Genomic DNA, 69,514 nt, shown 5'->3' with positions numbered 1-69,514 from the left:
GCGAGGAGTGCATTGCTGAGCCGGGTACTGATTACGGAGCGTTTCGTGACATTATTATCTCCACTGTGAAGTTTGTTTGACATCTTCCAAAATAAAATTATTTTTAGAATGAGGCACCTTCCCTAAAACTAATTAGGATACCTTTCTCCCAGCTTATAAATAAGCTCTTTTTGCTTTGGGTAGCAATTTTTCTGTCAAGTACAGCCACATGAGAACATATTTGCATATGGCTCAAATAGATAACGAACTTAAACTGAGTAAGAGTAATAAGCAAATTGAATGACAGAGTCAGAATCAACAAATCATGTGGTTGGCTACTGCTTGAGCTGGATCTGACGAGAAATATTTTACAAGATTCATGTAAAGCCCGCACGTGTATTCAAACAGTGCCCACATTGTCAGTGGAGAGAGATACAGTTCACCAGGCCTTGTACACAACAGTGCCAATGCAGAGTGAATCAGTGCCAGGAACAGACTGCCAAAATCACCGGTAAGACAGGAAGATGCACAGAAAAAAGTCCTGTGTCCCCCCTTTTCTGGGCTAGTCAGTCTTGCAAAGAGAGTTGGGATGGGGTCTAAAGACCCAGAGGAGATCTTTGGGAAAGGATCTAGGACAGCAGGGGAGATGTCAAAGAGTGGAGAAATGGAAATGCTCTGCCTGGAGAGAAATCAGATCAAAAGAACACTGTCCACAAATATTTGGAGATTCTCATGCACAAAGGGGCTTTGGCCTGCTTCCAAAAGCCTTAGAGGGAACTTTTGGACGAATGAGTGGAATTTCTAAAGTAAAACTCAACTGGATGTGAGGCAACATTTCCTCAAAGGAGGACCCCTCCAAAGAAGAAATGATCTTCTGTGAGACAGAGAAGTTACCCCCCACAGATGGGACCACCACTTGTGGACAGTATTTTAGAGAAGACGCAGGGGTCTAAATGGGGTTTCCTTTTCAGTAGTCACTTATAGCCTTGACAATCCGATGCCACAGAAGTCAGAGGCAACCGTAGAAATAGTGGTGGTAATATCTCCCGTTTGTTGAGGACCGATCGTGTTCGAGGAAATGTGCCACTCTCCAGCATGCGTCCATTCTATCATTTCATCTATCCATCAGTCAACAGTGCTCACTGAGTGTACATTTTCAGTCCAGATTACGCAACACACAAACTGTGTATGGCATGGTTTCTCTCCTTAAAGAGCTTTTAATCTAGTGGCTGATCAAAGTTTGCATACATACAGCACACTATCTATATGAACATCTTTCATTTTGTATTTTTTACATTTATTATTTCACATATTCCTTGAAGCATAGCTGAAAGCCAGGTTGTTTGTTTTTTACCATATTAATGAATAATAATGACTAATACTTTACGTCACCCTTTGTGTTAGGCTGGATGATTAGAAAAACAAACCCAGTGACACTCATCTGTGTAAGAAAGAGCTTTATAGCAAGAAGTCATTATAGATACTGTATATACTCAAGTATAAGTTGACCGGAATATCAGCAAAGGCACCTATTTTGCCACAAAAACATCATTTAAAATGTGCTGAAAAACGCGGCTTACATACTAGTAGATAAGGTATATCAATAAAACATCCCAGCTCAGTCCAACTTAAGTCCATAAGTCCAATACTAGTCCATAAGTCCCTCTTCAGACTCACCCAGTCACATGCTGTGATGCAGAATGCAGGAAGATCACACATCAATGGGTGCAAAGTCTTGCGGATCCAGTGGTGGTGGCAGCATCACAGGGCTCCGTCAGGTCCCAGAGTGGCTCGCCAGCAGGAAGGTGAAAGCAGAAGGAGAAGGGAAAGCTCCCAGGGCCTTCCTTATGAGGAGCCCATGCCCACATGGAGTCACCATCAATCTGTGACAGGGTTGATGGTGATTGACAGGATATCTTCAAGTGGACATGAAATTATGTAACTACCACACCTTCTATCTCTGGGACTGCCCAATTTCTAGTGTGGCTCAGTATAAATTTAGCTTCAATTAAGAAAAGGCAGTTTGAAACTACCAGTCATTCCTTAGGAGAAAGACGGGCTTTCTACTCCCTTAGAGAGTTACAGTCTCAAAAACTCACAGGAGCAGCTCTACTCTGCCTTACAGGGTCACTACACGATAGAATTGACTCGATGGCAGTGAATTTGAGCTTTTTAACTTATGTATCTCCAGTTAAAAATTGTCATTGTCAATGATTTCATCTTGCTTGGATCCATAATCAATGCTCATGGAAGCTGTAATCAAGAGATGAAACTACATGTTGCGTTAGGCAAATCTGCTACATGAGACCACTTTCTCTCTAAAAACTCATTGTCATTGAGTCAATACAGACTCACAGTGATCGCCTGTGGGTTTCCAAGACTGCAACTGTTTACGGGAGCAGAAAGTCCAGTCTTCTCCCAAGGTGCTGATGGTGGTTTTGAATTGCTGATCAAGTAGATCACAACCCAACGCATAACCACTTCCCCCACCAGAACGTTTTAGAATGTTGAAAAGCTGGGAGGTTACTTTGAGGACCAAGGTGCACCTGACCCAAGTCATGGTATTTTCAATAGCCTCATCTGCATGTGAAAGTTGGACATTGAATAAGGAAGACTGAAGAAGCATAGATGCATTTGAACTGCAGAGCCGGAGAAGAGTATTGAAAGACCCTGGAACTGCTAAAAGGACAAGCAAATCTGAAACATATGATCGGAGTGCTACTTAAAGTCAAGGATGAACAGGCTTCATGTTGTCAGGAGGGACTAGTCCCTGGAGAAGGACATCATGCTTGGTACATTAGAGGGACAGCAGAAAAGAAGAAGGCCGTCAAGACGGACTGACACAGTGGCTTCCACGATGGGCTCAGGCATAGGAACCACTGTGAGGATGACATAGGACCATCATTCACTTGGGCAAAGGGTCACTAAGGGTTGGGACTGACTCAATAACCAACCAAATAACAACACCATCTCATCCAAATAATAAAAGTTGCATTACAAATAATACTTCATACTTAAAAGGAAGCAACTATTTTACTCACCCAGTGACACATATTCCCCAGAAACCGAGGCAAAAGGACAACACGCTAGTATAAAGACCTTTCAAGAGAAACAAATCATTTCTTGATCTTAAGTATACAGGGAGCACAACAGAAAGGACAAATCTGAGCTTGTTTTAAAGTTGCCCTTTGGAGAAAATATTTACCTTACCTTAGTCCAAAAGCCTGTCAGTCCAAATGCAAACAGTGTGAGCAAAAGCAGGAAGTTGGAGGAGTTTGGAGGAAGCATTACTAAGAGACTAGCTCCTGAAAGAGACGTTTCCCCAGTCACCTGGACCCAATTCAGAACCAGAGTTGGAGCAGGCCTACTGATATGAAGTATAAAGTCTCAAACCAAACCCCTGCCCTCCCAGAAAGAAAAAAGAAAAAACACTATCAAGTCAGTTCTGACTCACAGACTCCATTGGATAAACGAAAACTGCCCCATAGAGCTACCAAATCTTTACAGAAGTCAAATGTCATATCTTTCTCCCATGGAGAAGCTGGCCTTTCAGTTAGCAACCAACCTCTGCTCTACCAGGGCTCCTCTGATTAACATCAATTTCTGCTATCAAAGATCAGAGATGTCCTTTCACCCCAACTCTATTCTGAAGAAACAAACCTCACATGCTGTGGTAGTTACATAGTCTGTTATCAATTTGAGACTTAAGAGTGGAGGGGTGGAGTCTCACCTGTCAATCAGGGATGACCTCGTTTGGAGCCACTAAGGAGATAAAGAGCTTGATGGAGGCAGGACACATGCTCACTCCCTGCGAGACATTTCCGCTGACAAGACACATGAAGCTACACTAGAGTTCTAGAACTGAAGAAGACAGTGGAGACCCCTGCCAACTCTGAGATGCTCACACCGCCACTGGATCCATAAGACTTTCCACCCACTGACCTGCATTTAGTGTCATTGCATGTGTTTCATGAGCTAAAGAGGACTTTATCGATGGGTATCAGACATATGGGCTAATATCGGATTTAGGGACTGAACTGGGATGTTTTCTCGATATTCAACTGCTCTTGTATATAGAGCTCTTTCTTATACACATGAGTGTCTATGAATTTGCTTCTCTAGTCCACCTGGACTAAACACATGCTTTATAAACTCACTGGTCACTTCAGCCGTCAAGTCCATTCTGATTCATGATGACCCTATAGGACAGGGTAGAACTGCCCCTGTGGGTTTTTGAGACTCTAACTCTTTCCCAGGAGTGCCTGGTTTTGAATTGGGGCCCTTGTAGATTGCAGCCCAATGCATAACCACTACACCAGGGCTCCAGGACACATGGTTTAGTATAGCAAATAACCTCAAGCCACAAGACTGGACTTATGGCCCCAACTGCTAGTGTCCACTAAATCAGTCTTTGCTTCACTTATTGGTTTCCTAGAACCCTGAGAACAAATGTGGAGTGCTTCAGACCAAGTCTTGTTTGGAAGAGAGAGGTGGTTGTCCTTGAGCCATAAGGAGTGCGGGTACAGGGGAAATGATTGATTGATTCTCCCACCAGCCTGGCCTGCAGTCCCCAAGGGGAGATGTGAGGAAGGACAACTCCCCTGACGTGACCAAGGCTGGGCACTGAAGCTGTGAGTTGGCTGTCAATGCATGAAGCTTTTGGCAAGCACCGCCAACACCATATGAGATGTGCACCAATCCTAAGGTGTGTGGCCTGCCCTGGGATGGATCCAGAAAGAAGGGACCAGACTGGGGCAGTGGGGCTGATTGTATATCTTGACCCAGTGTGCTTAACCCTAAAGGTTCACTCAGCTTCCCCATTCGCTCTTCATTTCTCACCCACTCCACACACAGCAGCGTCCATAACTTTCAAAAGGTCACGTCTCAGTGTGCCACCCTCAGATTCAGAAGACACTGAGTGTGTTCTTATTGTTCTACAAAACCCATCAACCCAAAATGCAGTGCAGCGTATTGTCACTTGATGAGGCAAAGAAAGTGTGAGTCGAAAAGACGCTAAGCAGGGTTTTTACACAAGAAAGTGCAAAGGCAATAGGGGATGGGTGATGGAGTCGAGGACAAACTCCAAGCGTGACAGTGTCTATCTGAGTCCCTTCCTGGCTGTGGAGATGACAAAGGGATGATATCATTCATGCTCCCACCAACCACAGGGCAAGAGAAGCAACTACAGAAAGATGGGGCTAAGTAAGGGCTCCGGGCTTAGTACTTGATACAGCAAGTAATGCCGGCTGTTATTGCTGCCGGTGGGTACAACCCTGGCCAAGGGGGAGGGCAAAGAACCACTGACTCTGAGACTGGCCCATGGAGATGCTTGTGCTTTCCGACTGGATATCCTTCCCAACAGCCAAGGCACTGCGGCCCTTTCTGGTACCTTGCCACCTCAGTTGTCCCTCCCACCACCACCTCTGCTGCTGCTGTTGGCGCCACCAACACTGATGTTCTTGCTGCTAGAAGGGCGGTCGACCACAGCTGCAGTGAGAGCAAGCTGCTCAGTCACATTCTGTTGAAATGCCCTTTGCCTGCCAAGCCCTATCTGAGTGATGAGAGCAATGGATATCCAAAGTGAGATGTAGAGATGTTTCTCCCCTGGGCGTTTCCCCATCTGATGAAGGGCCCAGGATCCAACTGGACAGAACATCCAGATAAGTCCTAGCCAAAGAAGACTTGTGCTCCCTGCTTTGTGTCACTGTGGATCCAGGGCGACTAAAAACATAATGTATGGACAGACAAGCTAATACAGAGTCGTGAGAAGCCATCTAAACGAACCAAAGATGAGTATACACGGTACTCACAGATTCACACTGGGTCAATCCTGTTTAGGGAAGCAAAATAAAGGTTAGGGAAACCCCGTGCAAACTCATGCGGCTGGGACAACCTCTTAGCAGAATCAGCCCCCAGGGCACCAGGCTATAGGGAGAGGGGCCACAGCATCCAAGACTGGGCTACATGAGAAGGATCTTATTGGAGGGGCTAGGTGAAAGGTGTAGAGAACAGAAACACAGTAATACCCCCGGTGTCGAACTCAACTCTTTCCAAATTCCTGTTCGCACACCAAAAAGTTTGAGTACTGAACATATGTTCCCATAAGAAATCATGGAAAACCAAATAATTGATTCTGAGATCCCAAATTGACATTTATAAATTCATTTTTCCAGGACTTTATATCACTGTGGAGGATTATATTTAATATTGTCAATATATATTGTCAAATCGCTCCCCAATGAGATGGTTACAGGTGTATATTTTTACACACCATGTATGAAATCTTTCCCGTGGCCTCACAGTCTCAGGAATACTGCGCGGGATTCCTGTGAGTTTTTGACAATTTTATAGGGTTTATTTTTCGTTTCTTTTATTACAAATGAGGCTGAACATTATAAATGCTATTATTTAAATTTCATTTTCTGCAAAGTGTCGTTTCATTTCTTTCTGTTTGGATGACTGAGATTAAACATTCGTGACCTCCTCCCTGGGGAATGGACAACAGAAAAGTGGGTGAAGGGGGTCAGGGCAAGATATGACAAAATAATAATTTATAAATTATCAAGGGTTCATGAGGGAGGGGGGAGCAGGGAGGGAGGGGGAAAATGAGCTGATGCCAGGGGCTTAAGTGGAGAGCAAATGTTTGAGAATGATGTTAGAAGGGAGACCAGTTTGCTCGGTACAGTTGGCACACCTCACAACAACGTGTCTGCTCGTTTTTGTTTAATGTACTGCATCCACAGGATGAAATATTTTGCAGTCATTCCGCGTGATGATCTTGGCCCCTCGAGGTCAGTACACCATCCACTCCCAGAGAACTGGCTGCGTGCGGAGACCAAGACCAGCACCCCCTCCCACCCCACAGGGCACTGAGCAGGCGGCAGCCCGGGCACAGACTCGCCCCAAGGCCCATCCAGGTGGACACTGGAGCCGTAGCGCACAGCGAGCGTGCGCAGGCTGGAAGCTGCCCCAGGGGAGGAACGGACAGACACCGCGGAGGAAGAGAGCTTTGCGCTGCCCATCTCTTCCACCTCCGATGCACAATTTGATCCTGAGGTTGGGGAACATAGAGGACATGATCTTGGACGAGAGTCCCAAGTGTTGCAGAGAAGCTTCATGGACAAATGCTACCGGACGTTTGACGACGCGGAAGAGGATCAACTCGCCTACACGTCTACTCTCAATGAATGCCTTTCCTTGGTAGCAAGTCCGCTGAAGAGCAGCTGCTGGAGCGGATTCCTGCATTCCACATGGCACCATTCCACATGCTGCCCACGTGTCTGGATTTTTTTTTTCCTCTGGCGTTTAAGGAAATGTTCCTGGACAACAAGGAGGAAAAAGAAGGCTGGGGATTGGGCGTGAGCAGTGGTTTAGTGGTGACATCTCTGCACAAATCATCAACCAGGCTCATTTCCCAGCACTGGCTCCCACCCCGCGGGGCAACAGGAGCTTTCTGGACGTTGTCTCCATTCAGCTGGAAGAGGCTTTGGCCAGTGATGAGAGGAGATTACAGCTTAGAAAGACTCCTAACCCCCCTGGGACCCCAGCTTCTCCTGAATCACCTCGTGCTTGGTAACCCAAGTACTTCCTCCTGCCAGAAGCACTTCTCCCAGGGCTTTCAGAGTGACTACTCTGTGCCAAGACAATGACAAAAATAGACCTCCTGGTCTGATAACATGTTAGATGTGTTCATGTAAGTTTGCTTAAAATCGTTCTGTCTGAAGAAGCTCATTGGGCCGGGGGCTAGGAAGAAAGCAAAGTTAGCCCCTACTGTGATGATTTGACCTCTGCCCTTCCAGCAATATCCTTCGACCTGTCAAAATCCATCCCATCAAGATGCGTCCCACCAGTTGAGCTCAACGTAAGAGGAGGAAGCTTTAATGTTCATCTATCTGGGTGTGCGTTAGTAAAACGCTTTGTAGACCGTTACTGACCCAAAACCATGTCGTTTTTTAAAAGAGAGAGAGAAAAGCAGCCATTTCATTCCCAATGTGCATCTCTGATTTTTGTTTTTTAAGTAAGAATAAGAATTTTTAACTGAAAAACCCAATGAACTCCAACTGTATTTACGGTTATGAACTGGTGGTATTTGGTAAACTTCTTTCTAATTAGATTGTGAGCTATTGGAGGGCAGAGACCATGCCAGTTGTGTTCTCTGCTCTATCCCTGGTGCCCAGCCCAATGCCATGAAAATGGTGACCATTCAACATATTGATTAAATGGCTCCATGGGTCAATTCCACAATAAATTAAGAGAAAAACAGGTTATAAGGCAGCGTGTATTGTAAACATATGTAAAATATTATATATTTGTATCTATTCTTTGTGTGTGTGTGTGTGTGTGTGTGCATAGGAAAATGTCACAAGGTGGTAAAATTTCAAGTGATCTTTAATTTCTTTTTTAACTTGGCTAAAAGATATGCATTTTTACTATCCATATGTCTTCTTTTATAATACAGGCCAAAAAAATTAGATGAGAAGAACAGAGGCGAGAGAATAAGGATAAAGGAGAATGAATAAGGAGTTGTCACCACGGGAGATTGCTTAAAAATGGTAGGCTGTCAAGCATCAATTTGGGAGAGTCGTGTCACTCCCCTGACCATTCTGAGCACACAAATGCCTACTCTGCACTCTGGTGCTGTCACAGTGACCCTTTGGGGGCCTGCGATCCACATAGTCAGTCGTTCGAAACCATCAGCAGCTCCTCAGGAGAAAGACTGGGCTTTCTACTCCCACAAACAGTTACAGTCTCAGAACCCCACAGAGGGTTGCTATGCATGCGCACTGACTCGATGGCAGTGAGTTTGGGGTTTTCTATGCACCCTGACTGCTGTCTCCCCTCCCCAGTTGTATCTCCAGATGGGACATGACTGTTATGAAAGACTCACACTCAGGAATACGTGATTCCCTCCAACTCAGAAATAGCCTCTTCTTCCCATTCCCTATTCCAGCATCAGACACAATACCCTCACCCTGCTGGCCTGCTCAGGCTAGAGGTCTGAGCCCTACATCTTATCAGACCCTTGCTCTTCCTACATGTTTCCCTTTCCTTCCAGCCTGCTCCAGGCTTCCTCTCCAATATGCCTTTCATGAGAGACCCATTCCTCAAATGCAAGTTTCCTTTAAACTGTGCCCACCACTCTCTCCACCATCTCTCTTCACAGCAGGATCCTGGACTCTCGCTGTCAGCTTAAGCTCAGTCCTTCCTTGGCATATAGGACCTGGTCCATCCTCCTTTCCAAATAGGTCTGTCCATCTTTACTCATCTCTATTAGTTCTTTTAGATGACCACCAAACGTTCATGGATTGCCCCATACCCTGTATAGGACAGCTCCCCACACACATCGCCCAGATGGATAAAGAGATTGAAGGAGTCATTGCCAAACTCTGCCTTTTAAATCTAATGAGACTGGACTGAGCCAAGACGGCTTCACCTCTTCCCAATAAGTTAGGCAACACATGCAGCTGGGACAGTTTTCCTGGAGGTGGGAGAAGGGGTTGTTTTTGCAATGTCTCTAAAAGGCAAGTAAGATTACCAATACAGAACTGCCTACACTGGGCTCCAAAGTACTAAGGACAGACAGGAAAGGGGGTTGCCTCCTGTCCTAGGCCTAGAAAAAGATGGCAAGAATGTGTTAAACTCTCAACTATACCATCTCTTTGCAACCTTGCAAGACAGGGTAGCACTGCCTCTGTGGGTTTCTGAGACAGTAAATCTTCACGAGAATAGAAAGCCTCATATTTCTCCCAAGGAGCAGTTGATAGTTTTGAGCTGCTGACCTTGTGGTTAGCAGGCCAACTCATCACCCACTATACCACCAGGGGTCCTGTAGGATCATAGGATTCAGAATCAACTCAATGGCAGTGAGTGAGTGAGTATACCAAATTTTCTACATGTCTCCCAAGTCATGAGATGAAAGCTGCTAGGCGTTGGAGAGCAGATAGAGTGAACTAGAAGGGGATGCACCCACCTTGGACTCAAGAACATGAAGGCCAGGCCCTCCTTGGACCATCAGACAAATCAAGATGCCCTCTCATCAGACCAGTCCTGACCCAGCTTCTAGGAGGTAATATATGCTCCACCATGACTTACAAGTCAGAATCTCACCAAGCTCAGGTTGTGCAGCTGGGCTTGGTTGGAGAGATGGGGAAGGAAGCAGAGACCCTCAGTGCCATGTCCACCCAATCCCTGTCTGCCTAGCTGAACTTCAGTTACCTTTGCCTTTCCTGTATTAGACCTCAGCTTTTCAGAACACCTGGGAGATGCCGGTTTAAGGGCAGGAATCCATTAACTCCATCCCTAAGTGACACTCTTCTGGAGTGAGCTTTATTGATGGAGAACGGTCCCGGCCCCATTCATACTTGATTGGTGAGTCTGGTGGGAGGAACTAGGCCGCGTGGTGCTGCCCCTCCCTGACTTAGCGTCTGATGGCCCTGGCAAGCTAGTCTTCTGCTCCCCTATCCACCGTGAGGGGCCTTCCTCCACAGGAAGGCTGTGGTGACTCCATCCTCCCTGTGTCCCGCCGGGAAGCCCATTTCACCTGAGACATAAGCCACATTCTCTAGTATCGGCTTTACCCCTAATAGAGGAAATATTTAGCCTCTCCGTTTGCTTTGTTCTTACGTCTCTTCATTGGTGTAGGATCCTGGCATGGAGGAAAGGGATGTTTCTATTGACCCCCCTCAAATGCCCGGAGCTACGTTTGCAGAAAGAGAATGTGCTCTGTGACTGGTGGGGCCAGAGGGGAAGTAAAGGGGCCGTGGTGGCGGTGGCATCAGCTCCCTTGATGACCGCCTACAGAACCCTCTTCTTCCAAGACTAGAAGGAGAGGCCTACTGCTCGCCATCAGAAGGATGGGTCCGATGACCTATTTAGAAGTGCAGAAGGTCCCCCACTTACACTGCCAAAAATGCTCTTGAACAAAACCTATCACAGGAACCCAGTAAAATGGATCCAATGGAAGCCAGGACCATGCAGCTTCCGTTACACCCAGGAGCGGACTTGTGAGAGATCCCCAGCCCCCTCCTGAGAACCCTCCCACTCTCTGGCCCGGCCACGCCCACGTGCATCCTGCTGACCCCTTGAATGAAAGCCGGACACCAAGACGTGAATGAGATACAATGCAATTTATTGAGAGAAGACGGTGGGATGTGCTCACTACCAAGGAGGGGCCCCAGGTCACAGAGTGAAAGGACAGCAGCCTGTCGGGCTACAACGCCCAGAGGAGCAGAAGGCACCCTGGAAGCCCAGAGTCTAGACAGAGTCACCAGCCCACCCGCCAGCGCTGGACCTCTACACCGCCCTCCTCAGGCAGTGTTGCAAATTGCCAGCTGCAGCCGGAGCTGCAGGCGAGAAAGGGAGACAGACAGCCCGCCCAGAGTGGGCGCAACCTTGTTAGGAAGGCTCAGACTTCGGCAGATCAATGGCCCAGACCTGGGGGGAGGGGGTAGAGGGGGACCTGGTATTGCTAGGCACGTTCAGAAGCCATCACAGGGGCTCGTTCAGGGACGTGGGCATCCCCCAACCGGAAGTAGGACCTCCTTGGCCAAGGAGAGGTTTGGGAAGTGCAGGAGCCAAGTCAGCTTTCTGCAGGGAAGTTGAGGCACAGAGAGGTTGAACGGTGAGCATTTGCAGGGAGCAGGCTGAGAGTGGGGTGTTCTGGTGCAGGCTAAGAGAGAAGCCAGTGGGACGGGAGCCTGGAACCCAAGATCACTTGGAGGCGTGCTGGCTGGAGCTGGTGGCCTGGGAGAAGCGGACGCCGCCGCTGCTTCCACTGCCGGACTTGTAGCCGCTGCTGCTTCCGGAGGTCTGGAAGCTGCTTGAGCCGCTTTGGCTCACTGAGCTGCTGCCTCCGCCACCCAGCCGGCTCCCGCTGCTGCCGCTCTGGTAGCTTCCACTGCTGCCCCGGCCCCCACTGCTGCTGCCCGTGGCCCCGCCGTGGCCACTGCCGCCGCTCGCTGCCCCGTAGCCACCGCTGCGGCCTCTGCTGCTGCCGCCACTGAGGCCCCCGTAGCCGCCGCTGCCGCTGCCACCGAGCCCTCCGTAACCGCCGCGGCTGCCGCCCACGCTGCTGCTTGTGCTGCTGACGTTGCTGACCACGGCTGCAGAGAACACGCAGTGCGCTTAGGGCAGCCCCTCGCTCGCTGCCGCCCAGTCGATGGCGACCTGACAGAGCACCAGAAATGCCCCCAGGGATTTCCCGGAGGACCACTCTCCATGGGAGTCGGAAGCCTCCTCTTGGTCCCTAGGAAAGCTGGAAGCCCGGATTGCCCTCCCAACTCTGTCCTCGGGGCTGTGTGACTTAAAGAAAGATGCTCCCTTTCTCGGTGGCCTGGCCTCTTTTGCAGTTTGTAAACCACAAGAGTGAGCTTGGCCTTCAAGCGTCCTTGCCCCAGAACAGAGGCCAAGGGTGTCCACAGGAACTTCCCTTTCTCCAAGCTGGTGAACTCCACCAGACAGGATAGTTGGCAAGTGGGGAGGGGCAGGGGGCGGGTGTTATATTTGGGCTGAAACATTGCCAGATAAGCGAGGCACACCTGCCTGAACCTCGGCCAGTGAGGCTATTTCTAAGGGCCCTTTCTACAACCCTGGGAGAACACAGTTGAATAGATGACTTACAAATGCTCACAGCACTCTGACATTCTCCGGACATCCTGCAAAGGAAGACAAGAGAGGTGAGTGATGCAACCGTGACCCAGCCAGCTGAGAGGAGACAACCTTGGCAGCCACGTCTCGCCATCTGCCCTGCTAGAGGAAAGAGGGTAGACCACGCCCATCTCCAGGACCAGGCTCTCCAGGAAAGGGGCTGCTCCCCGGGGTGGGACTTCCAGTCCCTCCACCAACTACCCTCCATCAGCGTTCCTTCAGCCCGAAGGCCTTCAACTCCAGACAAATGACTTCACCTCTCAATTCTACTTGAAGGGCCCAGCCCCACCTCCCACCCCTGTGCACAAAGACCATCGTCTCTCCTTCGCATATCTTCTTTCACCTTCTCCATTAGGTTCTGCTTTTTTTTAAAAATTTCCAACTCGTCTCCCCCAGGAAACCTTCCCAGAGAGCCCTCCCAGAGTGGGTGGTGGGGATGGGGTGGGGGGTGGGGGGTTTGAAGGTGGGTAGAATCTGAGGAGACCTGGCACCACATAATGAACTGGATAGAAACTTGAGCACATCATGCCCACATCACCCACCCACCTGCACCCTGTTTTCATTCACGGAGAAGGCAGCTTTCCATCGATGGAACGGCCTGGTTACCTTGTCTGTGCAGGCCCCATTGGTGCCGCCCTCCCTCTGCTTCCCTCCACTCTTAACGCGCTTACCACTGACTTCACTCGCCCCCCGTAGCAACTCATAAAATGTTACATAACTCTTCTTATACTTGGATTCTGCTTCCTCCATTCTGTTGGAAGCTGCCTGAAAACAAAGGCTCTTGGCGAAGAATTCATGGGAAGGGGGTCCGGAGAGAGATCTCTCAATTCTTGGCATTCACTTGGCATTTGGTAGTCACCCGTGACATGCGTGGCATTGTGTCATTTCTTTCCAGAGTGGATGTGTGTCTCCTACATCCCCGTATGGACTCAGTCACAGGGGCGGGGCGGTTACAGGCTCATCTACAAGATAGTCGCCACTAACTACGTGAGGCTACTTCAGTGAGTTTAAATGAAATTAAAAGCTCACGAGCCACATTGCAAGTGTTGGAATGTCTATTGGCTACTGTGTTAGACAACACGGATAGAGTACGTTGTATCATTTTTGCCATAGCGAGGATCAGCAGGGCCTTGCGATACACTACTGACCTTCACAACGAAGATAAAAATGGAATGATCTTGATTAGCCACAACCACAACAAATGTGGGACGTGAATCTTTAACTGTCTTCTGGGAAACTCCTTGCCCTTGGTCTGAGTTGTCCTCTCCTTAAAATCACCTTGGCTCCTCTCTTTTCTTTCTTATCAAAAAAACATCACTATAAAATTCTTTCTGGAAAACGCCGGCCCCACAGCTTCTCACCTGCACTCCTCGCCCTCCAGCAGCTTCCTGTAGGTGGCGATCTCCACGTCCAGGGCCAGCTTGACGTTCATCAGCTCCTGATAGTCGCGCAGCAGCCGGGCCAGGTCATCCTTGGCCTTCTGCAGGGCGTCCTGCAGGTCCTGGAGCTTGGCATTGGCGTCCTTAAGGGCCAGCTCCCCACGCTGCTCCGCTTCTGCAATGGCTGCCTGGAGTTTAGCATTCTGGGAAGAAAGTGATAGAGAACCAAGGACTATAGCAACTAAGGAGCACACCGTGGTCTTTCGTGGGAGGGGAGTTCTCCCCCATCTAGCATCCATCCCGCCATTTTCTTAGAAATCCCCACAGGACCTCCTCCAAAAACAGGAGTTGGTTTCTCAACTAGTCCATTCATTCACCTCCCTCCAGCCCCTGGAGATCAATCCCTGTCTCGTTAACGAAAAGACACTGGTAAGGTAAACGGTAAGCCTCCGGTCTTTCTTTCTTAGGGATTTCACCCTGAGGATGCCAGTCAGCGTGGAGACGATGTGAACAGAGTACTAAACAGCCCAGCTCAGGACAGATCCTGCTGAGAGCTGAGGAGTCAAGGCTCGCTCCCACAGGGGCAGCACAAAGCACTAGGCAAACGAGGAAGAGCAAGCATCTCTCCTTGGGGACCGGTTGGCACTAGGGGAGTAAGATAGGGATAGTACAAATGGGAGGGCAGAGGTTTCCAGAGACGACACTACTTTATGGGGACACTGCAAAAGGCCCAAGAACGTGTATGGCGGAGCGCACAGCCATTGCTGCTTCTCCCGGGGCCCAGATGACCTCCAAGGACTCTCTGTAAGCCTGAACCCACCTGCTTCTTGACGCTCTCGATCTCAGCCCGCAGCCTCTGGATCATCCTGTTGAGCTCCATGATCTCGCTCTTGGTGCTCTTGAGGTCATCGCCGTGCCTGCCGGCCGTGGTCTGCAGTTCCCCAAGCTAACAACGGAGAAGTCTGTCAGCAGCGTGCCACCAAGTGTTGGGACATTCTCTAGGAAGGTCATTGGGTTTGAAAACCATCTCCCCTCGAGTGTGGAGACAGGAAGTGGGCCCCCTACCTTGGTCTGGTACAGGGCCTCAGCCTCGGCCTTGCTCCTTTGAGCGATGTCCTCGTACTGGGCCTTGACCTCGGCGATGATGCTGTTCAGGTCCAGGCAGCGGTTGTTGTCCATGGACAGGACCACGGACGTGTCGCTGATGTGGCTCTGCATCTGGGACAGCTCCTGCAAGGAATGTGGATGGTCACCCTCTCACACTGCTGGCCCCAAGGGATGCTGGAGATGAAGAAGTTCAAGAATCATCTACCAGCAGAGATACCCCGAGAATGGGGCCAGAACAGGAAGCTTCCATCGTGGGCCTGGCTCTCACCCCAAGGAATCTGGACAAAGACAACTACAATCAGGTGGTGAAGCTACTGCCTGGGTTTCCATGGGGCTGCAGAAAGGGGGAGCATTCGGAAGGCGCACGTTATGAGGCTGAAACAGAAGCCATCGCGAAGGTGAAGCACAAAGAGGACTGACCTCAGAGGGGGCGTAGCGTGAGCAGAGAGAGGTATGGACCGGGGTCTGTGCAGGCTGGGAGCTAAGTCAGCGTTTCCTGGGTTGCGGAGAGCACAGCTGAATTCTGAGTTCTGGTGCTCCCTATGTGCATGCTCTGCTGCCGGACCACCCTCTCGAGCAGCTCTAGCGTTTCGTTGGCAGACAGGAGGCGATTCAGTGGGCGACGCGAGGACTCACCATCTCATAGAGCGTCTTCAAGAAGTTAAGTTCATCTGTGAGACTGTCCACTTGGGCCTGCAGATTCACCTTGGTCATGTAAGCTGCGTCCACATCCTGGGGGAAGGTCAGAAGCCCCAGAGCAATGACCCTCGGTCCCTGCCCACCCCCACGCCCTTGGCTCTTCCTAAGCCTTCACGGGTCCTCTTGGCCCTTCCCCTGCTGTGACTGCATCTGCCTCCTCCAAGTGTGACTTCTTACTTTCCTTTCCCTCTTAAAAGAAAGAAAAGCACAGTGGTCCTCTTCCTCAGCCCAGCCCACCCCTCGGCTTTCACGGAATACACACCGTCTTAGCCGGCACAGCTAGCCCACGGCCTTTTAGAGTGGAGCACTCACACTTTCTCAATCTGCAGCGCTGTCTATGGTACAGAAACCCAAGCTCCGGGATGCAGAAGAGAGACTCCCCTCTCTCTGCTTTCAATGGGGCATTTAAACGAGCTACAGTGCTCTCAGTCGCTGATTGTTGTTATTCATAGGAAGACTTTACACTTTTGAGAATATTGAGCGTCTGTTAGGGTGATGGGAAAATTCAGGAACGGTGTTGGCTGAACACGGTGAGCATACTAAATGTCATTGGACTGGACAGGTGAAAATTGTCCAGATGACAAATGTTTTGTTACCTGTAGGTTTATACAATGAGAAAGAAATTGTAATACCCAGGGTATTATTGTAGGCTGAAAACTTTCACTAAAATGTTCCTTATTTGTCCGCGTTGCTAATCATCGCATTAGTCACGTGAACACTTAAGACGTCTCCCACCCAGCAATATATTCAGAGCAATATATTCCTCAAACACCTCATTCCCCAAAACGTAAAGAAACTCCACTCTCCCCGGGTGGGCCAGGTCCCCCAAAGGTAAATCCTGGATCTGCCCTTGGCAGCTCACCCACCTTCTTGAGTCCCACAAACTCGTTTTCTGCTGCAGTGCGTTTGTTGATCTCATCTTCATACCTAGAGCAGAAAGAGACCACCTTTGGACAGAGGCCTTTCACGAGTGAATGAAAGAGATGAGGATCCCAGGCACACATATGGAATCTCCTTACTCAGGGACCGAACCAGCGTCTCGGGCATGTGGCCTGTACAGTTTCCTGGGGCCTTGTGTTCATAAGGCCTTGGCTTTTTTATTTAAGGCCCAGTTATCACGCTCTTAAAATTCTTAATACATTCATTTATAGCATTTTGCCCCAAGTCCTACAAATTATGCAACCAGTCCTGCCCAAGATCTTTCAAAAGTACAAGGTCCTTGCTTCTCTCTCCTCCAAGTCTTGGTGACAGAGGTGTGGGCCGGTGGACAGAGATGGAGGAAGACGTCAAGGAGCCTGGCTACTTAGCTAGGCTCTTTGATCAACCTCACAAAGCCATGTGTGGGACCCAGAGGGATAGTGACTCAGACCAGGCATTTCTGGCTCGGTTCCCTCTGCTTCTCTTTTCCTTGATTACAGCAATTTGCTTCTGTGAGGAATTTTGGGGGGTGGGGTGGGTAAGCTCATGTCTTCTGAACGCATTGAGACTGCAAGGTCTCTGTTGACGACTCAAATCTCCCACCAAAAATTTTGATTTGTTTGAAGCCAGAAGATTTGGGATGATTCTAAAAGAGAGATTTCTGACGTGTGGATCTGAGTTGCCACTGAATCCCCAGTGCTCAACCTCAGAGCCTACCACAGAATGGTTGCCCGCCCCGGCTGCTGCGACTGAATTCAAAGGAGGCCCTTGGGGAAGGTGGCTGAGAAGAGCTCCCTGGAGCAGTCGTACCCATCCTTGTGGGTTCTGGCCCTTGGGGATGTCTGGAAGCTCCTCCCTTGAGATACGTGGTGTGCCCCTGACACAGGAACTGTGAACCCCAGCCCCGCACACATAGGAATGGACTGCCTGACACTGCAGAAATACGGGCTTTCCCTGGACACAATGAAAGAGCACTTGACCATGGGCAGCTCTGGACCATCTTCCCAGAATCCCTAGCAACTATTGGATACTGAGACTGGTTCCGAATATCTAAATGTCATGTAGATCATGTAAATGTGGGCTTTTTTTTTAACAAACATTCAAGGCGTTTCCCGGGTACAGTAAAGTGGGGAGGGCTTCCCACCCTGAAGAGCTTTAAGCCCTAAGAACATTCTGTCCTCAAACAGGGCTGCTGGAGGAGGGGGCCTGCCTGGAGTCGGGGGCTGGAGGCTACAGGCAGACACCCAGACATCTTGGTCCTAATCTCTCCCTTCCTTTCTGCTCCGTCATGCTTCCTTCAAACCCATCCAAGAGTATTGAGGAAAGGTGCAGCCTGAAACTGTTGACATTCCAAATTGGGGCCACACCTCCCTGCTAATCCCCCAGAAGGGGAAACTCCCCAGCTGGGGGCCTCACTTCTTTTTGAAGTCTTCCACCAGGTCCTGCACATTCCTCAGCTCTCCGTCCAGGTTCCCTCTTTCCCCCAGAAGCAAATCCACCTGGCGCCGCAGGTGGCTGATGTAGGATTCAAAGAAGGGCTCTAGGTTGTTGGGGCCTGAGCCGGATCCTGTGCTCTGCTCCTGCAGCAGGGTCCACTTGGTCTCCAGGACCTTGTTCTGCTGCTCCAGGAACCGCACCTGCATCGGGAGAGGCAAGAAAAGGAGTCAACCCCTTGATTCGGGGCCCACCCACTTCCCAAAGAGCACAGCGGCCTGGCTCTTTGGTCTGCAACGGCCTTTGTCTTATGAAGTTTGAGAAGGATGAGAATTTTGAAAGGAAATCACTAGTATCTATTGAGGCCTAAATCTATAAGCTATTTCCTATTTCACTTGGTCCTCACAACCATCTGCAAGTAAGGTGCCATTAATCCCCATTTTGTTGGTTAGGAGACTGAGGCTCCAAGGGTGTTAAGTGAGTAAAATCCCCCATAGTCACGTGGCTGTTGAATGACAAAACCAAGAGTCAAACCCAGGTATGCTCTAATTCCATTGGGACCCTCGGACTACTACGAAAAAAGATCACGGTGAATAAAATGATTTGTGTCTTAAGCTTTTTATCCTCATGAGAGAAACCCAACGGGCTAACTTTTCCTTCATTGTTTCTCGTATGAAGAGCCTGCTACCTTGTAGAGGACCCAGGTAGAACTTCCTGTCTGAGGCTCATTCTCCTAGCAAACCTGCACCCCATCTCCACTTCAACATGGGCAGCTCAGTGTCAGAGCAGCGAGAAGCACTGTGTCATTCAGAAGACAAGTCAGTTGCCAGTATGTATCAAGTAGAAAGATTGCCAGTATGTATCAAGTAGAAGGATTGCCAGTATGTATCAAGTAGAAAGAAGCACTCCCCAAACTTGTGCCTATGTAAATTCGATTAGAGCTGATTTGAATAGCCAAACAACTGCTTTCAGGAGGAATTATTACTTCGCTGTAATCATTCCATGGCTCAGGCCCCATTCTTCAAAAGATCTAAGAGCACATTGAGACACTCACCTTGTTCGGCCTGGTGAGAGCTAATTCTAGAAGATAATCAGGAGCAGTGAGCACCCTCCATTTCCCAGACGTGACTACGAGGCCCGAAGAGGGCGAGAGGGGTACTCACTGTCCCACGGGGGTCAAGGAAGAACCAGGCCAAGATCCAGTCACCCCTACCTCCAGTGAGGCCCAGCTCTTTCTACCCCAGCTCCTTGTACAGCCCAAACTCTCTCTAGCACCTCTGGGCTTTAGTCTCACCTTATCAATGAAGGAGGCAAACTTGTTGTTGAGGGTCTTGATCTGCTCCCGCTCCTGGGCCTTGACTTGCCCAATCTGGGGGTCAATCTCCACATTGAGGGGCTGCAGGAGGCTCTGGTTGACAGTCACTTCTTGGATTCCTCCAGGAAAGCCACCAGGGCCAAACCCACCAGGACCACCAAACCCACCAGGACCACCAAACCCACCAGCTCCTCCAAACCCACCAGCTCCTCCAAACCCACCAGCTCCTCCAAACCCGCCAGCTCCTCCAAACCCACCAGCTCCTCCAAAGCCACCTCCTACTCCTCTGCCACCACCAAAACCACCTCCATAGCCACCACCATAGCCACCACCATAGCCACCACCATAGCCACCTCCACAGATGCTACGTCCTCCACCAAAGCCACCAGCCCGGGAGCCACCAGCTGCGACACTCATGCAGATGCTCTTGTTGCCACCCAGGTTGTAGAGGCTGTGGCTTCCAAAGCCACCGCCTCCACTCCGGGACCCACAGGCCCCTCCGCTGGCTCCCCCAGAGCGGGCCACGCAGCTCATCCTGCTGCTGCCGGAGACCACGGCGGAGCGACCAGAGAAGCCCTGGCTGCCGCTGCTGAAAGACTTCTTGCAGGCTTGTCTGTTCATGGTGCGAGTGTGGAGACCAGCTGGAGCTCACTTAGCAAGAGCAGAAAGAGATGGAGGCAGAGGATGGAGACGACAGAGGAGCCTGGCTTTTATATGCCAAGAAGTTTGACTCGGCGAAAGGAGAGGCAGGCAATTAGCTGAGAGTCATCTTGGGTTTGGTTTGCCTCCCAGGCAATGTTACTTCTGGTTCCCAACACACCTCAAAGATAATCTTCTGGACCAGAGTGGCTTTGCTTTCTTTGCTTAATCACCCAAACTTGCCTCCGTTGACAAAAGACCAGAGCTCACCTCCCTCCCTGCATGTAATTTCCTCAAGGGTCCTGGGGGAAGCCAAGCAGCACCTGGTAGAGCAGGGTGGAGTTTGGACACCTTGGATTAGGAGGTGCCGGCCGCCATGCCACAAGGAATGAGGACCAGGCAACCTCTTCCAGAGCCTTTTCCAGCAGTGCCAGTGTGTCCACAGGCTCGGGCAGTGACCCAACCTGTTTCTTCCACCATGGACATTGTCTTCCGGCGGCACATCGCCTACGTGCAGAGCTTCAATGAAATATCCAGAGAAGGATCCGGAGTGCAGAGGAAGGGGCCTGCACTGAGAGAACAGGATCCATTGGCCCACCTCTGCAGCCCTCCCCAAAGTGCTGGAGTTTGAGCTGGGAAAGTCTACGCATGGACAAGAGACTGAAGGGGGGACATGATGTCTGACTAGGAGAAAAGAGTAGCATTAAGACGCGGAGCCAACACGTTGGAGGCTTGGGCAGGGGGAGGGCATGTGTGCAGGCAAGAGGGCTCAGACCTGTCTCCCCTCCCCGTCCAACATCCCAGACCAACCTCAGGTGATCATCGCACCCACAAACAAGAAGGGAAAGAAAGTGGGGATCCGCCAGCTGGCTCATCGGTCTAGGTTAGGTCTAACCCTGGAAGGAAATGAAGAACACTGCCCCCAGATCAAAGCTGGGGAGACAGAGCCTAAGACCCCACTCATCTGAAGATGGGAGGATGGGTGATCTTCCCCCATCCGTCATCACCTGTTGAGTTTTCCTACAACAAGCTACAATTGTCCCGTCATGCTACTGCACGAAATACACAAAGCTGTCTATCTGTCAGTACCCCTCTCGGGCTGAGTCTTCAGCATCTAGCACATGCAAAGCACACCATGAGTGTGTGCTAACTGACGGAGGACCGGTGTCTAAGAGTACGAATATCTGCATGGAGGTCTGAGTCTGATCCTGGCGCTCCAGAATGGAATCTCCAGGAGAGAAGACTGAGCACCCAGAGTTTTCATAAGTCTTCCAGGTCGTCTTTGTGCTTCTGAAAGTTGAAGAATTCTGGATGCAGATGATGGGTGTTCCACCTGGGCCCAGGTATGGGAGGTGAGAGGGTAGCAGAGGATCCTTGATAGTAGAATGAGTAAAGGGAAAAGTGACTGCTTGAACTGACAAAAGTTCAACCATCCTCCACCCCCAGGCCAAACCCACCTCCATCCCCGATCACAGCACACAAGGCAAGAGTGAATTCCCAGATCATTTCCCACGTGTGGACTTTCACAGACTAGGATGGGAGCCGATGGGATTGGTCCTTAACTCCTTGTGAAATGGGTATTGGGCATAGCTCCAGAAGTCCAGTCAAAGAGATAGCAAGCACTTTGTCTCTCTGCGATGGCCTTGGACAAGCCAGTCAGGGGGCTGAGGGTTGGTTTGAATGACCTTGAAGAATCTCAAATCACCTAGGATTTCACAGCTAATTCTCAATGCTTCAGACGTCCAGTTGTCTAGAACCAATCTACCTGATTAAATTCACTGCCATCGAGTCAATGCTGACTCACAGCGACCCTCCTGGTGGGTTTCCAAGACTGTAACTCTTTTTTTATAATCATTTTATTGGGGGCTTCTACAAATTCTTATCACAATCCATACATCCATCCATTGGGTCAGGCACATTTGTACATTTGTTGCCATCATCATTCTCAAAACCTGTTCTTTCTACTTGAACCCTTGGTATCAGCTCCTCATTTTTCTCCCAAGGAGCAGCTTGCTGTTTCAGACAGATGACCTTGCAGTTAACAGCCCAGCACATGATACACTATGCCACCAGAGATCCTGGTTAGAATCCCAATTCACTAAGTATTGGACCTTGAATAAGTGACTTATAGTTTCCTCAACTGTAAAGCGGGGTAATGGTAGCAGGTGTCTTGCGGGGCTTGTTGCAACATTAATAAAGTTAAATAAGGGTAAAATGCTTGCAGCAGGGTTTAATGCCTAGTAAGCACTGCATGTTTGGCTTCAGTTCATACTCCGTTGGAGGATTTGGGGCAAGGGAAAGGCTAAGTCTGGCCCTGGCTATTCTCAGGATAATTTCATGCACCAAAGGATGCTGGGGAAAGGAAGCCAACGATGAGTGGAGACTGCAGAAAGCTGCTGTGGGTTAGAGGACGGTCTCTGTAGGGATGGCGTCAGGTTGGGTGACCGTCGGCCAGGACTGGCGAAGTCTGAGTTCTTTTCTAGCAATCCCTTCCTACCTCTGTCTGGTGGTACACCTCACAAGAGAGCCAGACACACTGCAAATGAACGTCCTTTGAAAATGATGAAGCCTACATAGCAGTCAGGGTGCTGTGGTCTCACAGAAAGCCTGCAATCATACAAGTTCAGAAGCCCTGGGTCCTAGTCCCACCTCCCCCTCTCACCTTGTGATGGCCTTGGGCAACGCACCCTCCCTCCCCCCCCCCCCCGGCTCTGTGAAAATCAGCGTTCTACCTGACTTGCGGGGTGATTTTGAGGTCTAAATACAGAGGGTCCACTCACCTATGTTTGGATTTCTTTTTTCATGAGCATGACCCACGTGTCATGCATGCACAAAGGTGAGCCTGGGTTTGGGTTATTCCCTAAGACATCGATTCAGCCCTTCAGCTCGTTGATTGAATGCCAGTCCTTCCTGGTAAGGTCTTTACTCATGTTCTCTGCAATTCCTCTCAAGGCAGAAGATCAAACGTGAAGAAAGCCAAGCTAGCTCACCTGAAGCCCCAGGTGAGCGCACAGAGCAAACAAGGACAGGCATCAGTGTCTCCCTCCCCCCCACACCCCCACACCTTCCCCTCCCTTGGCTCCAGTGCTAAGGCCGCTCCTCCCTGGCATGTGCTCAAGCAGAGGGATGGAGGGATGGCAGGGACAGATCACAGAAGCATGGTCTGGGGCTGCGTTTCCCTAATCCACGGCTCCTGAAACTGCCAGAGCAGCGGTTTATTTAGCAGGTCAGGGTTGTTTTCTCAGCAGTTGACTGGAGATCCTGGAACGATCCAGATCTGCCATCCTCGGCAATATTTCTTTTCTCTGCGACAGAAACCTTCAAAGCAGCGGCGTCCAAATGAGCCGCCTGCTGCCACCCATTTGGGCTCTAATCCTTCCCCAGACTTTTCGTGTCTAAGTCGACAGGTGACTGAGCACCCTGGATCCTCATCCTATAAAGTAGGGGACATTGTCAACAAGCAGAGCAATTTCCTCAAACCAAATTGCTCCCTGGTATTTAAAGTGCGGCGAGAATACAGGTGAGTTGCCTATAATCCGAGGGGAGGAATGAATCACTAGATAGCAATCACCTCTGGGCCAAAGACACCCCTCTCTCCTCAGGAGCTGCTGAAGAGGAGGGGGTGACCATGACTGGGGCTGCTCCTGGATACCTGTGTAATCCCAGGTCCAAAGTCAGGATCGGCTTTCATTCTCAAAGCAAGCCAAATGAATAGTCACTTGGGGTATGCTGTCCCGGACTAAGAATTAAGCACTCTTTTCTCCGTTTTGGCCATGTGAAAGCAAAAACCCACCACTGTTGAAATAAGTGGTCAGCAGTTCTAAACCACCAATCGTTCCATGAGAGGAAGACAGGACTTGCTACTCCCATGAGGAATTGCTATCTCAGAAACCCGCAGGGGCAGTTCTTTGTACCTGTGCCACAGGGTCATTAGGAGTCAGAATGGACTCAATGCTGGGTTTTGGGGGTTTTGAGGTTGAAATAAACTTCAACTGTGAATGATAAAACTCTGCTATTACATAGGGTGAGCTTTCTTTACAGGTAAAGCTTGATAAAGACGTAAACAACTAAGTACGGTTGATTAAGTCCCTTTGTTACAGAGTCTTGGCTGCTAGCAAGCACAATTTATTCTGATTCTGGTCATGTCTCTAGATTTGAAGAGTTATTAAAATACTCGTCAAATCCCCAAAATAATCGTAGTTATTCATTAACTGCTATACCATTAATTCTGACTCCTGGCAACCCACGTATTACAGAGTAGAACCACTCCCCAGTTTTCTTGCCCCTAATCTTTACCAAAGCAGATGAGCAGCCTTCAGCCAATCAAATCACACCATCCCAGAAGGGGATGGGGGAGGAGTCCATCTGGACATCTACAGAAACCACCTGTGAAATGTGATGGATAAGCCTGCCTTGAAACAGCAAATTTTGTTACGGAAAACAGTTTAAACTCAGAGGAATTCCTCTTTGCCATCAGAGAGAAGCCCCATCATTATTAAGCTGTCACCGTGGGCCACCTCTCTGGCTTCTTGCTCCCACTGGAGATTAGAATTCTCCAGGGCTGATGGTGGGTCTGCCGATGCTCAGTGGGGCCTCAGTCACAGAACCGTCCCCTGTGACTGCATGAGTTTCAGCCTCCTTAAGCCTGCAGAGGATTGCTGGCACCATGTTCCAGGACGGGTCCGAGAGAGAGCCCAGACAACTGAGAATTGCTCAGAAGGCCCCCATCTGGCAGCAGAGTACCATGCTTGCCTCTGGATCTGAAGCCCGGATCTGCCACTTTCCATCTCGATGGGAGGGGGAAATGACTCTATCTAGCTAAGCCCCAGCTTCCTCATCAGGAAAATGAGGATAATTGCTACCTGTCTCATATGGTAGAGGTGAGGATTAAATGAGATGACATGTGCAAGATGCCCGGCACATGACGGATGCCAGTAAGCACCTAACAACAGCTAGCTGTCCGTCACGATGTTTTGAGCAAGGTCAGGACAGTCTTGACGCATAAGCGTCTACCCTTTTCCAACACTGCATCAACTCCTGAAGTTCACAGTGTCTACCATGGGTCAGGCACTGTGTGGGCATAGGGGGGAGCACAGAGATGGATGCCAGGAGGCTTCGAAGAGTTCATGGCCTGTTTGAACGAAAAGGTAAGAAAAGTTTCCCATGAATGCTTTGAATCCCCCTCACACACGGTACATCCATCCCTCTGCACCCCTTTCATTCTAGTGGGGCAAGCAAGGGAAGATGCTGAGACTGGACAGTTTAGTATTGCCTGAAAAAGCTACCAAGACAAACCAAAGAACCCCGGTAACTTACTGGGCTCTGCACTTGACTGCTAACCACAAGATCAGCAGTTCAAGACCCCCAGCCTGCTCCGTGTGAGAAAAATGAGGTTTTCTATTATTCCTGCAAGGAGTTCCCATCTCAGATGCCCGCAGGGGCAGATCTACTCTGTCCTGTAGAGTGGCTGTGAGTCGGAATGAACTTAATGGCAGGGGGGTTGTTTTGCCAGTGTCACCATCTGGATGGAAGCCCAGAGCCACGGAGCTGCCCGGGAAAGCTCTCGGGGGAAGTGGTGCCCAAAGCGGTGGTTGAAGGTGGATGGGCAGCACTGGCAAAGAGAACAGATCACCCAAGGTGCAGAGGCATAAGGCAGCCCAAGACTGACTGCACACACCACGTGGGTCCCGAGCACAGCCTGAGAAGGACCCAATAAGGCCACCCTCCTCACCTGGCTTGTTGCCTATGACTGGGGTCAACAGCCAAAGGCATTTCCATGGTGTGCCAAGCAAATAGCTGCACGCTCAGCAGGGTCCACCCTCAGCTCGGCTGTAAAGATGATCACTGCAGGGGCGGGTTCATTCCTCGCGAGAGGGGTGGATAAGGTGGCAGCTTTCATTGATGGAGCAATGTGGGGATGGAGCAATTGATGGAGCAATGTGTGTGGGGGCGGGGTGGCCTGTGCGTTATGGGGTGTTTAGTACCATCCTTAGCCTCTGCCTACTAGGTGCCATTCACTCCAAAACCCAACTCACTGCCACTGAGTCGATGCTGACTCATAAGGACCTTCTAGGACAGAGTAGAAGCGCCCCTGTGAGTTTCTGACACTGTAACTGTTAACGGGAGTAGAGTCCCTGCTTTCTCCTGTGCAGTGGCCGGTGGTTTTCAACAGTTAACTTTATGGTTAGTAGCCTGATGCATACCACTACATCACCAGGCCATTTGTGACCATCAAAAATGTGCCCATATGATTGTCCCCAAAGAGAGCCACTGTCTTTATGCCATCCTCTAATGCCCCATCTTCACCAAGGGCTGGTGGAGCGGTCCCCTTTCCGTCACGTCGTCATGGATGCCACAAGTCCCGCCATGTTCTCACCACCTCTTACACCGATGGTTCCCTAGGAGAACGGAGCCCGAGCTGCAGGGGGTGGTGGCATGAGCTTGACTGCAAGCGGAGCGGAGCTGTGCGCTGTGCCGTCTTGGTGGGGAACACCGAAGAAAGAGGTGAACAGAGCCGCGTTGTTGGAACGTGAGTGAGTTTCTGTGGGTGATCTCCTCCGCACTTCAAGGAGCCCACGTTTCTGGTCTTGGTCAGCAGAGAGAGAATGGACTCCGGCCAAGCTGCTGAGAGGGCAGACAGAAGAGGCGGCCCAAACCCCAAAGGTGAGATATCAGGGGATTGGCTAACAAAACCTCACCCAAAACGAGGCAGCACAGGAAACGGTCATATCGAGATTTACCTACATGTTAGAAACAAAACTTTATATGCAAACACGGGGCATCCGCAGTCAGGTCTGGATGAGCGACAGGCAGATGCTGACTTGCTTTGCGATGCTTGTGGAAAACAATCTTGTTAGTAGATGTGGTGTCATCACGGTGGTTGGCGTGTGCTCTGGGCGATGAATGTGTCCTGGAGCCCCTGGATAGTGCAAACGACTGTGGGGCGGGTCTGTTCACTGAAAGCTTTGAATCCACCCCTCACCCCCACCCCCACCCCCGAGGCATAGTCTAAGAAGGGACGGTCACTCTCCTTCCGAGACACCAGCCACTGAAAACTCAACAGAGTCCAGCTCTACTCTGACACACCTGGAGTCACCATGCGTTGAATTGGCTGGGTTTTTAATGACTATTATATTCTAGGTGGTTTATGTGTGTTATAGTCTTGGCTACTACCTCAGGTGAGGCCATAGAATCCCATTTGACCAACGAAAGAAAGGAGGTGCAAAGAGATTGGATTGGAAAAGAAAAAAATCTATAGCCAACCAATCCGAAATGAGGTGCAAACACTTTTAGGGGTACATGAAGCCTGTCCACGGGGTCGGCAGACATGAATAAGTTTAAGGAGTGCAATTTCAAGAGCCTCATCCTTCACATGGACTCTTTCCCACAGTTGAGTCTCTGAAGAAGCTGCCCGCCATCACCTTCCTCTCCCATATTTGTCCTGCTGTCGCTTTGCAAGGGACAGTAGTTGCATGGGTAGTGATAGAGGTCCTCAAAGCCCCTGAGATACCATCTAAGGTGCAACTATTGGTCTCCCTCCATCCAGGGGAAAGAAGAGTGATGGAAATGGAAATACATGCAGAAACCATTAGTCAAGTGGACAAATGGACCATGAAATGGACATCCGTTTCCACAACCCTACGGCTGAAGAACAAGATGGTACCCGGCTACCATCACCAACAACTCTGAAAGGGGTCACATTAGAAGTTCCTGGATTGAGTGGGAGAAAAATGTGGAACGAAACTCAAGCTCACCAAAAAAAAGACCAGGTGGACTGGTTGGAAAGAGACTGGCAGGACCCTCAAGACTATGGCCCTTTGTCTGGAAGTAAACCCACCCTGTGGTTGAGCAATGAACCATTTAAGACCCAAAGGGCAGCATTTACCCAACGACCAAGTTCTGATGGTAGGAAAGGAGGACCAGACAGGAAGCAGGGAGGGATGGGAGTAAGCAGGGAGGGATGGGGTCGCAATGGATGAGTAGAAACAAAGTGTTTCAGCTGATGGGCTACTCATGAATCCCCCTGTGGGCAAACAACCTGTCTTAGAGAATAGGAAACAGGTGGACACCAACACCAATCTGCTCCCTACTCAACAAAGCAAAGCAAAAATTCTAGTCAAGAAATTGAACACAAGCTAGCAGAGTAAGCAGAGATGGAGAAAGATAGATCAAAGACGGGGGTGGAGCACACTAAGGAACCAGGAAGCAGAAGGTAAAGAGATTAGGGCTGTCTCCCCCCACCCACCCAACCTCGCCCCCACCCTAGCCAACAGAGGCAGAAAACCTGCTGAGAGCCGATGCTCTCAATCTGGACATGAAAAACCAAGGTCACTTCCATCAAGTCAGTGCTGGCTCATCACAACCCACGGTGGGTTTCCAAGGCTGTAACTGTTTACAGGAGTGGAAAGCCCAGTCATCCTCCCACGGAGTTGCTGGTGTTTTGAACTGCTGACCACGTCGATGGCAGCCCAACGCTTAACCACTACCCTACCACGGCTCCTTCAATAGGGCTTTCTAAACTGCGAGAAAATAACTCGCTGTGCTTGCTAAAGCCAACCACTGTGGCATTTCTGTTCTAGCAGCACTGGATCACTACAGCAGAATTCGGCCGCAGCAGAAGGGCGTGCTGTTCGAAGCGAAAATGTGAAAGCACTTTCAGAACTGAGTAGTGGGTAGGAGCGTTTTAAGGTGCCATGAGGAGCCTGGTGGCATGGAGCTTGTGCAGAGGGCTGCAATCGGAAAGGCCGCATGTTGGCACCACCAGCCCCTCCTCGGGAGAAAGACGGGGCTTTCTTCTCCCAGTTACAGTTTCAGTCTCGGAAATTCACTGGGGCAGTTCTGCTCTGTCCTACAGGACCCCTCGGAGCTGGCCTCGCCTCAATGGCAGTGAGTTGGATTTTCTCTTTTTCGGTACCTTGAACAATGTGTTGGTAGAATTATGCTCTGAATTTAGAGGTCTGGCGTTCCAAATAAATGAGTTTGTGAAAGAAAAAGGAAACAATGACCAGTTAAACGCAAGAAAGTGAACCCAGTGCGGCAACTTCAGAGCACTTGGGAAAACAACGCAGCCTGTCACCGACAACTGCTTCGAGGTGACAGGAAAATGAGGAGCACGGGGAACCCCCAGCCCAGGGATCATGCCCGAGAGGTGCTCTGTTGTGTCTAAGACGTTGTCATAGCTTTGCCCGCAGCTCCACCACGTTCATGAATCAATGTGCAGCAAAGAACAGCTACTAAGATCCTCTGTCAAACCTACAGACCAAGGGGGAGCCGGTGACAGGGTCTACATATAGCCTCCTCCCTGGGGGACGGACAGCAGAAACGTGGGTGAGGGGAGTGGGTAAGATATGACAAAATAATACTAATTTATCAATTATCAAAGGTTCATGAGGGAGAGGGGTAGCGGGGAGGGAGGGGGGAAATAAGGAGCTGATACCAAGGGCTCAAGCAGAAAGCAAATGTTTTGAGAATGATGATGGCAACAGATGTGCAATGTGCTTGACACGATGGATGGATGTATGGATTGTGATAAGAGTTGTACAAGCCCCCAATAAAATGATTTTTTTAATCTACATACACGGGAGTAACTCCCCCCCCCCATTTTTTCTTTCAAAGCTATATGTGTAATTTTATTACAAAACAACCCTGTCACCTTTAAAGTACTCTCCATGACACTTAGTGCACTTTCCACATCTGAAATTCCACTCCTGGAAACGTTTTTCAAGCTCATCTGTGTGGATGGCTGGCCCACCTCCCTGGTTGATTTTCTTCACCTCGCCCGCGGTGTCAAGTCGCTGCCTTTCATGTTCCTCTTCATTCGAGGAAACAAGAAGAACTCCGTCAGGTGGAGGGAGGTCAGGTGAGTCAGGTGCGTGGAGCAAAAAGTGAGGCACACTGTTTGATGCCCAACACTGGCTCACTGAGGTGGCTGCATGAGCAGGTAAAGTGTCGTGGTGGCAAAACCAGTCCACCGTCTGCCACAGACCAGGCCTTGTTTGTCACATACACTGTTACGCAATCTTTTCAGAACCTCGAAATTAGAAAGCTTGATTCACAGTCTGACCTGGTGGCACGAACTCCAAATGCGTTTTAAGTGGACATTTTTGTCCGTTTGGGAAGTTGCTGGGTGTCCAGGATGAGGTTTGTCATCAATCAGCATTTCACCTATTTTGAAACAAGGACACCACGTGGACACTTGAGCGTTTCCTGTAGCGCTGTCCTTGTAAGCTGTGTTCACCATCACAGTGGTTTCCACGGCTCTTCCCTCCAACAGGAAACAAAATTTCACAGCCACACACTGTTTTCTTAAATCACCCGTCACAAAAAAACAAGGTTTGAGTAAAACTGCTTTTACGAAAGAATTCACTGTGAGCAGAGAGAAACTTCCTAGGCGACCCCACTGGGTGCACTGACTCAGAGCATGTTGCTCAATGCTCACCTAGTGGGAAAAACGCATACTCTGAAAGCTCTGCTCTACCCAGCACAATTCCGGTTTTAGGCGGGTACCTCCTCATATATTCCCAATCTCCCGCCCACACCTATTCACCCTGCATGTCTCCAAGATAATGTCCTTGCAGGATTGTGTCGGTTGCAGCATCTGCGTCGGTTGCCTGTAGCTCATACATTTCTCTTTCTGTCTTCCCCTGCCTCCATCCTGTTTTGCAGATGCTCTTATTATATACTGCCTTCCCCTTCACCCAAGTGAGCAAATGTCTCCCTTTTAGCCAGTAATTTACCTGCCCTTCCCCTCTCATCATGTTGCTATTATTGTTAGGGGCCGTAGAATTGGTTCCGACTTATAGCGACCCCTTATATTCAACAGAACGAAACACTGCCCGGGGCCTGCGCCATGCCCACAATGGTTACTGTGTGTGAGTCCATCCCTGCAGCCACTGTGTCCATCCATCTCATCTCCGGCTATCCACTTTTTCACCCACCCTGCATCTTTCGGAGCATGGTTGCCATCTCCAAGGACTGATCTCTCTTGATAACTGAACTCTCCTGGACCATCAAAGAATGTTCTTTTAGTGCCAGAACCTTTTCTTGATGTTCATAGTGGTAATCTCATATGATTTTTATGCTGTCATGACTGACTTAGTCCCCTCTGCATGATGTCCTCTAAGTTTCACCCATGTTATAGGGCATTTTCTAGATGCGCCATTCTTCTGTAATAGGGCATGCCATACCTGTGTGTGTGTGTGTGTGTGTGTGCACGCGCGCACGCACGCATCATGCATTGCTTATCCATCGGTGGGCACTTAGGTTGTTTCCTCTTCGTGCTGCTGTGGACGGGGCCATGATGAGCCAGGGTAAGCACACACCGAGTCATGCCACAGCTCTCATTTCTCTAGGGCACCCAGGAGTGGGGTTGCTGGGCAATATGGTCTTTCAACCTCTAATCTTTTAAGAGTGCACCCTGCTATTTTCCACCGTGGCTGCCTCATTGGACAGCTCCATCAGCAACGTCTCCGGGGCCCAGGCTCTTCACACCCTCCCTGCCACATGTTGTCTCTGACCTTCGTTATGAACACTGGGGTGAAAAGGGGATCGCATCGTTGTTTTGGGTTTTGTCTCTAGCTGTGGCTGTCTGGAGGGTCGATCCGAGACAGAAAGGCACTCGATGGCAGCTGGTGCTTGGCCATTAGGGGCTAATAATCTCGAACGTTTCTACGTAAGCTTGTTGGCAGGAAGGAACTCGTTTCTTGGTGTTTACATCCTGAGTGAAGCAGCGGCCCGATGGTGGACAGGCTCATTCCCGCAGGACTAACTTCTGATCTAGGTCAGGAGTGGAGGCCCCTACTCTTTCTTCATAGAGGCAGGCCAACTGGTTAAGATGCCTTCCTGCCCCTGAATGGGGCAACAGGCACCGAGTCCCTGCGCCACCAGAGACTCGTCGTACATGATCACAGGGAGACTGGCAGCTTTCTTTCGCTGCCAAATATGGACCTAGATCTTCCCCTACTGCATCTCTTTGACCTTCAGGTGCTGCCTGGGTTTGTCTATTTCACTCTGGTTCCCATCCTTGGAAATAGTTGGCTTTGGTCTAGGATGAGATTCCTGCTTCCCTGACCTGATTTAACCTGGTCTGCCCCAGTTTCCTAGTTGAAAGCCTGGGTGTCTTGGAGGTGCCCAAGGGGGGACATGCGCAGGAGGGTAGCAACTGCAGTCTCCGATGTGTGGGGAAAGGAAGAAGTGCTAAAGCATTCCCGCGTAGGCCTTTACACACCATCTAACCGTAGCACATCACAGCCCCTCTCTGGACTCGCCCTGGACTCCTTGAGCCTCAGTCTCATCCAGCCAAGACCTCTCGGCAGCCTTCCTGGGGCCGCCACAGAAGGTGCTTCCATGGTTCCTGCCCTGAGCTCCCCCTGATAACACTGGAGTCCAGGCTGCCTTCTGAGGGTCATTCGCTGCTCACCAGGAAGGGATGTCTGAGAGAAGGAGGTGTGGAGTGAGAGCTAACAGGAAGCTTTGTTATGGGACGCTTGGGGGGGGGGGAGGTTAGTGTGTCAGGGCCAAACCTGGAAATGGCTTTCAGGAATCCCTGCGTGTCTCTGGGTTCTAGCAGCTCACAACTTTGCAGGTGCTGCTGGTTGGTAGGGGTGGGTGGGGTGCCCCATGATGTCCAAGAGAAGGATCCGACCTCTAAGCTATTCCCGAAAGGGAAAGTGGGGAGGAGATGGATGCCTGAGTGCTCCAGTCATGCCCCCTGAGCACTGCGAAGCCACCCACCTCCTGCAGCGCCTCTGAGACCCCCAAGTCTCAGATGATGTGCGGATCTTGCCAGACAACAAGAGAGGGCCAAGGGCCGTTAGGGTGAGGGGGGAGGGAGACGAGGCAAGGAAACACACAGGCCTGCGGAGAAACAATGCGTTTTATTGGCAACAGAAGAGATGGGCAGAGAGGGCTGTATGTTATATACATCAGAACACTGGTGACCACTGGGGGTGGGGGGCAGACCCCAAGGGCAGCAGAAGTCAGCTGAGGGGTCCTGGACCACCCCAGACAAGGGCAAGAGCCAGGGAGACGAGAATGGGAAACTCCCTTGAACGGCCAAGGCCAGGGTCTGGATGGAGGAGTCAGAAGCCCCGACTGACCCCAAAGAGCCCTCCTCTGAGGGAGAAGCTGAGCAGGGAGGGAGGGGCGGGGAGAGCCTGCAGGGGACGCAGAGGGTGATGGAGACCCCACTAGGGGTGCTCTTTATCTGAACCGGCACTGGGAGGAGGAGGAGGAGGAAGAGAATTTAATGCTCTTGCCCCGGTTGCTGCCGGAGCTGAAGCCTCCGCCGCTGACTCCACAGAGACCCCCGGAGCCAGAGCCAAAACCGCTGCCGCCCCCGAATCCGCTGCCTCCTCCGAATCCGCTGCCGCCCCCGAATCCGCTGCCGCCTCCGAATCCGCTGCCACCCCCGAATCCGCTGCCTCCGTAGCCGCCGCCGTAGCCGCCGCCGAAGCCGCCGGCGGACGCTGAGGTCGTACTGCCGCTGCTGACCACGGCTGCAGAGCAGGGGACACGCCGCGGTCAGCTTTCTCAGCCCGGGAAACCAACCCACGGGGCTCTTCGACCCTGTCCCACCAGCGCTATGAGTCAGCATCGTGTTTGTCGTGTGTGTGTGTGTGTGTGTGTGTGTGTGTGTGTGTGTGTGTAGGATAATTGGGAGAGGAGCCAGGGCGCCCCGGACTGACCACTGCGAACTGTCCTGAGGTCATAAACTGCCCCCTCCTAGCTATCTAAATCATGAAGAGTGCTTCCACGTGGGGTCAGCTCTTGTCCATTGAATGGTAGAGTGCTCAGCCTGGGCTGGTTCCCCCACCCCCACCCCCACCCCCACTGGTGACAGGCTCCCCAAGCACTGTCTAGAGCTCTTAAGAAGGTCCCCAGCGCAGAACAATGGCCATCAGCTCTCTCCCTGACCAGGAGACCCTTTCTACTGTCCTTAGAAAACATGGTTCTCTCAGTCGCTACCGCCCTGTCACTGCACACCCCTCTGAGGCTGGCCTCCCGGGGTCCAGAGAGCCTTGGCTACTTACACATGCTCACAGCACTCTGGCACTCTCCAGATATCCTGGGGGAGAAAGCAAGAAAAAATCGGAGCTCCATCACCAAACCCAGGAGCGAATGAACCAGCCGCCCGCGCTGAATTCGGAAGCCTGGCAAGACAGTGCCCTTTGTGCCCGGCCCACCCCTTGTGTGGGCAATAACACAGAGCCACTGAGCAAACACTGGTGGCAGATACCCTTTAGCTCTCTGCGAAGGAAGTCAGTTGGTAAAGGCCAGCGCTTTCCTGCAAGGCCCATGGCAAGGGGGGACCTCTCTTTAGACAGCAGTCTCCATTGACTTGGCCTCTCAGAATCAAGCCCTTGGCATTTGACCTTGGGCCTGTGGAGACCCACTGGTCTGTGGAGAGATTGGTTGACCCACCTGCACTCCTCGCCCTCCAGCAGCGCCCTGTAGGTGGCGATCTCCACGTCCAGGGCCAGCTTGACGTTCATCAGCTCCTGGTAGTCGCGCAGCAGCCGGGCCAGGTCATCCTTGGCCTTCTGCAGGGCGTCCTGCAGGTCCTGGAGCTTGGCATTGGCGTCCTTAAGGGCCAGCTCCCCACGCTGCTCGGCTTCCGCAATGGCTGCCTGGAGGTTAGCGTTCTGGGGAGGATAGGGAAAGAAGAGTCAGGGAGGACTGGGGTCTCTGAGTTTTAGATTGGATTGCCCCTTAGCAAGCATCTTAAAGTCAGGCAATACCTCCCCTTCCCTGGCTCCCCCATCCATGGAGCCATTTTCCCATGGACTCGCCAGTCATCTGGACTGTCTTGGTCCTGGAATAGGCAGGCGCTCCCGAGGAGGATCTCTTGGGGCTCCATACCAAGCTAGGATTCTGAGTACCCTGGCCCAGGCCCTCACTAGTCTTCCAGGCACCTGTGCCCAGCACCTTCCCACCTGCTTCTTGACGTTCTCGATCTCGGCCCGCAGCCTCTGGATCATCCTGTTGAGCTCCATGATCTCGCTCTTGGTGCTCTTGAGGTCGTCGCCGTGCCTGCCGGCCGTGGTCTGCAGCTCGCCCAGCTGGGGAACAGAGGGTATGGTGCTGAAGCAACCTCTCTGATTTTGCTTCTATATTCCCCACATCATACACACCCTGACCCTTCATGGGTATAGATAGCAACCACGTGGTCAGCTGACCCTGGATTGAGTTTCAGCATGGACACTTCTAAGGCAGCAGGGGAGGGCTCGCCCGCGTGTGTGGCTGTGGGAAGACTCTCTCCTTGGATAGCCCCTGAGAAGAACCTGGTGCCATGATTTAGCCTGATTAGAAGCAACACCAGGTGGCCTGGCATGGGACCGGGAAGTCACCTCTCCACAGGGGCTCAGACTTTCTGTAACTCAACATCTATGAGAAGGGGGTGTCCACAGTGTGGCACCAAGAAGTGTATACTCACTGGCCACTGACGCCTTCCCACTCAGCAGCCCCCCAGGGCGCAGCCTCCCTGAAATCTTCCACGAATCCTCTGAGATGCCTAGGACTCACCTTGGTCTGGTACAGGGCTTCAGCCTCAGCCTTGCTCCTTTGAGCGATGTCTTCATACTGGGCCTTGACCTCGGCGATGATGCTGTCCAGGTCCAGGCAGCGGTTGTTGTCCATGGACAGCACCACGGACGTGTCGCTGATGTGGCTCTGCATCTGAGACAGCTCCTGCCAAGACAAGGAGGTGGGGAGGGGAGGCGTTGCTTACTCTCAAAGTCTCTTACAAGTACTCCAAGGTCCCATTCACTGGTTCTTAGCTCTCAATGTGCATCTGGCCCACCACTAGCTCCCAACCACTCAGGAAACTCCCCGTCCTCAGCCCATCCTGTGGGACCTGTGTCTGAGTCTAAGTTGGAAGACTATTCAAGTTATTCTAGTCCAAGGTCTAAGGTACCAAAGTACCTCTGTCTAAAGTTTGCAAACATCTTGCCCTCCGCCTCTCCCCCTGCTGTCTACAGAAGCAGGAAACATCCTCACCGCATCATACAGGGTCTTCAAGAAGTTGATCTCATCCAACAGGCCATCCACCTTGGCCTGAAGGTCCACTTTGGTCATGTAAGCAGCATCCACATCCTGAGAGAAAGACAGGCACATAAAAGCCTGACTCCGTCAAGGACTGGACAGCAAACTGCTAACTGCAGCACAAGAAAACTCAGGGAGGACCACCCAAAGCTGGTCTGCACCAGGCGACGGCACGCTCATCGCCTGGGGCTGGCTTGCGGTCAATGTGGCTCAAACACTAACAGCAAGTGAACTGATTCCTTCGGGGACACTTCCAGACTCAGATGTCCTCGGCTTGTGTTTCTTCCTCCAACTGCCTGAAGTGGACAGTGCCCTGGCGCCAAGTAAGAGCAGATTCCCCAGCTCAGCTGAAAACCTATGACCACAAGCCTCGGGGATCTCACACACCACCCTTACCTTCTTCAGGGTTACAAATTCATTCTCGGCTGTGGTCCGTTTGTTGATTTCATCCTCATATCTGTCAGAGTAAACAAGAAATCGCCCAGTCAGGGCTTTAAAGGGGGTCCTAAATACCACTGTCCTTTGAACCCCTGACATGCATCTCTTCTAGCCTTCTGCAGAGGAACACCTTCTCTTTTCTATCTCCCTGTTGGTTGGGACCAGCCCCCCGTTTCTCCAGCAGAGCCATGGTTGGAGCACTGAAGGTGCTGTGTCAGGAGAGATACCTTGGTACCAGGTGGGTCAGGACAGCTGGTCACCAGATCATAACTTGCCCCAGAAGCACTCAAATCCTACAAGCAGGATTTCCCACCCCCTCTCCCCACCCCTGACTTGGCTCATAACTTGAAACCCATCCCTTTGATGACAATCTTATTTGAAAAGGACTGTACTTGAAGAAGGGAGGTGAGGACAGACTTCATGACCCAAAACATCCCCCCATGAAGACAAGGAGGGAAACAATTGCCTAAATAACACCACTGCCCCGCCGTCAGCTGAGAGACACTGAGAGCCGAGCCGCTGAGACAGAGTGGCTGGCCCAGGCCATCTTCCCACTACTACCCATCGCTCACTTCTTCCTGAAGTCCTCTACCAGGTCCTGCATGTTCCTCAGCTCCGAGTCTAAGCGACCTCTCTCCCCAACGATGCCATCGTGGTGGGCCCGGAGGGAGCTGATGTAACTTTCAAAAAAGGGATCGAGATTGTTGGTGCCTGTGACGGAATTTGTGCCTTGCTGCTGGAGGAGGGTCCATTTGGTCTCCAAGACCTTGTTCTGTTGCTCCAAGAACCGCACCTGCAACATCAGGCAATGCTTGTGACCGGAGCAGGGGAAGGGTCTTCGCTCAGGTGGAACTGGGTGTCTCCGTATCTCCTGCAGACCCCACCCCCACACCGACACAAAGGTACGTTCTCGAAAAGACGTAGAAATGAGCTCCTGCTGTAACCAGAGTGATTATGGTCGGACCGTTGTATTAGCCAGGGCACTAAGGAGGCAGCGTGGTGTGGAACGTGGCCGGAGGAGGCCAGGTGGGTGAGAGAACTGCATGGAGGTCCTGCCTGGAAGCAGGGGGCTTCTTTAAAATGGCCACCTCCAAGTGCCTGCAGATTTTGTGACTGAAGCTCAACTCCCAGCTCAGAGCACTCTGCAAAAAGCATCATGGCCATCTAAGCCGGACTGAAACTCCAGCCCGTCAGAGGGTGTGACTCACGGGGAGCTGATACTGGTCACAGTGGAACAGTCAGCACAACGACATGCGCTCGAGCCTCCTGACACCTCCCCTGGCCAAAGGACGGCCACCAAACTCCTCTTTTCCCAAGAAGGTTCACAAAAGGTACAAAGCGAGCTGCCAACTTCTCCCCCCCACCACCCCACCCCACCCTTGGGACGAAAGTTCCTCTTAAACCTCTTGAATCCCTTCTGCCAGGCACCAGCCTCCTTTGGCTGGCACAGCTCCAGGTAGGAGAGAAGGCTGCCTGGGAAACCACAGAGGGAAGCTCGTGGTTGACAAGTTCATGGCTACCCAGTTCTCACTCAGACCCTTCCCTGCCAGTGGCTGTGGTCCTGGGGCCCTGACTTCATCTCAGCTGAGAGAGGCGCGCTTGGCCAGCACAGACCTGGATAAAGTGACAGGTGACCTGAGAAGACACTCAGACACCCGGGGACTGGTGGGTGCTCAGTTCCAAAGACTTGATCACTGTCTTTTTCCACCCTGCCTCCTCCACTCACTCATACGTGTGAACAAATCCAGAAGCCCTGACTACCTTCCCAGGCCTCAGAGTTCTACTGACGTTTTTGCTCCTGTCCCCCCAGGACTGATCCTAAACATTGTGTCTAAATAGCAAATGCACAGCCTAAAACAGGAGCCTAGGAGAGCCCTCATTACCTTGTCGATGAAGGAGGCAAACTTGTTGTTGAGGGTCTTGATCTGCTCCCGCTCCTGGGTCTTGACTTGCCCGATCTGGGGGTCAATTTCCACATTGAGGGGCTGCAGGAGGCTCTGGTTGACAGTCACTTCTTGGATTCCTCCAGGAAAGCCACCAGGGCCAAACCCACCAGGACCACCAAACCCACCAGGACCACCAAACCCACCAGCTCCTCCAAACCCACCAGCTCCTCCAAACCCGCCAGCTCCTCCAAACCCACCAGCTCCTCCAAAGCCACCTCCTACTCCTCTGCCACCACCAAAACCACCTCCATAGCCACCTCCATAGCCACCACCATAGCCACCACCATAGCCACCTCCACAGATGCTACGTCCTCCACCAAAGCCACCAGCCCGGGAGCCACCAGCTGCGACACTCATGCAGATGCTCTTGTTGCCACCCAGGTTGTAGAGGCTGTGGCTTCCAAAGCCACCGCCTCCACTCCGGGACCCACAGGCCCCTCCGCTGGCTCCCCCAGAGCGGGCCACGCAGCTCATCCTGCTGCTGCCAGAGACCACGGCGGAGCGGCCAGAAAAGCCCTGGCTACGGCCCCCCGATGTCTTGCAGACTTGTCTGTTCATGGTGAGAGAGCTTGGTGAAGAGAGACGTGCAAGAGCAAAGTGGGACAAGGAGAGGAGAGTGAAGGGAACTAGCAACTCCTGCAGCACAACTCCTTTATATACACCTGAGGAGGTTGTTGGGCTCAAAGGGAAGCGAGATAATTAATCCCGCATATTCATGGGTTGGGTTTGCCTCCAAGGCAATAGTTTATTCCAGGCTACCAAACACACCTTGAAAATAATCTGAAACGGTAAAAGTGCTAAGGTGGCAGGCTTACCTGTCGGGGGGCGGTGCCTGGCTGTGCGCCATGCTTGGGCATGGCTACCTCCTGGCTTTGTCTGACGGGACCAGAAGGCTAGCTCACCCACGTCATGTGCCCTGGCACCTGCCAGACAGAGCTGGAAGGTAGGATGTCTGAGCTCTGGTTCTCTTGTTGGTAGGGACAGTGAACCCCCACCCCCTCAAAAGAATCGAGGACAGTGTCTCAATGAATGCCATGGGTAACAAGAAGAAGGGCTGGTACAATTGACTCCACAGGAGGCTCTGGAGTCCCCACTACATGCCCAGCTCTGTGCTAGGCTTAGGGACAAAGTAATGATGTCCCCTTCTCCAGAGCTATCACAAATCTGCCTCCAGGTTTCTCCCTCAGCCCCAAGGAAGGTTGGCGTCAATCCACCTAGACGAGACGGTGGTACAATAGAGCTTCCCAAGTCTGTGCTTGTTTCGGGGGCCAGGGGGGAAAGGCAGACATGATATACCGACATATCTGAAGACTTCTCTGAGACTTCTTTTCTTTTTAGTCCCCACATCTTGGCATTTCTGTGATTTTTGCCAAGTCCCAGGGCACAAGAAACTCAACCATCCATTCAACGCAGAAGGCAACAAATATTTCCCAATGTCCTAATTGGTCCCAGAGACACAAAGAGAACATGCAGGGACTTTGGGGGTGGGGAAGCCATCCCCGATGGTGCGGGTGTGCTCCAGGGTGCCCTGTGGTCTCGGATCTCCAGAACTCTTACCCCAGGAGACCAGAGGTGGCAGAACCAGCAGACTGCTAAATACAGCTGTCTCTGCACCTGCAAGACTTCCCCTGCCTTGCAGTTTACAGAGGCCTGGGGACTGGGCTCGCATTGTGTGAGAGGAACTTTCTTGTACAGCTCTGGAGCCTCCCTAGCCAGTTTCTTTTCTTTTCTTTCTTTTTAAAAAAATTATAATAGTTTTATTGACATATCTTACACAATCCAATATATCCATTCACATACAATTTTGATGTTCAATCCCATTGAGTGGAGTTATACAATCATCAATGCTATCAGCTCCCTGTTCTCCCTCCCCTCTTTCCCCAACCCCTCTCTTCCCACACCCTCAGGGAACCATTACTCTTGTTACTGTTTCTGCAGGGTTATAGCTCTCGACTTCCATGTACCAAACAATCTTAACCATACAGTGAACATACGCAAATATAACATCATTAATGAGGTTAAACAAATAACAGCCTTAAGAGTAAGGAAGGAAATATTTTAAAATTAGAGGATAATTATGTGGCTTATCAATGGCACACCACACCCTGGATTTATCATCTTTCCCATGTAGCCCTTCTGAGAGGGACTGTCTATTACCTTGCAGGTGAGTTTGGGGTCTCTATTGCAACCGTGCCCCTTCTCATTGAGTTGGTTGTATAGTTTTGAACTTCTGATACCTCTTCCTGTCAATGCCTCAAGGTCACACAGGCTGGTGTGCTTCTTCCATGTGAGCTTTGTTGCTTCCCAGTTAGATGGCCACTTGTTTAATTGCAAGCCTTTAAGACCCCGGATGCTATACCTTTTAATAACTGGGCACCATCAACTTTCTTCACTCATTTGTTTATGCACCAATTTTGTCTTCAGCGATTGTGTCAGGAAGGTGAGTATCATACAATGTCACATTAGAACAAACCATTCTTGTACTGGGCTAGCCAGTTTATTAGCTCTCCGGATAGGTCTTTTTTTCTCTCTGCTGCATGTTAGACCCTGCCAGGGTGTGAGCTGTGTGGCCTTCGCAGGATCCTCCTCGGAATCAGGGTTTCTTCAAGGTCACCAAGCATGGCTGGTGAGAGGCTCAAGTGCAAAGGATGTGAAATCTTCAGTGAGTGACCTAGCTTTTGCATGTCTTTCTATCCCCTCTCTGTCGTCCCCAAGCTTTGCAGTATCTCCTCCCTCTCCTGGGATGAGATCATCAAGTATGGGAACTTATGGTCTGTTTAGCATCTCCCCTCCCTCGGTTCTTTGAGCATTGCCTTGGTAGTCATAAATGGGTTCTCTTAAAGGTTGGCTAGTGAATTCGATGAAGGAACCCAGCAATGAACGGATGCATGAACTCAAACCAAACTCACTGCCATCGAGTCGATGGTGGACTCATAAAGACCCTGAAGGGCAGGCTGGAGGTGCCCCTGTGAGCTTCCATGGCTGCAATTCTGAAAGGAAGTAGAAAGCCCCATCGGCCTCCCATTGATGAGTGATGTAACCCTTGGTGCTGGATTACACCCGGATAAAATGGAACACTGGTTCAAACCCCATTACTGGAGGTAGACAAGCTACTCGCGATCATTTTAACATGAAAACCCAGCTTTCCTTAAATTTAGGGAAATGTATATGCGATGCAAAGGCCCAGTGGGAAAATGTTGGAAGGTGACTCGGCATGTGAGGTCACACAATCTGCTTGTTCCCTCCCCAGTGTTGGGATGGCTCTCTAGCATCTCTGACTTACGTCCCTAACCTTTCACAGCTGCTGCCCACGCTGCATGGGACCCAGGAGTGGTCACGCACCAGCATCTGCCCTCGCTTTGCTCCCTCAGAGGACCCAGGACTTTGGGAGTTAACCAAACGCAGCTGGATCAGACCCTCCCCATGACTCACCATGGCCGAGGCTGCTGAAATTCTCCATGCTTCAGCATGGTTGTAACCATCACGGGTGGCCCATCAGCTCTGCCCTATGGATCTCCCAGCAGAACAAAGGAAACCTATGTATGTATTCTAAGCAAGTAACAGAAATGAGGGCATCCATATTTTTCTTCTAATGTGTAAAAGGATGCACCTTGGAGCCAGACAGGTGCAGCTTTTAAACCTCATCTCTGTCACTGCACATCCATCATCAAGCTGTGGAACCTCTCAGTATCTCCGTTTTCTCATGTACAGTAGATCCTCGCTCCTGAGTTGTTGCCATGCCAACCAGACACCCAGCACATGATAAGGGTTCCGCCAATGTTCACAATTCTTTTCAGCTTTTTTTTAGACTCGTAGTGAGGACTGCACCCTGAGAATGTCTTCTTGAAGAAGAACCCCCCCACCACCAATTTTATTTGAATGATGCAGCCATGTGCAAATGATCCCAAGAGACTCCAGGGGAAATGTCAGCACAGCTCCAAGAGTCAGGAGAGAAATCCATGGACAAGCACAAGACGTGTCTACTGAGCATGGACCCTGCCCATCATCGAGTAGTCAAGCCAAGCAGAGTGGTTTTTAAGAAGCTCAGAATCTAGGGAAGCCAACTAATACAAGGTCATGTAAAGTGCTGCTTAGTCCCTGCAGACGAGGGCCCCAATAGGATGTGGTCCAGTGTGGTCAGGTCAGTAGACCCCAGGGCCAGTGTGCATCAACAGGCTCTCTGTCCATGGTATCGCCGTGTATGTCACAGTAGAACTGCACACTGTGGGGTTGTCAATGACTGTTGTGGGGATGGGGGAGTGGATTTCTGGGCCTTTCCTGCAAAACATAATATATATTATACTATACAATGTATATAATCTGTAATAACAAAGGACTACCTAGTTATTACTATATAAGATGTAATAGGATACATTAAGAAAATAATATATTACATAATAGCTAAGCGGAGTAAATAGCATATTATAAAATGTAATAGCTACGTCGTACTTAGTTATTTTTAGTGTCGTCAGAGTGCGAAGTATCCAAAAGGCAGTAAAAAGGTGGAAAGTTGCCGAAAAGCTTCATGAGGAGACAGGAGCTGGACAGGATGTGAACACACAGAGTGAAAGCTATTCTGGCCTAGGTGGCCATGAGCCAAGGCTCAGCACTGAAAATAATTTGGGCTCAGAGAGTGGAGATTGTCGTGGGCGCTTGTCAATTGCACCCAACCAACACCTTTAAACACCTTCCCTCCATCTCGGTAATCCATAGTCCCCGCTGTGAGCCCAGAAAACATATCCCCAGATTCCTTTGCAGCTAGAGTCCAGAAATATGAGGTAGGGATTTCCGATGAGATGGTGGCAGGTTAAGGGTTAGCCACGGATAGGGGAGCTGCTCTTTCTAGCGAACGCAGTGATGGGGACATGCAGTTCTTTGTGGGCTGTGGTGGCATTCTGCCATCTAGCCCCAAGCACCGTGCGCACAAGCAGTAGCAACCAGAGCTGTCGCGGGCATGGATCTAGGCAGCCGGCAGACCTCCCCGTGCACAGCAGTCGTGTCCCCTTAGTCAACTATTTCCAGCTTGCATTGGGGAGAATGGCTTCTGAGCTTTGCCAGTGTGAGCCCTGCCCAGTGCAGTGATGAGAGAGGCCTGGCTGGAGCAGAGAGGGATTATGGAAGGAGCCTCTGGGAAAATGAGTAAGAACAGGATGGAGGGCTTGCCTTTTGGGTTACAAAGAAATGAGGCTACTGCCTAGTCCCATGTGGGGCCTGAAGTCTGGAGCGATAGCCCTGAGAATTCTTGAACCCATAGTGAACTACAACACTTTATTGCACCCACTAGGGGGATACCAGCCATTCCAGAACCCCCAGATCCTGTGCGGAACTTATCATTTCTTGAAGGGAACGAAGCTGGCAGAGAAGCTTTGAAAGAAAGTCACCATTGTCCTCAGCTAGTCCTAGGACTGGACCTCCCCAGCGACCCTGGGAAGAGGAGGAAGAAGGGTGGACCCCACGCTAAGGTAAGGGTCATGGTAACAGAGAAGGCACGGCCTGGGAACAGAGAACAAAGCAGGGACTGGGAGTGCATTAGTAGGTGTGAACTGTCAGGTCTGGTGAGGGTCCTGAGCAATGGAAGTGATGGAAAAGGCATAAGCCATTGGTAAATTGAAGATCCTGATGGTCAGGTCCAACCTCCTGAACTTGAGGGCCCCAGTCAATATTTTGAGAAAACAGGGTTGACTTAAACTTACCCCCAATGCTAGGATTAGCTGAAGCGTATTTTCTAAGTATCCTAAGTGCTTTCTCCATAAGTGGGGCTTGGGGAGGGGAGGGGGTGTGATGAGTCACTGAATTGCAATGTATCCCATCAGAGTCTCATAGGATGCTGCAGTCAGGAGATTACCCAGCCCACACCTCCCCCTGGAGGCAGACACCCACCTGGCATTTTCTACTCTCCGGGATCCCCGGGCAAGGCGATTCATCAAATCTTCTGACTTGCCCAGGCCAGCAAGGCGCCACCCTGGCATGACGAGACCATCCTGGATCTAGCTACAGTGCCTCTGCACCCGTGGAAGCCTGACTTCTCAACTTCAAAAGAAAATGTTAAATCCGGTGATACATGTCAACATAGAGCTGTGTCGATGTTCTCACACTGTGACCGTCAGAAGCCAACCACCAGGCCTTTGTTCTGAGGCACCGCTGGCTGCGTGTGAGCCAACAACAGTTGGGTTACTAGTTCAGCACTTGACCCTCTGTGCCACCCAGAGGCTCCTAACTCCTGTTCTTCTCACTGCCTTTGAGTCTAGTCCGAGTCACTGCACCTCTAGAAGTCAGGGTGGCATTGCCCTTGCGGGTTCCCGAGACGGTTACATCTGTAGGGGAGTAGAAAACATCAACTGCTGGTTTTGAACTGCTGAGCTGTGTTTGGCTGCCCAACAGGTGATGACTAAGCCCCAAATTTAGGGGTGATGGAGGTCGCACTCATCTGCCCACAGTGTCCACACCTCTCGAAGTTGAAAGGCACCTTCGGCCTCACACAGGTCAGAATGGGCACCTTCCGATCCCTTGGGGGTATTTGTCATCACCATAAAATTCAAAAACACATCGAGATAAAATGTTTGCCTGTCCGCACGTGAATGTGAAAGATGTACTGCTCAAAATGGGTGAAGGGAGACAGCAGTCGGAAAGATATGAAAAAATAATAATTGATAAATTATCATGGGCTCATGTGGGAGAGAAAATGCTGACACCAAGGGCTCAAGTAGTAAGAAAATGTTTTGAAAATGATAATGACAATATATGTAAAAATGTGCTTGACACCAGGGTTGACCCCAACCCCAACTATGTGGACACACACAGCCCTCAGAAGAATGCACCTCAGAGGACAGCACTGGGGCTACAGCCTGGGGAGAGGGGCGCGTCGGATTAGAGCACACGGGAGAAATGAAAAAGGATGGAGAGGGAGGAGAGGACATCTGGCCCGCCAAGCCCAGAGGATGGTGTTCCTGCTCGGAGCAGACAATGTGCGGGGAGGACTGTAGGGCCGGCCCACTAAGGGACACGGCGTCCCTCATTGAACCATGGTGCTGCAGGGGACAGCACTGGAGACAGTGTGGGAATAGTGCACGGTCTGGTCCCATCACTCGGGCGAGGCACTGAGGGCATGCGCCAGAGAAGCAGGGGGAGGAGAGTGATGACCCAGGTAACCCCTGGGGAATACCAAAAATAGATTTGGAGACAGAGTGTGGCACCCCATCAGACTCAACTAGAAAACCCTCATAAGGGCCAACAAACAGACCTTGAACTATTTATAGGCTTTTCCATTTTTGTCAGTGGATTTGTTTTTGTTATTATTTTGTTTTTGGTTTTGGTTGTTGTTGTTATTGTTTTGTTGGTTTTTACTTCCTTTGCTGTTTTATTTGGCTTTGCCTGGTTTTTGCACTTATTGCTGTATCTGCATGTCTATCTAGATAAGACAGGAGGATAAACAATTAGGAGATGAAAAGAATGGGACCCATGGCTCCAGGAGATACAGGATGAGGGGAGCGGGGAAAAGGAAGGGGGGGTGGGTAACCAATCCAGGGACAAGGGAACAACAAGTGACTATAATCAATGGAAGGAAGGTCGTAGGATGCCTAATGGGGCTTAATCAAGGGAAATGTAGCAGTGAGGAATTACTAAACCTGAGTGAAGGCCGAACATGATGGTGGGGCAAGAGGAAAGTAAAAGGAAATAGAGGAAAGAACCAGGAGGGAAAGGACATTTATAGAGGCCTAAATACAGGCATGTACATATGTATGTATGTATATATATAATGAGAGGAGACTAGAACTACATACTCATAGCTATATGTTAAGAATTAGGGTTGCAGATGGACATTGGGCATCGACTCAAGTACTCCCTTAGCACAAGAACACTTTGTTCTAACAATCTGACATTCTGAGATGCTCGCCTTCCCCTACATGGTCATTGAAAATGGGTGCATAAGCAAATGTGGGGAAGAAAGCTGATGGTGCCCGGCTATCAAAAGATATAGCATCTGGAGTCTTAAAGGCTTAAAGATAAACAAGTGGACATCTAGCTCAGAAGCAACAAAGCCCACATGGAAGAAGCACACCAACCTGTGTGACCATGAGGTGTCGATGGGATGAGGGACCAGGCATCTAAGACCCAGAACAAAACCATACCCAAGGTGAATGGGAGGGAGACATGGAGTGGAGACCCAGTGTACATCTGTAGACAATTGGACATGCCCTCACAGAGGGGTCACAGGGAAGAGATGAGTCAGTCAGAGTGCAGTATAGCACTAATAAAACACACAACTTTCCTCTAGTTCTTTGGTGCTTTCTTCCCCCCACTATCATGACCTCAATTCTATCTTACAAATCAGATTAGACCAGAGCATGCACACTGCTACAGATAAGAGCCCAGGATAGATAAATCCCTCAGGGCCAACTAGGAGAGTAGAGATACCAGTAGGATTAGGGGATGGTGGAGGGAGAAAGGGAGTATCGATCACAAAAATCAACTACAACCCCCTCCCAGGGGGACAAATAACAAAAAAGTGGTGAGGGGAAACAGAGGACAGACGATGTAAGATATGGAAATAATAATCTATAACTTATCAAGGGTTCGTGAGGGAGGAAGGGCGGGGGAGGGAGAGAGGAGAAAGGGAGAGCTGATATCAGGGGCTCGAGTGGAAAGAGAATGCTTTGAAAATGATGATGGCAGTATATGTGCAAACGTGCTTGACACAATGGATGGATGGATGGATGGATTGTGATAAGATCTGTGAGAGCCCCCAATAAAATGATTTTTTAAAAGAAAAGAAAAGAAAGACATACTGCTTAGTCAATCCGCAAACATATGTGCCCATCGTGGTGTTGTTGTTGTTGTTGTTGTGACTCATAGAGGCCCTGTGGACAACAGAATCCTGTGTTCTCCCACTCATAGTAGCCCTATGGACAACACTGTGCCCATGGATCCTCTGAAATTTTGCAAATACACATCAGCCACCTGACTGACGGCCTTTCCGTCTCAGGTCTCAGACTTGTACCAGTCAGCCTTTCCCACTGCTGGACAGCTGTTCCCTGGGGAGGGACTGTGGGGCAGGGCTGAGATTCTCAGTCAGTCGGGTTCGGCAGCCCAACGACAACCAGGAGACTTTGCTCTCAGGGAGTTTTCCCTCCAGCGTCTCGGTAGAAGTGTGCATGTGAGTGACTTGGGAACCAGGTAGATGAATGTTCTTGGGTGTACAAACAGAAGCGATGGCCGGTCAGGGAGGGGAATTGACTTCCAGCTTGGCGCATGTGTGCAGGAGAGTTGGCAGTCGCGGGAAGCTTTCTGTGCAGGTGGTATTTCAGGACGGGTCGGACCGATGAGTCCGCATTGACTCCACGGCACTGAGTTTGCGTTTGAGGAGCTAGACAGGGACAGGGGCTTTCTAGATGGAGCAGGACTCTCCTTAAAGAGGAGTTCTTTCTTTGGGAGCGTCCCCCAAGAGGAGTTCCACCGCCACTGGCCCACCCCGTTCTCTGTGTCCCGTGCAGCCTTCCCTCGGCTAGAGTCTCGCCCCTCTCCTTTCTCTGTGCGCTGGCCCCAGAGGCCACATATCTAGTCAGGCTGGGCAGGCCTCTTCCTATCAATCAGTCCTCTCCTGCTGATGCGCTCAGTCGGAAGCCGTAGGTCTAAGTCAGCAAACGTTGGGTGAGGAGGCCCTGTAGGCTCTGAGTTCAGTTCTAGGGACCTACAGAGAGGGTGGAGGAAGCAGCCACATTAAAGACGCATTTGCTTACTCTTAAGATGGCGTTAGGATTCTAACCCTGGGACTTTGAAAGATGGGGGATAAGAATTCGAAAGAGGAAGGCGCTAAGTCTTGAAGCCCAAAAGGAGTGAAAGGGGTGTGGATCTGGAGCATGGATGAGGAGGATGGGGTGGGGTGGCGGGCGCTCTGGGCAACAAGATGGAAGGGCAGAAGTAAAGGAGTGGTGTGTGACACGGTACAGTGTATGTGTGAGACCAAAGCACTCAGCATCGCTCCAGAAACGGTTTAGGGCGGGGGGGGGGGGGGGGAGCAGGTTGCAGGTGATGGAAGACCGTGGTTTGATCCTTTACTCGGTGTACAGGTGGAGCTCTGTGCTCCAAGACTAGACAAGCTCAGAACTAGGCGTGTCTGAATGAACTGGCTCAGGAGAAAAGGAAGAGGGAACTCGGGGTCACCTGTGTACAGGTGTGGCCTTTGGCTTAGGCCATCTTTTGGCCTGCTGTCTGGGAACTGCTGCATCTGCACTTGCCCCTCTTTGCCGGGGACCCTCCTCTCCCTCTGCAGCTTGCTCTAGAGAAGTGGTTCACAGCTGAGAGCCGTGTGCTCACCTCCTTTGACCCTTGTCAATCTCTAGACGCTGCTCGCCCCTTCGGGGTTTGTGAGAACCTTCCATATGCTAAGGGCCGTGACCCTTCTACTTCTGACTCTCCTTAGATTACTTACCCGGCATCTCAGGGTCACCTTCATCCCTGCCACAACCACGCCGTCTGTGTTCAATCAAACTGGTTTTCCTCCGATGCCTTAGTGCGGAGCGTGAGCTCCAGGCGTCTCAAATAAACGGCACAGAAAAGAAACGTAAACCTGCGAACCTCCTCCTTCTGGGAGTAAGTGATCACCCGCCAATCTTTCCTCTTCTCCTGTTCACCTTCTCTTTCAAGCAGCCTACGGAAGACCTCTGGCAGACTGTCTGGGGATCGGGCCCTGCTCTGTTCGGTGGTACACAGGTCTCTGCCTGATCGTGGGCACTGACTGGAAGGCAGAGCCAACAGCAGCAGAATCCACGCAGGCAGCGGGGCATGGCTCTTACTGACAAACATGTGGTTTGAGGAGGGACAGCAGACAAACAGGATGCAGCTCAAACCTCAGTGGGCAGCTCTTCCCAGGCAGAAGACTGGTATACGAGCGTCCAGGGCGAGGCTGGCCCCCTGTTCCAAAGCTGCCAGGTTAAGTGGCGAGCTCATGTCTCCATTTACTCTACTCACAGCACCCAGGAGTCAGGTGCTGGCAAAGGAGGGCTGTTTGCCTCTGGGAAGATGCTTAAGGAAGGGGCAGTGGGTATCACTGCATGTCCTCTTGGCCTCGCAGTCTATTTTACACATTGAGGCCAGACTGACCCTTGTCAGGGCCGGATCATGTCTCACCTTTGCTTAAAACGTTCCAGTGGCTTCCCCTTCACCCAGAGTAACAGGCAACCTCATTCAAGATCTGTATCTTCTCTCATTCCTTTCGGAGCCCTGCTGGTGTGGTGGTGATGCATTCAGCGACTCGCTGCAAAGTAAGCAGTTCAAAACCACCAGCTGCTCCTTGAAAGAAAGAGGAGGTTGCCTACTCCTGTAAAGAGTTACAGTCTCGGAAACCCACAGGGGAAGTTCTGCCCTGTCCGGCAGGGTTGCCGTGGGTCAGAAGTGACTCAATGGCAGTGAGTTCGGGGTTGTTTTGGGTGGTTGGTTGGTTGGTTGGTTGGTTGGTTGGTTGGTTGGTTGGTTGGTTGGTTGGGGACACCAGAAAAAAAGGTAGGGAAACTTCAGAAGTGGTGCAAAGAATTTTCTGGAAATGGGAGGGCTGGGTCCAGAGCAGAGAGGCTTGGTGGTGAAGAGGAATGTAGACACATATGATCCTTTCTGAGCCAAACTAAGGTGGACCAAGGCCAAGTCTAGAAGCCAAGGGCTTAGGTAGTGGGGATCAGGGCGGAGGAACCAAATAAATTGAGTTACAGATTTTCTAATCCATTGTGGGGATTATTTCCGTAAACAAAGGTAAAACCAACTAGGGGAAGAGAGAGTATGGGGGTGCCTCTGCAAGGCCTTCAGGTTACTTACCTGTGTCCCCATAACTTGCCTAAACAGGAAGAGTTGGCCAGGATTCAACTCAAAGGATCTGTAGGTAGTGTACATCCATTATCTCAGAAGTGGCTCCACCCCCGCGCCCTGGTCATCTTCAGAGCAGCAGACGGCCAGCTCCACGCTAAGAAATGAATCGTGGCAGCACTGCGCTCTTGGCTTGTTCTAGAAACAGATGCCAACCTGAAATCTTTCCCCTCTTTCAAGTAGATCAGCTTTTGTTTTGATGTTTTTATGTACATACAAAAAGGTTCAAACATCTACACTGGCACTTGCCTGCAGCTGCAGACACGTTTACTCAGGAGGCCCATGGATAACCCAATCTGCGGCCTGACTGCACTTCCATTCAGTAGGGGTGGCTTCTAGAGCACCCTAAAAGCACCTCCCAGGGGGCTGAGGACCATGTGGGCCTGTGTGCGTCCCAGTCTTCTCCCTCACCCCCCCACCCCCCAGCTTCTCACGCTGCCCCGCCTTAACCTGCAACCTCTGGTGGCTGAGGCAGAGAAGCCCCACCCTGGCCACCACCCTCAGCTGTTCCTCCTCACCCTAGAAACTCAGAAAAGGGCCCGCTCGGCATTCTCCCAGGGGCGGAGTACCGCGGTGGGAAGAAATCAGAGCCCAAGTGACTGTGAAGGAGACTTCCTGTTCTGACACACGCAGAGGTGAGCCTCAGACAAAGGGCTGTTGGCACTGGACTGGAGAATAGCCCTCATCCCAAGGAGTGGCTGCTCCCTCCCGGTTAAAAAGGCCTTCAGATTAACCCTTTGAGGGCAGGGCAGCCCTGGGCCTGGAGAAAGGCCAGCCTTCTGTCTCCTGGCACCGTGTTGGTGGGACCGGGAGCATTGGGCAGCCAGCCCAGGGAAAGCGCATGCTCCGCATCTGCCACGGGGGGTGGGGGGCCCTTGGGTCCGGTGTGAACCGAGCCCAGGTGTCACAGTGCTTGCTCGTTGAGCTACTGACCTGACCATAAGGTCAGCGATTGGACACCACCAGCACCCTCCTCGGGAGAAAGACCAGGCTTTCTCCTCCTGTAGAGAGTGGCAGGCTCAGAAACCCACAGCGGCAGGTCTGCACTGTCCGACCGGGTCTCTAAGAGTCGACATTGACTCCATGGCCGTGAGTTTTCTTGGATGAATGGGGAGAGGGCATCCATCATTCAGTGGTAAGGTTCTCCCCTTTCATGCAGCAAACCAGGTGGGACTGACCGACAACACCCCTCATGCACACCCACCACCGGTCTGTCACTGGAGGCTCACAGACTGCCGTGATGCTGAGCTGCGTTCAGCAGAACTTCCAGGCTAAGACAGATGAGGAAGGAAAGTCAGGTGATCTCCTTCCAGAGATCAGCCAATGGAAATCCTATGACGGCCACGGTCCAATCTGCAACTGACCCTGGAGGCGGCACAGGACAGGGCATCTCTTCATTCCATTGTGCATGAGTCAGGCCACCATGAGTCGGGCCACCTAGACAACAGCTAGCGACCACAACTGTAGCCACAGACGGGGAGCTGTACAGCCTGTCTCTGGAAATGAGAAGTGACATCTCCGGCAACATTTTGGGACTGGTCCCCTATAGAAACAGGGTGACATCCGAAGAAATACCCAGAGCCCACCAGGACACTGGCTTCCATCAGGGGGTTGCATCCTCCGCCTTCCTCACCTCCCTCGCCCTTCCCATGTTCCTACCCCCCAGGAGCAGCAGCATAAGCCTGACCTGGAGCACAGCTGGGAGATGGGGAGGGCAGTAAGCAGTAAGCCTCCGTGAGTGCCACAGGCTGTCACGCCTTGCCAGCAAGTCTGGTCTTGTTGACTCCTGTGGTAGCTTCCAGAAAGCTCTGCTTGTCCAGTGGGATTTAGTCCCCTCCATGGAGTCGAATGAAAATATAGGGAGTCCTTGCTAGATGGTGATCGTCATCAATAGCACACACACACACACACAAAAACCCTCTGGTTCGCAGTCAATGATGCCCCCTTGACTGCCTTGCCACACTTGTCAGACCTCTAGACTTCGATCCCTCCCCTTGAGGGTCAACCTAGGATCCACTTTGTGCTGGGGTTATCCCAGAACTGGTTTGTTGTCCCTTAAATCTGTGCATCGCTAAGCAGCCCTCGGCTCCCAGCACTGATCTTCGCCCTCCGTCATCTGAATGCCTTAGATGCAGAGGACTGAGCAATGGACTGATGGCTTTCATCTGTAGACACAGATCTCTCTGGTCCCAGAATCCACTTTCTCCTGAATTAGCTGGATACACAGCCTTCTGGAGGCTTCCCAGGATGGATGACAAAGGCTCAGAATGAATGACAAAAGCATTTTATTGAAGAGTCACCAGAAGATGGGCAGAGGGCATGAGGAGAGCCCAACAAGACATTGAGGGGTTCGTGTCCTGGCCCTGCAGGGCCGCATGGTGCCAGATGATGGAGAGTGAGCTTGGTCCTGATGCAGAGGCATATCCGGGATCTTGTGGGAGACAGCACTGAGCTGGAAGGGGGCATGTGGAATGCTGGCCATTTGGAGAGGAAGCTCTGGGTGATGTGTCTCCAGCGTCCGTAGGAGCTGACACTCCACTCGTCCCAGGCAGGCCACCAAGCCCAGATGGAGAAGATGCCTCCAAACTTCAAGAGGGCAGAGCCCAGTCCCAACCACAAAGGTCATCCAGGAACAGAGGGCACGCAGGGGACAGCGGAGGGGACCCTGGTCAGATGAGCCCCAAAGAGGAAAGATAAAGGCAGGGCGATGGAAGCACAGAAACACCGGGACTGGGCCCAGCTGGGCTCACAGGCCTTCAGGGACCGCGTCTCCTCTATCGGTATCTCTTGTTCACGGTGGTGGAACAGATGATCTTGCTGCTGGAGCTGCCGCAGACGCCGCCACCAAACCCGGAGCCAAAGCCACTTCCGGCACCGGAGCCAAAGCCACCGCCCAGGCCGCATCCTGCACCCATGCCTCCGGCACTGGCCGCGCCCCCGACAACAGCTGCAGAGAAAGGGGAGACAGGATAGAAATTATTCCAACAGGCTGACCACTAGAAGACCCAACCCCACCAAGGTGAGCAAACACACGGCCGGGGGAGAGCCAGAAAGACTTACAGATGCTGACGGCACTCTGGCATTCCCCGGACATTCTGTGGAGGGGCGGAGAGAGAGAGAGAGAGAGCAGTGAGTTCTAGCAGAGCTCAAAGTCACACTCCACCCCCTGCACGCCCCGCAAGCCCCTTCCACACGTGCTTACTCTGTGCTCAAGGCTTCGGTTACCATCTTCTCATGTTGGCAATAGCCAGATTTTGAGACCTGAACATGCACCTGGTCTATGGTCTTGGTTCATCATGCACCTACCGTACAGCCCTTGCGCAAGGACCCAGGAGAGGTGCAAACTCATGACCCTAGAGCCCCTTCATCCCTCATGTTGCCTCCCTGCCCTACCACCCTCACCGGCACTCCTCGCCCTCCAGCAGCTTGCGGTAGGTGGCGATCTCGATGTCCAGGGCCAGCTTCACGCTCATGAGCTCCTGGTAGTCGCGCAGTATCCGGGCCAGCTCCTCCTTGGCCTGCTGCAGGGCGGCCTTGAGGTCCTGGAGCTTGGCATTGGCGTCCTTGAGCGCCAGCTCCCCACGCTGCTCTGCATCAGCCACAGATGTCTGCAGAACCTCGCACTACGGAAAAGAGAATTGCACTGTCCATCCTTCCTACCCTGCTCCCGAGCCTCTCCACCTCTCCCCACTCCCTGAGCACCAACTTTCTTTGGGTGTTAAGATAGCAAGAGTGTGCCCATCTTGACTGTTTGCTTTCTAACTCCCTTACTTTCACATTTATATCCCTGACATTTAATCCACTCTAGCCAGGACCCCCCACTGCCCCCACCCAAATCATGAGCTGAAGATGAGCGAAAAACTCATGAGGCGCCGAGAAACGTGTGCTGAGGTGTCTGTCCTGTCCTGCAGATCTGGGCCCTGTTTATGTGAAGAGCACCAAAGCCTCTATAGACAAGGTCAGGGTCTTCTGCCCTGGTGCCTTATCTGGTCATCTCCGGTGAGACATCTGCTTCAGGGCCTGGCCCTGAACTTTGGTTGGTAGGGGGTGCCACGTACCTGCTTCTTCACGTTCTCGATCTCGGCCCGCAGCCTCTGGATCATTCGGTTAAGTTCGGCGATCTCCATCTTGGTGTTCTTCAGGCTATCGCCATGCTGGTCCACTGAGACCTGGAGCTGCTGTACCTAAGACCCAGGAGACACGGGAGGACAGGTGTAAAGGGTGTTTGAATAGACTCCATTCTCAAGTCATGGCCTCAGGTGGGTGGCAAGAGTGATGTGAACTATCAGGGAGTCCCAAATCAGGCCAGGATACCTGATTCCTAACACCTGGAAGAATCCATTCATTTCTGACTTTTCTTCTCTTGAGCTTGCATACCCAGGTACATTCAAAGTCAATCCCGGTAAATCGTTCACATCTGCTGAGAGATCCTCAGCACTCACCTTGATCTGGTACAGGGCCTCGGCCTCGGCCTTGCTCCTTTGAGCGATGTCCTCATACTGGGCCTTGACCTCGGCGATGATGCTGTCCAGGTCCAGGCAGCGGTTGTTGTCCATGGACAGCACCACGGACGTGTCGCTGACCTGAGTCTGCATCTGACACAGCTCCTGCAAGTTAAACATTTCCCATCAGTCCCAGAAACCTTCTGTCGCCACAGAAATGGCTATGCCATAGGCACAGGAGGAAGCTGGGTTTCATTTCCATTACATGTGGGCCAGGGAGTAAAGCTCTGAGTAGGAATCCAGTAGTTCGTGGCATCTCAGAACCGGAAAGCAATCCCTCTGGTCTTTACTGCTCCTTGGAAACCGTAAGACACTTCATGTCTAATGCATGGGATTTTCACTATGCGGGATAGAAACGGAGTGAATCTATTCCACCAAAGGAATGCTAAATCGCAACAAATCCTACCCCAAGCAATCTTTTGCTCTAATCCTTTCTTCCAAGACAACAGCTGGCTCTGAGAAACCACGCCCGCACCCCAGTCGACTCTCACATGGACTCGTTATATCTGCAACCTTGTTGAGAACCCACTGCCCTGAAGTAAGGGAGCTGGAGTCCTTTCAAGGACCTGCGAATTCCACCAACAGCCTCTAAGGTCGGGGATCCTCTCTCTCCGAATGGAGGTGAGTAGGATGGAGTCCTCACCGCTTCATACAAGGCCCTCAGGAAGTTGATCTCGTCGTTAAGGGCGTCCACCTTGGCCTCCAACTCCACCTTGTTCATGTAGGCAGCGTCCACGTCCTTCAGAGGAGGAAGGGGATCAGAGGAGGAAGGGGATCAGGAAGTGCCATGGGGTCAGGCTACAGGTTCATGATGAGCTAGAATCGACTCAATGACAATGAGATTGGTCGAGTTGGAAAGGTGTTCTTCAGAGAAACAGATGAGGTGGTATGGGAGCAACCGTTTGATATACTCCACCCCTAAGTCCACCTGCAGACACGGAAGGTAACTATCCTGATGGGCTTTCTTCCCAAGATCAATTCTTTAGAACCTGGCTCTGTTCACACCCTTCACTTGCTTGCATCACCGAATGAGATGCAGACAAGAGAGGAATGGACCAAATCCACAATTCAAGGCCAAAGACCCCTCCCAAAGGGAAGAGGTACCCTCAGAGCACTTTTTGGCCCCCTTCCCCTCCTACCTTCTTGAGGACCACAAACTCATTCTCAGCAGTGGTGCGCTTGTTAATCTCCTCTTCATACCTGGGAGGAGGGACAAAAGCCAAAGAGCCTCAGATCTCTTGCTTAGTTGCAAACATCTAGCTACTTGGACCCATCCAGGTTATTAGCTATGCCCGCTCGTGTCCATTCAGCTATTTGCCTAGTGCAGTAACTATCACGTACAAGGAGGCAGTCTGAAGCCTGGTTTATCCAGATACATGAAAATCAAACCGGAAAGAGGCTTTTCAAGAGATCCGATATGGGGTGAAGGGAGATAGTGGCCGGTGTAAGATATGAAAAGAATTAAGAATAATTTATCAATTATCAAGGGTTTATGGGGGGTGAGGGCAGGGGAAGGAGGGAGGAAATGAGGAGATGATACCAAGAGCTTAAGTCAATAAAAATGTTTTGAAAAAGATGATGGCAACATATGTACAGATGTGTTCAATGGAATGGATACTTGTATATGTTGTGATAAAAGCTGTAAGAGACCCCAATTAAAAAATTTTAAATAGAAAGAGATCTGATATGAGAAAAAAGCAACAGTCATCTCCTTGGTTTTATTTCCATAAAAGATCTGTTCTTTCAGCTATTTTCGGTGGGTTAAATTCTCAGGACTGGTGCCCACACCCCAGTCCCTTCATTAGGAGTGAGAGCAAATAGAGAGAGAGAGAGGTCATTGTCTCAGTCATGCCATCATGACTAAGCATCTCTCTAGGTCATGTCCAGCACTGTGCTATGCACTTGCTCGACCTCATTCCTTTCACAGTCCTATAGATAGGAATAGTGTGCCCTGTGTAATGATTAAGGACACTGAGGCTCAGAGGTTATGCAAACGCCAGTCAGTGGGGGGATCTGTATTCAAGCCAGGTCTGCCTGCATTTACAACTGCTTTCCATCTGCTGGCTGTCTGAACCTGTTTCTATATGACAAAATCACTGACTTTATCTCTCATTTTCTATATGGGAAACACTTGAATTGTAGACTCCATAAAGTGTGACTATGTGAATACAGAGAAATGGACTAGATTGACCATCCAGTGCTCTTGGAGATGTCTGCAAAGCCTAGGATTCTAAACCACTGGAGAGAAGCCCAGGGAACCAGGGACACGTGCAGGCAGATGTGCGTGTTGGATGGCATGCCTTCCCCCCTCCCACGTACTTGGTCTTAAAGTCCTCCACACTGTCCTGCATGGCCTTCAGCTCAGATTGAAGACGCCCTTTGTCATTGACCAAGCCATCCAGCTGCTTCTTCAGGACAATCAAGTAGTTCTCAAAGAAGGGCTCGAGGTTTTTGCTGGATGTGGTGGTTGTCTGCTGTTGAAGGAGGTTCCATTTGGTCTCCAGCACCTTGTTCTGTTGCTCTAGGAACCGCACCTGGATTGGAAAAGGTGGTCGTCAACTGGTGGAGAAACTGAAGTTTGGGCAGGAGGTCCAGTCAAGACCAATACGCACCCAGTAAGTCCAAGCCAATTGGGCAGTCCAACAGGACCACCATATCGTTCCCTATGGACATCATGGTGGCCCTACTACTGAGCCCATCACAGCAACTGGGCCATGTGGGTTTCAGAGAACAGAGCACACCCCAAGCATCAAAGACTGACAGGATAACAACAGCAGCTTCCTACCCACAGGGATCCACTGGCCTTGGGAATTGCTGCTGGAACGCTGACCAGCTATGAAGTAACGGAATAATGCCATGAAGAGAAGCACCCATGGGCAGAGGGCAACTGACCCAAGGCAAAGGAAATATAACTTTAGGAAAGATATCGTTGAAATAAGCTTATTGATAAATGGACCCTGTATGCCCCCTAGGGATGTGTGCATCTCTGACTTTAGCTATTCAGGATCAAGGTCTAGACGTACTAGCGTCTCAGTTTAAGCGGAGAAGACTTCCTTGAACGTGGCCTCCCTCTATGGAAAGAGGAACCAAGGTCTCCGCTTAGCACTACCGTTCCACGTGATGCCCTTCAGAACCAAAAAGGAAGGCCATGAGGGTGGCTAAGCGGCGTTTAAATCCAGAAAGGGGTGTAAGGTAAACTGAGATAAGGAAGCACCAAACCCTTGGCCATGCTGCCAGACCTGTGGGCACTGGCGTCACAAGAAAGCCCTCTGGGTTCGCTCAATCTCAGTCTACCCCACGACGATTCGCACCCCGGGCCTAGAGGACTGGCATGTCACTGCGGGAGATTAAGGACAGGCTGAACCACAGCATTACCCTCCTCCATCCAGTCAAGGGGGGTTTGGGGGGCCTCCACTTTCTGGGGCTGATCTGCTCGGACTCCTCCGTCATACCTGACTGTAATGATTGAGCTTAAAGGACTCAAATCTCCAGAGGAATCGTGAGGAAGGAAGTTGGGCTACAAGAAGAAGGCCCATCCCTACAAGAAGGCCCATCCATGCTTTTCTTTGACAGACCCAGAAGAGAGAAATCCTGCCCAGGGGGCTGGGGAATGAAAGTCCTGGTTTTCCCATCGGCCCACCCAGCTGGAAACCTGCTCTTGTAGAAAACGAGCTTGTGCTTTCTTCTGCTCCAGAAGCAGAATAGCCACTAGTTTAGCTATTAGCAGGGGGTCAGTTTCACAAGCACCTCCATGTCCATTTGTCACATAGTGTTCTAATTAATTCGTGTAATTATTAATGGGGGCTGGCTGTGTGAACCCCAAATCAAAGTCTGAGACCAAGCAGGAATAGGATGATCCTGCTGCAGAGTGAAGCGAGTGAGCAGAGCAAGAGAAACCACGTGCTATGCCTAGCTGTGTGCAGCCCACCCGGAAAACTCCAAACAGGTAACTGCTCCCGGCATCCTCCCTGCCCACTAGCCCTGGAACAAAAGAGAAAGACTGAGCAACGATTCCTGTTTTATAGCTGAAAGATTAAGTTCCCGAGAAGTTCAGGGTCTGAAGGCCTGAAGGCCTAAGCCCCTGGAACCCTAACTTCTACCAACCCCTGTTGGCCAAGAGACCAGCTCCTACCAACCCCTGTTGGCCAAGAGACCAGCTCACCTTGTCGATGAAGGAGGCAAACTTGTTGTTGAGGGTCTTGATCTCCTCCCGTTCCTGGGTCCGAACCTTCTGGATCTCAGGGTCGATCTCCACATGGAGTGGAGTCAGCAGGCTCTGGTTGATAGTGACCTCCTGGATCCCTCCAGGAGGGCAGACAGGAGAGCCAGGACCCCCTCGGCCACTGAAGGAGCCCCCAAATCCACCACCAAAGCCGCCAGCGCCGAAACCAGAGCCGAAGCCTCCAGCGCCGAAGCCACAAGCACCGAAACCTCCAGCACCCCCAAAACCTGCGCCTGGCCGGGGGCCAGCCACACTGGAGCAGATGCTCTTGTTCCCCCCGAGGTTGTAGAGGCTCCTGCTGCCAAAGCCCCCAGAGGAGCAGCGACCTCCACCCCCGGACACAGAGACAGAGCTGAAGGCAGCCTTCCTGCCCCCTCCTACAACAGCAGAGCCACAGCTGAAGCCCCGGGGCCCGCCTCGGATGCACTGTTGCTTGGAGATCATGGCTGGAGTAAAGCGAGCAAGCTCAGAGGGATCAGAGAGAGGAGAGAGGGGCCAGGCCAGTGAATGCCTGAGTCCTCAGCCTGGGTCTCTTTTATGTGCTAGAGCCAGAGGGCTTGGTAACAGGGGCATAAAGGGAAACATCTGAAACATCTCTGGGCTGGGCCCTTGGCACCAGGCCATCCTTCTCGTACCTGCTGAGCATGTCACTAAACACACCTACAGAAGTCATTCGGAGGGCACGGGATATTGGATCCCCACACATCCCCCTCCAGCAGAACTTGAACTGGTGCCCCAGGGCCTCCTGGATCAGAGGGCCCTACCTGGACTCAGTCCTCCAGGTCTCCACCCACCGCACCTCCCTCTCACCAGCCCCAAGAAGGCCTCCCTGCTCAACGCCAGACACCCCTTCGCCTGTTCTCTGGTGCCCCGGAATTGAGAACTGGGGGACCTGGGTACAAGTGCACAGCCTGCCACAGGGCAGCACTGCAAGCTTCGCCCTCGGAGGGTCCGTGGCTTCAGCTGGAAGTCAGAAATAAGGTCCTGGCCTTTATCACCGCTCAGGACGCAGGGTGAATCGCAACTAATCGAGTACCTAGTAAACGGTCAGAACCGGGCATATAGATGCGATGATAACCACTGTCACTTCTTCGGACTCACAGTCTAGAACCTGCCAGGCTGCGGTCAAGACTGCCCCCCGCGTAAGTGCTACACGGAACCCACACCACTCCGTTCTGGGCATGGAGCTAAGTGCAAAGCGCACGTGCGTGAGAGGCCAGGCTGCCGGCAGAAGAACCCCCCTAAGGATGCCCTGGCTCTGATCCCAGCCCTCAGGACACCAACATCTTCTCGGGTGGGTGGGTGGGTGTGCGCACAATTCCAGATACGCCTGCTCTGGGCTGTCCTACCTCTGTGTCCTCGCTCCATTTGCTGCCTCGCTCGGCACCTGGTTTCCCCGGCCCAAGCTCCATCTGTTTCCATAGCGCTGTCTTTCCAACGTGTCGGCCGAAGTCAGCCGTCAGTGGCCTTTAGGTGCTGGGAACTCCTCTGGAAGCTAATGAAACCAACAGCCCCTTCTCAAAGGAAGGCTTGTAAGTGCCAAACCGTGACTGTATCCCCCCAACTTGCTTCTACCCCACGGAATGCAACAGATCTGCATTCTAACCCCCCCCCCCTCCCAGCGACCACTCTCTAGCTGTGTGGCCTGGGGCAGGCCCTCTAACGTCCTGGAACCCATCCTTTCCTCTCCAGAGTGTGAATGCCTGCACCACAGGTGCACCTTGAGCACCTGGGGTGATAGTAGGTCACTGGGTCCCGTGCCCAGCGGGGGGGGGGGGCCTTCAGTGCCCAGCACACAGTGGTCTTGATCCTCTCCCTGCCCAGACTGACGTCCACATTTACAGGAAGTAATTCAATACATTAGCATGCATTTGGCTCACACCTGGGGAAGGGGCTAGTCTCAATTTTGGAAATCCTTCTAAATGTGAGGCATGGCAGTGAGCAGGGCCTGGGTGATTCCCATAGGCCCAAGCTGACAGTGAACTGGCCACGAGAAAAAGAAATTGCTCCCTGCAGGCAGAAAGAGCAGGGCGCTCAGCAAGGAGAGATGACATGGACAGTGCTCCCCCACACCTCAAGGCCCCCCTCTCTTGTCACCCTACCTCTGATCTGCACCTCCCTTTCGTGGCCTTACCCAGGGTCTTTGCTCTCCCTGCCCCTGCCCAGTTGGCTTCTCACCAAACGAGAGGCTGTGAATGGCAACGAAATGGAAGAAGCCTCAGATTCATCCAAGGCCCCCGGAGAAAGCCCAAAGACCCTCCCGCAGGAAGGAGCCATTCTAGAGCCAGGACCCTGTCCTCCATGGGCTGGGGCTGACCACTCGCTCAGCCAACGTATATCCACTGAGCCCCCGCTTCCTGTCAGACAGGATGCTGGGTGTTTGACGCGCATGTATGATTTCATCTTCAAGGATCTCACGGCAGGGATCGTCGGGCTTGCTCACAACTGAGAACGTGGCATCTAAGAGAGCTAAAGCAGCTCCCAGGGGCACAAGCAGCGTAGGATGGAGCCGCACCACTGTGGTCCCAAAGGTTCTGCCCTCTTTAACCTTGAACCCGTGAGCCCTGCCTGGTATCAAGTCAGCTCTGTCATCTGCGTGGCTGTGGGAAGTGGGCCCAGGAGCAAGTCTGATTGGATGGACTGTTGGGGTCGAGGGTTTCAAGGTCACTGGCATCCCAGGAGCTACCCGTTTCCACCCTGGCCCCAGGACAGGCAGGACTGGGAAAAGATACCAGGCTACTCCAGGTCTGGGCTCAGGAACTGGAGGCTGCAGCTGTGGGAGCAGAGAAGACTCACGACCCACTCCACTGGGGAGCTAAGGTCTTATTGTCTAGTTTCCTACTCTGAGTGGAGTGAGATGGCTCCGCCGAGGTCTCTGCCCAGGAGGTCTGGAGCTCAGACCCCTAGCTAGCTCGCCTGGATCTCTGTGCCTCATCCTCATGGCGACATCCGCCTGCCTTGCTGTCTGTTGCCCGTGATTGGGGAGTTTCATGAGTAGGAAGAGGGTTTGTATCAGCAGGAGTTAGCCCCAGGGGGGCTCGGAATGCTTAGTTGCCTCTTGTCTTCATTGGCTGCAGCACTGCCTTGCCAGAAGGAGGTTTTGTGCTATGATGAGCCAGCGCTGTGTCCAACGGAGCCCCGTGAGTGGAACAAGATGTAAGTAGGGGCAGTGTGGGGCAGTGTGAGGAGGGGGTGGTATGTAGGTTGCGTGCAAGAAGCTCTGTAACACAACGTCAACCTTATTTTGTACCCGTGGTAGTCCCCCCTCCCCCCACCAAGCCATGGAGGCCACGAATGGGGGGGCTTCTCTATGCAGTTAACCCTTCATCGATGCGCGCACGCACACACAGTCTCTGAGATGCCACGCTGAATGAGAGGCAGGCTGAAGGGCTTCTCGGCCTGAGGGGCTTCTCTTGGAGCGCACCCAGGTGCTGGACACGGAGTGAAGAGCTTTTCTCCCAAAGGCTCCACTCCTCACAGTCACCCTGCCAAAGATGCACGGCTGTGGCCACTCCCAAGGAGAAAGTACAGAGGTGCCAAGGCTGCAGTTCAGAAAGGTCATGTAACTGGCCTGAAATCACGCAGCTAGAATGCGGTCGAAGCAGGGTGCCAGTTTCGTCAATCTGGCATCAAGACATGTGGCCTTATTTCTACACCGCATTGCCTTAGCTTGGAGATTCTTCTCCACGTAGAACCCAAAGATCCAAAATAAATGTAAAACCATGGCACTGTGTGCAGACCCCTAGTGTCTAGTCGCCAGAGCAGGGACGGGGCCTTGGCTAGCACGCGACACATTCGCAAGGGGCAGCTCCAGTCCAGCTGCCCTGGCTTTCCTGGCCTGATGGATCGCTCCAGTTATGTAGCCCTGTCCTTTGAAACCACCAGTGGGGGGAAGATGAGGCTTGCTACTCCCGTAAAGAGTTACAGGCTCAGAAACCCACAGGGCCAGGTCAACCCTGTCCTCCAGGGTCAATCAACCCCATCGATGGCAGTGAGCTTGTTTTTGTTAGGAGTCCTTTGCTCAGGAGCCCTGGTGGCGCAGTGGTTATGAGTTGGGCTACGTGGCGCAAGGCCGGCAGTTTGAAACCAGCAGCTGCTCTAGGGAAAAAGATGGGGGCTTTCTACTCCCATGAAGAGGAGCCATCTCAGAAACACACAGGGGCAGCTCTACCCTGTCCCGTCGGGGATCGCGATGAGTAGGCATCGACTGGATGGCACTGAGGTGTCGAGTTGTCCCTTACTCTGATGGCTGGGTGTCACAGATGGTGCATGCTTAACCCGAAGGTTCATGCCTCGAATCCACCCAGTGACTCGGTGGAGGACGCCTCTGCAGTCCACTGCCATGAGATGACCGTCCCCGGTGTGCCCCAAGGGCCATCGCGCAGCGGGATTGGCTCCGTGGCGATGGATTTGGTTCTGGTTTTTGCTTGGCCCACGAGGGGTCCCCAGGAGTCAGAATGAACCCCAAGGCCGGTGGTTTGGGTTTGGATCCCTGATAAGGATGTAGTCAGGCCTGACACTGTCCTGAGGGGATCCTTCTGTGTCCTCCAATTAACTCCATCCAAGTTAGTTGAATTACAAATCCTAGAATAAACTCACAGCCCAAGGGAGAAAGCTCGAGTCTGCAGCCATACCACCGCATGAGTCTCATTATTAAATCAGAATTGCCCGGGAGTTCACAGAAAGCCCCAACTGCAGCGTGAAACACCGAAGGCAGACATTAGAAAGAACTTCTTCCAGAGGCATTCTGCCCCCTAAAGATAGAGAGAACCAGGAAAGAGTTTCTTCTGAAAAGGAGAAGGTTCCCTCCCACCTGCCTGCCAGAGGGAAGGGACAGGCCAGGATGACTGATGCCCCAGCAGGGTGCTCGTCCCCACTGCCTGCCATGACCCTTCCTCATTTGGCAGAGGCTCCTGCCCTCGTCAAGGACGGGTGAGCAGCTGACAGGGCTGTGAGCCGGGAAGGAGGGTGTGTTTGCTGAGGATTTTCTGGGCGGGGGAGGTAAACCCTCACATTCAGGCCAGGATTACAGAGATTGGGGCCTTTCTTCACCCTAGGTCCCAAATCCCATCTGCGGTGTGGGAAACTGCCCTCCCTGGCCTGGCCTTCACCCCATTCGGCCATGGAGGCCGTGGTTGCTCCATTGGGCCTGAGTCACTCTTTGGGGAGCCAGAGCCAAGCTGGGGACCAGAGAGTCCACATTTCTGAAAAAGACTAGTCAGCAATTCCAGGAGAGGCCCAAGGGCAGCAGGAGGGCAGGGAGTCCTCCAGAAGGGGTGGGAGTCTGTGGGCAGGCTCCCCGCTTCTGGTGGGTGGCGGCAAATAGAGCGCCCCCTACTAGCCTCCTCTCTGGGCAGGAGTTTCTCTGTGTGTTTCATGTCCTTTGTTTTAATGCTTCAAATATTGTAATGGCCTTTTCCCAAAGGAACATGCAGTATCAAGCACAGAGAGAGAAGGTCAAAGAGACCGAGTTAGTCATCTAAAACAGCCAGTGACACTTGGCCAGCCCCTTGCCTGCCAGCATGGCTTTCTTGGCAATGGTGGATTTCAGTGGGGTGTTACATTATTGACACCCCTGGTCCAGTCTTTTTTAAATTATGCAATAAAATCAGTGTCTACAGCTGGCTCTCCCTGGTGTTGTGCAGACTGCTGAACTCCCCCGACAGAGGTAGGAGTAGGGAGTGGTTATTTGCCAACAACTTTGGAGGCAGTTGATTGTACCCTTCTTAAACTGTGCTTCAAATTGGTTTTGCTATGACCTAGCTGAAATGTGAATGCAGTGTCACTCCTCTAAGGAGCCCGAGTAGCTGTAGTGGTTACACGTCGAGCTGCTAACTACAAGGTCAGCGGTTCAAAACCACCTGCAACTCAGAAGGAGTAAGATGAGACTTTCTACTCCTGTGAACCATAACAGTTTCAGAAGCTCACAGAGACAGTTCTGCCCTGTCCTACAGGGTCGCTATGAGTGGGCATGGACTCCTTGGCAGTGAGATGACTCCTCTGGGGTTTTTTGCCTTTTTTCCTTTTTAATAAGAAAAGCAAGAATCGCACCAATGAAACACACAGCTTTCCTTTGGCTCTTTGGTGCTTCCTTCCCCTCACTATCATAACCTCAATTCTACCTTACAAATCAGATTAGACCAGAGCATGCGCACTGCTACAGATAAGAGCCCACAGCACAGGGAATCCAGGACAGATAAACCCCTCAGGGCCAACAATGAGAGTAGAGGTACCAGGAGGATTAGCGGAGGGTGGAAGGAGAAAGGAGGAATTGATGACAAGGATTAACCTATATCCCCCTCCCAGGGGTTAGAATAACATAAAAGTGGGTGAGGGGCGACGGAAGACCATGTAAGATATGGAAATAATAATCTATAACTTATCAAGGGTTTGTGAGGAAGGGCAGGCGGGGCAGGGAGGGGGAAGAAATGGGGAGTTGATATCAGGGGCTCAAGTGGGAAGAGAATGCTTTGAAAATGATGCTGGCAGCATATGTGCAAATGTGCTTGACACACTGGATGAATGTGTGGATGGTGATAAGAGATGTAAGAGCCCCCAATAAAAGTATTTTTAAAAATAGAAGAGAAGCGAACTGTGTGCTGGGGCTCCTCTCTCACCGCCGGGGAAGGAGTCTCTTAAGGCCACAAAGCAGGCAGCCAAACAGCCGGAGCTCGTGTGCATTTAGATGAACCCTGGACTACCATGTCCTTCCTGGACAACCCCTGTGCACAGTGGCACGGAGCTTCCCCGAGCAGCTGGGATAGAGACACCATATGGCCGGCAGTCTCTGTACTCAGGACACATGGAGCAAAACAGGGGCAGATGTAGACACACGCGTGTGCCCCATCACACTGCTCACAGAAGATGGACGCCACTGCCCCTCGCCGGGGAAATGGGTCGATTAAGTCCCCGTAGGTACATGCATGGGAACAGGGCGCGTCCCTGAAGAAGAAGGACGCCGTGTTCATCACCTCGTGGCAGGGCGAAGACGAAAGGGGATTTGCTGAGTGAAGTTCGTCAGTCCCGTCAAGACAAATATGGTACGAGACCCCAGGTGTAAAATGTAAAAACCAAGAATAATCGTTTTTGTGCAAAAAGAAGCAGACCTTGATGGTTATGGAGGGGCTGGGGTGATGGGAAGGGAGAATGAGGGAGGGGGTGAAAAATAATGCCCCTCAAGTCCCCGGAGGCTCCTTGAGGCACTTGTGCAATAGCGGCTGCGCGATGGAGGGTTTCTCGACATACAGCGTCCACACTGCGTCTGTTAGCGGGCCAGACGCCCCGCGGAGGGCTGCTGACATAGCACTAGTGCTGCCAGGCAGGACAGACAGAGAGAAGGTCGAAGCAAGTGTCACAGCTGACCTCCGTGCCAGGCTTTAATTTTGTGTCGGCTGTTTGAGGCCTTGATGAGGATTGATCCTAGCAGGCCTGAAACATGCTTGAGTTATTTTCCTGAATAAACGACGTGGCTGCGTGGATCTGGTCCCTGGGGAAGGCCGGAAGTGCCATCAAGAATGCTGGGAGACAACCAGGGGGCCCAAGGCATTTCAGGACAGCCTGTGCCTGCTTATCTGCGTGGTCCATTGATAAGAGTAAGATTATCGGCTTCCTGGTCTTGTGAGACCCCCTCCCCAGCCCCAAAGGACAAGGAGGTCAGTCATTTGGGGAACTGCTGCTTGGGTGTCGATATGAAGTAGAACCCAGGCTCAGAGTAGGGGACTGTGGAGACAGCGAGAGACACAGCGGAAGAAGGATCAACAAGACTGGTGGCGGGAGCCCCGGTGGTGTAGGGGCTGTGCATGAGGCTGCTGACCATGAGGACTGATGAGGGATGGGATCCGGGTGGGACAGAGGCGGTGGAGGACTTGACATGATCAGCCCTGGGCATCGCTAACTCGCCACAGAGCCGCAGTTCACCTTGGAGCCTGAGACCGAACCTCTGTGAGCCTCGACTTCCTCGCCAGTGCACTGGGCAAACTACACCCTTGACTACAGCCGGGGGCTGCCGTGAAGGTGACAAAGTGATGCGTCGGTGACTGTGCGCTCAGCATGGCCGTGGGTTGATGGCCAGAAGTGGGAAGTGACGGAGAAATCCAAGCTGACGCCAAGGTGATGTTCTAGGAAGCCAGGGGACAAGAGGCATGGCAGCAGAAGGAACCTATTCTCATGTCTTAAACCTTTTCCGTCGAATCCATGCCCACTCGGGGCAGCACGTCGGCACAGAGCGGACACGTGCTCCAGTGGTGCTGTGGTCCTTTGGAAGCAGATCCCCAAGGTCTTTGCCGGGGGCTTCGCTGGGTAGGTTGGGTAGGTGAGCTTGTCACCATTTGCACCACCCAGAGTCCTCATTATTCTCATTTAAAACAAAAGACAACTCACCACCATGGACAGAGTAGAACTGCTCACCCCCCACTCTGTGGGTTTCCAAGGCTGTAAACTTGATAAAAACAGAAAACCTCATCTCTCTCCTGAGGAGCAGCTGGCTCGTCCAAACCTTGCAGTTAGCTAGTAACCCACTATGCCATCAAAGCCTGTCCCCCAGCCATCAGAGGCTTTGTGCACCATCTGCTTTTACAAAGGAGGAGGCGGGGGTTCAGAGAGGCCGAGGTCCTTGCCCAAGGTCACACCACTAGTAGCGGCAGCACGGGAATTGAAACCCACTCTGTCTCTGTCCAAAGCCCAGGACTTTCTCACGGAACAAATCATACTGTCTGCCCAACCCAGAGTTAATGGAAGGCAGGAGAGTCGTGGAGGGATAAGCTGGGTGACGAACAGTCTACGGGCACCATGCCCTTCCTGGAGCAAGGTACAAGAATGAGTTGCTGGATCTGGGGACACCAAGGTCAATTGGCATAACAGGACTCACAAAGGCAATGCTCTTGGGCTGAGTAAGGACCAAGGTGGGCAAAGCTACTAAGCAGCCTCCTGAGGTGCGTGTAGTGCTCTCTCCCCTCTCCCCCGCCGGAGGGAAGAAGGGTGCTGAACACAGAAAGACGCGGGGTGACCGGTAGCCCAAAGGACTGCCGGCCCTTGCCGACATCGACCTCCAACACCGCAAGAGCTAGGTGGTGCCACCCCCAACTGCGCTGGAAGGGATCACAGGAGAAGGTCCTGGATAGACTGGGAGGAAACGTGAATGAGAACTCAAATGCACAAAGAGGGACCGCTTCTGAGCTGACCTCTCTGCCTTGAACTGGACTGGACCGGCACGCCTCCTTGGAAGGCACTGTTCAGATTAGACTGTTTGTTTGTTTGTTTGTTTGTTTTAAAGACACCTTAATGAGACAAAGGCAAGTATGCTGCTGAGAGAATGCATTGCCCCCCCCCCCCCCACTGATTGCAGAGACGTGTTTCAGCATGCTTTGTTTGGAAGAAACCAACGCATGTATGAGCTGGAGCCAGGCTAGCAATAGATCTTCCTTCCTTCAGACTGTCTCATGGGGTCACTATGAGTAAGAGCCAACTTGACAACCGTGGTTGGATTGGGGCGCAGCCTGGTTGAAGGCAGGGTGCTGTGGTGCTTAGTTAGCAGGGTCATTGGGGCATCGTGAGTGTGCGGTTTGTGCAGTCAATTCCACTTCCCTGGGCAGGACCCGCGCCAGAGGCACAGAGAGAGAGAGAGCTGTAGCTGCTGTTTATTGAGACACAGGCACAGACTAGGGAGGGGCTGCGGAGAGACACAGGGTGGCAGAGTGGGGGGAGGCTGGGAGGGGAAGGGCTCTTTGGGAGAAACTTCCCCGACTTCCCCTTCTACTCCCTCAACCTGCCCTGAGCTCAGAGTAGATGACCCATGGAGGTGAGGAAGCCAAGGTGCCCTAGGAAACCCAGTTTCCTCCTCGTGACCCACTCCCAAACACAGTACTCCAGCTCGGACTCCAGCCCCCTCCCAGCCCATCGCAGAACCAAGGAAAACACCGCAGGGAGACAGTTGAGCCCTTCCTCAAATGAAAATGACGTGCATACCAAATAGTCTGTTATGCACACGGCTGAGATCTTTGGGCCTCTGGGCTGTCCCTGCTCATGAGGAAAGTGGGTGGGGAGGGCAGCAGAGGCGGGTGTGTAGAGCAGGGAGAGGCTTTCAGGGGCCCAGGCAGGCTTAGCAGCTAATATCTCCGGTTGGATGTCTTGATCGTGGTGGTCTTCCTCAGAATGGAGGTACCTCCAGAGGCCGCACCCCCTTTGGCAGAGCCGTAGCCCACATTGGTGCTGAAACCACCTTTGATACCGCCCCCGCCCCAGGACACGCCACCCCCGATGCCAGCCAAGCCGCCTCCGCTCACAGAGGTAGAGTTGCCAGTCACAGCTGTAAGGCAAGGGGGCCTGGGTTAGGCAGGGTAGCTGTACCCCGACAGCACCCAGGAGTCCGCGAGCAGAGGGAACAGAGAGAGGAGCCCAAG

General features: G+C 51.8%; 4 protein-coding genes across 4 annotated transcripts in view; all 4 read right to left on the bottom strand.

Moving 5' to 3' along the window:
• Positions 1–11,688: 11,688 nt before the first annotated feature.
• LOC142451003 (keratin, type II cytoskeletal 2 oral-like) lies at positions 11,689–20,097 on the bottom strand. Its single transcript, XM_075552940.1, has 11 exons — positions 19,782–20,097; positions 19,456–19,685; positions 18,144–18,364; positions 16,676–16,736; positions 15,747–15,842; positions 15,069–15,233; positions 14,824–14,949; positions 13,986–14,206; positions 12,598–12,632; positions 12,027–12,080; positions 11,689–11,936 (listed from the first exon to the last, which is right to left on the bottom strand). Exons 1-11 carry the CDS (start codon positions 20,095–20,097, stop codon positions 11,689–11,691), a joined length of 1,773 nt encoding a protein of 590 aa, XP_075409055.1.
• Positions 20,098–33,315: 13,218 nt separating this feature from the next.
• Positions 33,316–39,098, bottom strand: KRT3 (keratin 3). Its single transcript, XM_075552938.1, has 9 exons — positions 38,478–39,098; positions 37,167–37,387; positions 36,553–36,613; positions 36,112–36,207; positions 35,638–35,802; positions 35,049–35,174; positions 34,537–34,757; positions 34,146–34,180; positions 33,316–33,611 (listed from the first exon to the last, which is right to left on the bottom strand). Exons 1-9 carry the CDS (start codon positions 39,096–39,098, stop codon positions 33,316–33,318), a joined length of 1,842 nt encoding a protein of 613 aa, XP_075409053.1.
• A 14,069-nt stretch (positions 39,099–53,167) lies between these two features.
• Positions 53,168–59,561, bottom strand: KRT4 (keratin 4). The gene is made up of 9 exons (XM_075553284.1): positions 59,058–59,561; positions 57,215–57,429; positions 56,035–56,095; positions 55,539–55,634; positions 54,836–55,000; positions 54,452–54,577; positions 53,796–54,016; positions 53,454–53,488; positions 53,168–53,340 (listed from the first exon to the last, which is right to left on the bottom strand). Exons 1-9 carry the CDS (start codon positions 59,559–59,561, stop codon positions 53,168–53,170), a joined length of 1,596 nt encoding a protein of 531 aa, XP_075409399.1.
• A 9,659-nt stretch (positions 59,562–69,220) lies between these two features.
• The window catches only part of KRT79 (keratin 79), a 9,090-nt gene continuing 8,796 nt past the window's right edge, over positions 69,221–69,514 (bottom strand). Inside the window, exon 9 of the mRNA XM_075552937.1 lies at positions 69,221–69,420. Within this exon, the coding sequence (XP_075409052.1) occupies positions 69,221–69,420 (200 nt within the window). The remainder of the gene's footprint in view (positions 69,421–69,514) is intronic.

Source organism: Tenrec ecaudatus, chromosome 6, assembly GCF_050624435.1.
Source record: "Tenrec ecaudatus isolate mTenEca1 chromosome 6, mTenEca1.hap1, whole genome shotgun sequence".
NCBI classification, from domain to species: domain Eukaryota; kingdom Metazoa; phylum Chordata; class Mammalia; order Afrosoricida; family Tenrecidae; genus Tenrec; species Tenrec ecaudatus.
This window is presented reverse-complemented; position numbering and strand designations above follow the sequence as displayed.

What these genes read in the sequence shown, in the direction of transcription:
- LOC142451003 (XM_075552940.1), bottom strand. Translation starts at nt 20,097, where the DNA reads ATGAACAGACAAGCCTGCAAGAAGTCTTTCAGCAGCGGCAGCCAGGGC. An exon ending in AGGCCCTGTACCAGACCAAG is followed by an intron (nt 14,950 to 15,068) that starts GTAGGGGGCCCA and finishes CTCCGTTGTTAG; the next exon opens with CTTGGGGAACTGCAGACCAC. An exon ending in TCGAGAGCGTCAAGAAGCAG is followed by an intron (nt 14,207 to 14,823) that starts GTGGGTTCAGGC and finishes CTTTCTTCCCAG; the next exon opens with AATGCTAAACTCCAGGCAGC.
- KRT3 (XM_075552938.1), bottom strand. Translation starts at nt 39,098, where the DNA reads ATGAACAGACAAGTCTGCAAGACATCGGGGGGCCGTAGCCAGGGCTTT. An exon ending in TTGCCTCCTTCATCGACAAG is followed by an intron (nt 37,388 to 38,477) that starts GTAATGAGGGCT and finishes CTGATGTTGCAG; the next exon opens with GTGCGGTTCTTGGAGCAACA. An exon ending in CTGGAGGGCGAGGAGTGCAG is followed by an intron (nt 34,181 to 34,536) that starts GTGGGTCAACCA and finishes TTTCTCCCCCAG; the next exon opens with GATATCTGGAGAGTGCCAGA.
- KRT4 (XM_075553284.1), bottom strand. Translation starts at nt 59,561, where the DNA reads ATGATCTCCAAGCAACAGTGCATCCGAGGCGGGCCCCGGGGCTTCAGC. An exon ending in TTGCCTCCTTCATCGACAAG is followed by an intron (nt 57,430 to 59,057) that starts GTGAGCTGGTCT and finishes TTTCCAATCCAG; the next exon opens with GTGCGGTTCCTAGAGCAACA. An exon ending in AGTTTGTGGTCCTCAAGAAG is followed by an intron (nt 55,635 to 56,034) that starts GTAGGAGGGGAA and finishes CCTCCTCTGAAG; the next exon opens with GACGTGGACGCTGCCTACAT.